This window comes from Arvicola amphibius, chromosome 12, assembly GCF_903992535.2.
Source record: "Arvicola amphibius chromosome 12, mArvAmp1.2, whole genome shotgun sequence".
Taxonomy (NCBI): Eukaryota; Metazoa; Chordata; class Mammalia; order Rodentia; family Cricetidae; genus Arvicola; species Arvicola amphibius.
In genome coordinates this window covers 29,363,769-29,424,716 of record NC_052058.2, presented here as the reverse complement: position 1 = coordinate 29,424,716, position 60,948 = coordinate 29,363,769, and the positions used below count along the sequence as shown (strand labels likewise).

The following is a 60,948-nucleotide window of genomic DNA, read 5'->3' as shown; positions in this document are numbered from 1 at the left end:
TCGCGATGATATGTTCAATAAACTTAATACCTCTATTCGAACCTGGCTCATCAACTGGCGTAGAGTTAAGAGTTTAGCAAATACTAGTTACAGTTACCATTATGTTTTAATAATATTTTGATAATGAACGGTGTCATTCCAATAATAATGAATCGCTTCGTTTCTAGTGAAGTGGAGATGCCATTCCGGAGCCACTGTTTGTTTAAAGAGCCGTGACACCAACAGGCCATACAGCCTCCCCGTCGTCGTGGAGCCGGGGTGCAGGGAACTGCACTGAGCTTCGCTCCCAGGGTCACGTGGCGCGCGGCCTCGCCCCTATCCGGCGGCCCGGAGCGTCTGCGGCGGCACTCGGTGCGCGTGCGCGGAGGCCTGCGCGCTCTGCGGCGCGGTCCTCGGTGGAGCCGGCCGGTGCGGAGAAGGGGTGGCGGATGGCTCTGCGGGGCCCGGCGGCCTTCGGACCCGGTTCCCGCGGGTCGTTGGACGAGGCCGGGGCCGAGGGGCGCGAGGCGGCTGCCCTTTCGGCGGCGGGAGTAGCGCCGGAGGACGAGGAGGAGGACGATGGGCGCCGGGGCCTGCTGCGCTGGGATGGCTTCTCGGCCTGGCTGCACTGCGTGTGCGTGGTGGGCTTCGACCTGGAGCTGGGCCAGGCGGTGGAGGTGAGGCCGGGCCGCACCCTGTCTCCACCCTTAGCCCGCCCGGGTCCTGGCGGCCGCGCATCCGGGCGTGGCTCCCAGCCCCTGCAAGGCTCAACTGGGCGGCGCTCCTCTGGCCCTTCCGTGGGAGGATCGTGGGCTGCGGCTAGGGGTGAAAAGTTCTTTATAGGCCCCTCCTAAATACTTGTTGATGTTCCGTATTTTAAAAACACATTAATAACTGAAGGATTTGTGGCACCCAGAAAAGGCTGCAACAGACAGGATGTTTGCTTGGGACTTTGAAGAAAGGAACAATACCCCCGACATATGGTGAATTATAGTGGCCAAACGTGCACGTCCAAGCGTGTGGGCGGACAGATTGTATTGTCAGTTGCTCCAGCTCCTCTAAATCCAAGCCAAAATGCTTATGTCAGCATGCATTTTCTCCTTTTCCTCTCTTTGTTCCCGTTTTCTGGTTTGGTGTGTCGTCGGGCCATATTCCCTCCAGTGGCTCTTCTATTACAGATGAAATCCAGGGACTTCCGAGCACTAGGCAAGCTCTTCACCCCAGAATCCCCATCCCCTGTCATTTAATCTTAATACTGATTCTGTAACAGTTGACCCAAACCTAATGTCACATGGAAAATCGTTGGCTTGTAAGGCCTTCGACTCTAACTCACTTTTGGTTTTGTTTAGCATCCTTCTTTGTAGCTTAAGAGATTTGTCTTATTTTTCCAAGAGACACGTTATTAGAAAGACGTATGTTCTAAAGTTTTTGGTATTTTTGTTGTTAATCCTGTTGGTGTCAGTGAAAAATTCTAATGTAATATTGGTGGCCTGAATTGGCCAGGGAGGTTCCAAGTGAAGAACTACAGCATTTGTGGTCCACCATCTTTCTGTCTTCTGTGCCGTTACACAGTTCATTAAATACTGAGTTTTCACTACGATCTAGACATTGCAGGATAGTAGCTATACAAATAAAAGGATGTTTAATATTATAATGTTATAACCGGTATTTTTAGATTTAGACAATAAAGGTGGAGATCCAAGAATTTAATCTCGGCAGTACATAGGATCAAATTTATTGCTTGACATAAATATTCAGTAAATATTTGTTGATAATAGATCGAGTTAGTACGTAGAGAAATTAGTTGTTTGAGTTGAGGCAGGAATAGCAATCTCCAAAGACTGAAGACATTTAAGATTTTTTTTTTTTTTTGGTTTTTTTCGAGACAGGGTTTCTCTGTAGCTTTGGAGCCTGTCCTGGAACTAGCTCTTGTAGACCAGGCTGGTCTCGAACTCACAGAGATCCGCCTGCCTCTGCCTCCCGAGTGCTGGGATTAAAGGCGTGCGCCACCGCCGCCCGGCTTAAGATTTTTTTTATGTGTGTATTTTGCCTCCATGACTATATTCACAGAAGATTTGTATCTTATGCCCGTGGAGGCTGGAGAAAGGGGTCAGAGTCTCTGGATGTGTAGTTACACAGTTCTGCCTACATGGGTGCTGGGAACTGACCTCAGATCTTCTGGAAGAGCAGCCAGTGCTCTAACAGCTGAGCCATCTCTCCAGCCCCTGAAGACAATGTTTTATGCTAATTATTTGATGATAAACTGAAATTATATGTGTAGCAAAATGAAACTCAACTAGAGAACAGAGGCTGTTGTATTGGTTGCATTAAAATTATTTACATGTGGGTTTTTTGCTTACATGTGTTTCTCTGCACCACACTCATACCTGTTGCACCCAGAGGTCGGAAGAGGGCATCCAGCCCTCTGATGGAGAGTTACAGGTTACAGATGGTTGTGAACCTGGTCCTCTGGAAGAGCAGCCTAAGTGTTCTTACCCATTGAGCCTTCTCTCTAGCCCCTTTGATTGGTTTGTAATCTCATCATTTGGAACATTGCTTTTAACATGAGTATTTTTTAAATAAATGGAATATTTTTAATTTTAGTATAATTTTAAACAAGTTGAATATTAGCAAATATAAATATTTAATAATATTAGTTGGGATGCTGAAAACTATGAATCACTAAAGGGTGCATACTGTTTTGTTCCCATCGCTACCACTGCACAGCGGTTTTCTTTATAACGTAGTTCTTATCTTTTTTTTCTTCCTCAATATTTAAAGAAAAGTATTAAGAGTATGAATTCCCTCAGAAAATGAGTAAGACAGGATTCTTTGGTCTTCTGTTTCACTTTGTGTCCAGATTCAGGATCTTCCTCTAGGAAGTAAGGATGAGCGTTGGGGACATTCCTTCATAAAGGACCTGAAGAAAGATAAGCATAATAAGATGCAAAATGACCTTTGTTTTGTTTGGAAACTGGAGCCCACTCTAACCCTGGAGTCCATGTAACCCAGACTAGCCTTGAACTCACAGCAGCCTTCCTGTCTCCATGTTTGGGATAAAGCAATTTTGTTTTGCTTGTCTAAAAAAAAATTACATTTATTATTTGTGTGTGTGCGTGTGCGTGTGCGTGTGTGTGTGTACGGTAGAGCACAAACAGGAACAAGTTAATTCTTTCCTTTCACCCTATGGGTCCTGGGGATCAAACTCAGGCAGACACGGTGCTGGAGAAGCAGCTGAGTGTCGGATATTTTGACTTGCAGGTCTTTCTTAGTGGGAATGACTGGAGTGCATATGAATAGCCCTCAAAGCCCGCCTCCACAGTGACACGCTTTCTCCAACAAGGCCACACCCCCTAATAGTGCCACTCCCTTTGGGTACCATTTTCTTTCAAACCACATAGTCTATGTGTGGTTTAAAATATAAAACCAAAACCTACCAAAATGTCTGTACCAGTAGTAAAGGTCCGGTTTTTGCCGTCCTTGTCACTTATCTGCCCTCTGCAGCATCCAGAGGGTAAGGGCGATCTCTTATTTTGCTCTTATTTGCATTTTCCTAACAACTAATGATGTTGAGTGTCTTTGTGGGCTTATTAGCTGTTGATTAGTTATTGCTTGTTTTTTCGATGCTTCTAGGGATTAAACCTAGAATGTTCCACATGATAGCATGATAGGCAAGACTTAGTTATAGCTCCAACTCTGTTTTTACATGTGTGTGCATGTGATGCTTTCTTCTGAGACCACAGTCTTCAGGTGGGAAGGTACGTGTATGCAGTCATAGCAGATACACCTCCTTTTGTAGAAATAGTTTATTTAAGACCACTTCTTGGCAGAGATGTAATATATATGCACACACACATATTCTTTGTAAAGAAAGAGTAGTAAATAAGATCAGGCAGTATATATATGTATATACATGTATATGTATATATATGAATTTTTTCTGTTATCACATTAAACGTAGTTCTTATGTTTGTCTTGTCATGTAATCACATCTTTATCTGTTGTAACTCAGAAGAATCTAATACAGTTAACAGAGCCCATAATATTCTCCTATACTTCAATTTATTTATATTTGTATGTATGTGTGTATGTGTGTGTAATTAGCATAAGGATAGTCCCATAAAACTGATTGCAGAGTTGTTGAGGATAAGTTGTTACAGGCCACTAAATTTGCCAGCATGAGTGAATCCAGCAAACCCTAGATTAACTTAACTGTAATCAGACATTACTTTGTTTTTGAGACAGCCTCACTGTGCTGTCCATGTTGTCTTGAAATCTATGTATAATCTAGGCTGACTTTAAAATCTTCCTTCCTGAGCTTTTCAGGTCCTGGGGTTACAGGCATTCACCAGTTCCCCCAGCTTGTGCTGAGATTCGCGTACACCATGACTTAAATAGAACGTAGTAGTAATGGTTTTAGGTGTTATTTCAGCTTTAAAAATTGCAGATTTAAAAAAATCCATAACTAAGTGTCACTCAGAGCACAATTATATTTATCAGCTAAACAATGTTGTTAAAAGTTGGTTTTCCCCCACCCTTCTTCTCTTTCTTTGTAGATTGAATAAAATAATATAAAATATGAACAGAAGGAAGAGTTAATTAGAAAGCAACACAGTACAGTATATTATCAATAGAAAATATTTAAAAATATATTTACATACTTATTTCTTACTTTGAAGCTAAGCGTGGGACCCAAAACCGTCCACATGCTGTCAGGTACTCTAAACACCAAGCTGGACCCCAGCTACAGTGGGAAAGGGTTCTGTTGGAAGCAAAGGGGACTGAAGAAATATGAAAGCAAATCAGTTTGAGCTCTGGCCCAGAATTAAATAAGAAAAAGCTCTTAAAATATTAGAACAAAGTAAGTACTAAACAATTGAAGACCTTGTTTCCTTAATTCCATTGATTTCCGGTCATATTTGTAATAATGTTTTTCTTTAACAGAACTTTCCATCTCACTGTTCTTTTTAAAATTAGCCCTTGTTTTCTTGCTCCCCTCCCCTTTTTTTTTGAGATGAGGTCTCAAGTATCACAAGATGATCTTGAACTTTTATTACCAAGGAAGACTTTGACCTTGACTGTTTGATCTGATCCTCCCATCTCTGTCTCTAGAGTCTGGGATTATAGGCATATGACACTGTGCCAAATTTATGTGGTTCTGGGAATCCAACCCAGGGCTGTTGTGGATTATTCCTTTATGCTATGTGAAGATGTGTCACTGCGGTCCGTGTAACAAACAGTTCACTGGCCAGTAGCTAGGTGAGAGGTACATGCGGGACAGAGTGAGCTCTGGGAAGAAGAAGGCGGAGACTCCAGGAGACACAGAGCAAACAGGATGGGCATTATGGAGATGAGGTAATAAAGCCATGAGGCAGGAAGTAAATTAATAGAAATAGGTTAATTTAAGTTTTAAGAGCTAGTTAGAAACAAGTCTGAGTTATCAGCTGAGGTTTCATAATTAATAAGTCTCCATGTCATTACTGGGGAGCCAGCGGACCCAGTAAAAAAGGCCAGCTACCCAGGATTCCACTCACACTAGGAAAGCATTCTGCCATCTGACATCTTCCCCCTTTTGACTTTTTAGTGTTGGAGTTTGCTTCCTAATACAATTTAAAACAAGTACATATTACTGTTAAACTTTACCGTGGTGCTGAGAAATGAACCCCTCAAGCAGGCTAAATAAGTGCTCTGCCCCTAACCCCATATAGTTTAAAAATATAAACCATTGGGATTTTTACAATTAAAGAAGGGCAGTCTAATGATGCATGCCTGTAATCCTAGCACTTGAAGGCTGAGACAGGCAGGTTGCTCTGTATTTGAGACCAGCTTGGGCCATGTTATAAAATTCTCAAAGAACAAAAATACTAAAACAAAACAAAACCTCCAAATTCTCAAACAAAAGGAAAAAAACAGACGTAGTAGTTCCTTACATCTGTGAAAGCACACCTGGGAAGCAGAGACCAGAAGATGGGGGTCAAGACCATTCTCAGCCACAGAGTAAAAAGCTGTCTCAACAAAACAACAAAAACTAAATCACAAACTGCTTCATAAGGAAAAGTTTACAAATTTCTGAGTCATAATGCCTAGTATATAGGAAATATTAAATTATGGGCCTCTCACTCCCAGACAGCTTGGTGTGGGATATATGAGATTCCATCTCAGAACAACAAACTAGAAAGACATATTGAAGTATTGAATACTTAACTTGAGGAGATAAGGGGGATTTTTTTTCTTTCTAGGTTTTATTTATTTTTTGAGACAGAGTTGTTCTTTAACCCAAGCTGCCCTGAAACTTACTCGGCAGCCCAGGCTAGTTTCAAAACCTGCCTCAGCCTCATGGGTGTTGGGATTATAAGCTTGTGTCACCACAACATGCTAGGACCTACTTTTTAATCACTCATGGGAGTAGTTGATCTGTAGGATGGATGTCCTTGAGTCCTTTGTTGGCTGTTGCTGGTTCTGGCATCAGCTGCTCTGCCCTAGACCTTCCATTACAGAGGCATAATTGTTTTTCAGCAGAGGGGTCTGTGGTCACTGCAGGTGCTAAATAGGAAAATACTTAATGAATGGTTATTTAAAGGAATGAGGGCTGTGTGGTTAGGATAGGCTTTATGGTAGAGATTTTTTAAATTTTAGGTTATTTTTCCTTTGTTATTTTTCTCTAAATGATGTATAGCATTCATGGAATCAGTTGAAAAGTATTATTTCTTGAACAGGTATGAGTTGAAATATGGATTATGTTTTCTTTACATTTTAAGTTTCAAACAGAAAAAGAGAATGAGTTTAGATTTCAGTCTTAGAGATAATTAGAGGTAATTTTGATGTAATTTTTAGAGCTAATATAAGTTCTGCTTAGTTCTACCTTCTTTCTTGTTTTGTTACTAAAATCATACGTATGTTTGAGACAGTCTTGCCGTGTTTTCTGGGCTGTCCTTGAATGACTAGTTTCAAGGTACCCACTTGACTCACCCTGCGAGGAGCTGTGGCTATACAATGACACCACAGCATTGACTGTGATTTCTTAAAACCTTTTCTGGCCATAGCCAACCAGAACTGCTGAGGGACAATGCTCTTGTACACTGTAAAGATTTGTCACTCCTATTAGTTTAATGAAATGCTGATTGGCCAGTAGCCAGGCAGAAAATATAGGCAGAGCTACCAGAATGAGAGTTCTGGAAAGAGGAGAGGCAAAGAGTCAGTCACCAGCCAGATGCAGAGGAAGCAAGATGAGAATGCCTCACTGAGAAAAGGTACCAGGCCATGTGACTAAACATAGACAGGAATTATAGGTTAATTTAAGTTGTAAGAGCTAGTTAATAATAAGTCTGAGCAATAGGCCAGTTTATAATTAATATAATCCTCTGTATGTTTCTTTGGGACTGAATGGCTGCAGAACTGGGTGAGACAGAAACTTCCATCTACACAGAACTTTAGCATACCCGTTGTATGCTAACATAATGTAACATTTTTCTTCCAGGTAATTTATCCTCAACATTCCAAACTTACAGATAAAGAAGTAAGTAATTATGTTTTTCTGTGTAGTCTACTATTATATTTTGCTTGTTTTTGTTGGGGTGTGTGTATGCCAGCATTGATAGCTCTTGTTTTCTTTTTTAGAAAACCAACATTTGCTATTTGTCTTTTCCAGATTCAAATTCAGGTAACTATTTATCATATATGGTTCTCTTGAATCTTGTACTAATGTGGATGATAGTCTTCACATACGACAAGTAATCAGTATGGCACATTGGAATGCATGCTCAGTTTTAGCTCAACATAGCTATGATTTTGAGTTTTTGTTTAATGATGCCTTGTCCTGTCATTGTTGATTTCACTTTTTTCAGCTCTTAAGGTAACTACTGTTAAAGCATGATAAGAGAAAACATACAAAGAACAATAAATTCTTAAAATAAAGATTAGATAGTATATTTGGGAACTGTATAGGTTTTTTTTTCAGTTCAGAACTTAGGAATTTGCCTGGAACTGCAAATGAAGTAAAAAAAATTTTTTTTGATTCATGTATATCTGAATGTGGGTTTGTGTGCATGAGTGCAGTGCTCTCGGGGCCCAGAAGAGGTCAGCAGAGCTAGAGCTGGAGTTGGAGGCAATTATGAGCCACTCTGGGTCTCTAGAAGAGCAGTAAATACTCTTAACCACCGAGTGATCTTTCTGCCTCCAAATTTTCTAAAAATTCACTAACTAGCAGCTATATAGTTGTGACATACTCCCATCAATTTGTTGCAGATGTTTTTGTGAGTTGAAATAAAATAGTGAAGTAGTGCTTAGTTGCTAGACTAGGCAAAGGTACACATTTGCCTATCATTAAGCTTGCATTCTCTGGTTTCTATGAGCTGTACTTGTGTGGTCCTTACCACTGACTTCTCTCAGGCTACCTCTGTTTACTTTCTAAACAGCTTCATAGACTTAAAGTGACAGAACACTCAGCTCCTCAGGCTGCACTCAGAATCCTTAAGACAGAATTCCTCCAGTTTCCTTTTCTTTTGTGGTTATTTCTAATGTCCTGACAATTTAGGCCAGTTAATTTGATTTGGGAGATTTGACAGATTACTATTAATTTTCTTTCTGTACAAATGCTTGCAGTTTTGTTTTGGTTATCCTCTTATTTATGTTGAGCTCTGCCTTGGTAAGAGACGTGAAAGAAAACTAGTTTTTTAGTAAATAGATATTGCCCTTGGTTAAGTCTAGATGGTCTGCTGTCCTGATCTGAACTGATTAAAAGTTATAGTAGTTTCGTTCATAATGATATTGTGACAGAGAAGTTGTCTGATCTAACCTTATTTCATTTAAGATGTTCCCAGTTAGTTGTATACTATTCTATCAATCTAGAACTGGCTGTCATAGGTTTCTTCTTCCTTCTCCTCCTCCTCCTCCTCCTCCTCCTCTTCCTCCTCCTCCTCCTCCTCCTCCTCCTCTTCCTCCTCCTCCTCCTTTTCCTCCTCCTCTTCCTCCTTCTCTCTCTCTCTCTCTCTCTCTCTCTCTCTCTCTCTCTCTCTCTCTCTCTGTGCATGTGTGTATGCATGTGTGTAATGTGTGTAGTTGCACATGCTATGGAAGGCATGGTCAGAGGACAACTTCCTAGAATTGATTGTCCATTCTTATGCCAATACCAGGCTGTTTTCAGTACTGTAGCTCTGTAGTAGAATTTGAAGTCAAGGATTGTGATGCCTCCAGAAGTTCTTTTATTGTACAGGATTGTTTTGGCTATCCTGAGTTTTTTGCTTTTCCATATGAAGTTGGGTACCATTTGTTCGAGGTCTTTGAAAAATTTTGCTGGGATTTCGCTGGCCATTGCATTGAGTTTGTAGATTGCTTTTGGTAAGATTGTCATTTTTATTGTGTTAATTTTACTTACCCAAGAGCATGGGAGATCTTTCCACTTTCTGGTATGTTCTTCAATTTCTTTCTTCAAAGATTTAAAGTTCTTGTGATACAAGTCTTCCACTTGTTTGGTCAGAGTTACTCCGAGATGTGTTATGCTATTTGTGGCTATTGTGAAGGGTGTTGATTCTCTGATTTCTTCCCCAGCCCTTTTATCATCTGTGTGCAGGAGGGCTACTGACTTTTTTGAGTTAATCTTGTATCCTGCTATATTGCTGAAAGTGTTTATGAGTTGTAGAAGTTCCTTGGTAGAATTTTTGGGGTCGCTTATGTAAACTATGATATCATCAGCAAACAGTGAGAATTTGGCTTCTTCTTTTCTGATTTATATCATTTGGTCTTCTTTTGGTGTCTTATTGCTCTAGCTAGGACCTCAAGAACTATATTGAATAGATATGAAGAGAGTGGACAACCTTGTCTTGTTCCTGATTTCAGTGGGACCTCTGTTTGTTATAAGAAATTTGTTTGAGCCAGGCGATGATGGTGCATGTCTTTAATTCCAGCACTCAGGGAGGCAGAGGCAGGCAGATCTCTGTGAGTTTGAGGCTAGCCTGGTCTACAGAGCGAGTTCCAGGACAGCCAGAGATATACAGAGAAATCCTGTCTAAAAAAAAAAAAAAAAAAAAAAAAGGATAATGATAAGAAGAAGGTTTTCTGTTTTTCTTTAACTCTGCCATCTCAGTGGCATGGGTAAAAGAAGCTTTAAAAACATCCTTGAGTAATCTTAAAGTGGAAGGAGGTCTTCCTGCCATCTCTCCGACCTTCTTGTAGGAAGAGCCATGACTGGAGGGACTGCTACTTTTTGAATGGACAATTAGGCCAGAGACCAGTGAATGGAACAACTCTAACCTGAAGAGCTTTGCTTTTTTTTTTTTTTTTTTTTTTTTTAGACAGGGTTTCCCTGTAGTTTCTAGAGCCTGTCCTGGAACTAGCTCTTGTAGACCAGGCTGGCCTCGAACTCACAGAGACCCGCCTGCCTCTACCTCCCGAGTGCTGGGATTAAAGGCGTGCGCCACCACTGCCCGGCAAGAGCTTTGCTTTTGAGAGAGGCTTTTGTTAATTGAAGAAAAGCAGTTTCAATATCTGTCCTGATTGTGAGTGAAATAACATTAAAAACAGTAGTGCTGGGGCTGGGTAGTCGGATCAGCAGTTAGGAGCACTGGCTACTCTTGTAAAAGACCCAAGTCCTGTTTAAAGAGGATCTAAGCCAGGCGGTGGTGGCGCACGCCTTTAATCCCAGCCCTCAGGAGGCGGAAGTGAATTTGAGTCCAGCCTGGTCTACAAAGCTACTTCCAGGGCAGCTAGAATTGTTACACAGAGAAACCATGTCTCATAAAAGGGGTGGGGGGATCTGATGCCCTCTTCTAGCCTTGTGGTACACATACATACATGCAGGCTGACACTCATACACATACAATTGAAATAAATAAATCTTAACAACAGCTTGGGGTTAAGGAGATGACTCAGTATGTGTGCATGCATACTTCAGTTCACTTAACATGCAATTCACTTATAAAATGCATAGTTCTGTATGGTGGAATAGCTCCCTCATGACTACAGACAGAAAGCAGGAAGTCCAGCAGAAAAGGTGTCCTCAAGGACTTGCCCCAGTGACCTGCTTCTTCCATCTAGGCTCTACCTTCTAAAGTTTTCAGAACCTCCCAAAATAGTGCCATTCACTGGGGACATGCCTTTTGAAGAACCACTTCATACTCAAGCTAGCATTTTCTAAAGAGAAAATATGAGGCATTGGTATACACGCTTGTTCAACTAAAACACTACTAGAGCATATCACAGAGCATGTAGATCCAGATGTATTGTACATACTTGTAATCCTAGAACTCAGGAGACTGAGGCAGGAGGATTTTGAGTTTGACACCAGCCTTGGCTGCATAGTGAGATCCAGACCAGCCTGAAAAACATAGTTTCAAAACACAGAAACTCAGTTTCTTTCACTTTTTCTCTCTAATAGCAAAGAAATTTTAGTGTCTATAATTACCACTAGGTATGCTTACCTAATTTGGCTTTTAAGAAGGTTGAACAGTTGTGAGGTTTATGCTTCCTGTTTAGAATGGCATATAAGAAAAATAAAAAGTAGTAAGTAACATGTGTAATTGTAGAAATATTAAACATTATTTTATTAATTCTAATGTATTACTTGGGAAAAATCTAAATGGTATTACTGCAAGTATTTAAATTTTAATATAATTTTAAAAGCTATTACTCTGTGTGTATATGTGCACATATACACATGTTGGTGCACATGTGCCACTGAGCTGCCTGTCATACATGGATGGAGGCCAGAGGACAGTTGTCAGAGGTCAGTCCTCTGCTTCATCTGTGGATGTGGGGATTGAGCGCAGTTTGTTCCCAGGCTTGAGCAGAAAGCACTTCAATTGCCCAGTCACCTCTCTACTTCAGCCATTTCGTCAGCTCGCGAGTGTTTGAGAACCTAGTTTTTAAGTTTAATCATTTTTTAAAAGTAATTATTGCTTGATGAGTTTAATTAAAATTTGCATTTTAAGAGGCTTGCTGAAATGATTAAAGTTTAAATTGTTAATTCAGATGATTAAGATACTAAGTTGATTACTTGGACTCTTACTGAATCTTGTGTATTATTATTAATTTTTTGTTGTTTGGTTTTGCTTTTCAAGACAGGATTTCTCTGTGTAGCTTTGGAGTCTGTCCTGGAACTTGCTCAATAGACCAGGTTTACCTTGAATTCACAGAGATCTGCCTGCCTCTAACTCCCAAGTGCTGGGATTAAAAGCATTCACCACCACCTCCTGGCTGTATATTATGTATTTTTAAAGGAGCCTCTCGTTATGAACTAGAAAACATTTCAGGATCGAGTGTTTGCTAGCACCCCAGTCACCTCCTCAAGCCTCTTCTTCTCATCTGCTTCCTCCTCCAAGTATAACCGCTTATATTTTTTTTATTATTTTTTCATCACTGGGTCCTGTATCCCCAAACACTACAGCTTTGTCTGCTTTTATGTGTTTAGAAACTGGGTCTATAGTCTACTGGAGGTAGTGCTTACCTAGCATCAAGAGTCCCTGTGTTCACTGTGCTGCAACCCATAAAACTGGCCTGATGGCATCGCTGTAATCCCAGCACTGGGGAGGCAGGGACCCGAGGACCAGGACTTCAAGACTGCAGAGCAAGTTTGAGGCCAGGCTGAACTACGTGATACCCTATTTCAAAAAGATTTTTAAACATTTTACATACATGGATGTGGTTGCACATACCTTTCTTTAATCCCAGCACTTGGGAGGCAGAGGCAGGCAGATTGTTGAATTCAAAACTAGTCTTGTTTATGTAGCGTTCAGGCCATCCACATAGTGAGAACCTGTCTCAAAATCAAAACAGAAATTAGTATAGACATAGATTTGAACAAAAGGTGTGTTTTGTGTGTGTGTGCACGTGCTGATGTTTGAGCGCTTGTGTGTTTAGCTTCATTAGTTTATATTTGTGAGACGATATCATACACAGGCAAATTAAAACAATGAATGACACTAGGAAATGAAGCAGGAAAAGTTGCAGAAACACTTAAAAATGAAGATGTGCATTTTTCCTCTAACTGAGCAAGTCCAGAATTTATTTTGTTTGTGTTCCTGAGGTACAGTCTCATTCTGTAGCTCTGACTGTTCTAGAGCTCACTCTGTAGACCAGACCTCAGCCCCCAGAGATCCACCTGTTTCTGCCTCCCAAGTACTAGGATTAAAGGTATGCACCACTACACCTGGCTAAATCCTAGAATTTTTCAGCTGTCTTTTTCTTCTTCTCTTAGACATGAAGAAATGTGTTTAAGTTACTTGTAAAGTTCTTTCACTCTGATATTGACGAAACTGTTTAAATGGCACCCTGAGCCATCCTGACTGGCTTTTCCTTTCTTTTTTTCATTAGGTTGTCTTGGAGATACCCAGTTTTGTTTCCGATTCCGACAGTCTTCTGGGAGGAGGGTGTCACTACATTGTCTTCTCGATCAGTTTGACAAAGACTTGCCAGTTTACTTAAAGGTTGGAAAAGTGGCCATGGAAAAATGTCCATGTGAGAGGGAGTTTTAGCGCTTGTTGCTTTAGAGCTAGTGTACTCAGTCACCTTTGATGACATTTTATTGTTGTTTGCCTTTGGGGGTGCTTTATCGTCTTTCTCAGAGAAAGTCTGAATACTAAGGACTCAGTGTGCGAGTGGAATTGATTGTGAAGTTCCTGTTCTGGAAACGATGCCGTTGTGAATTGTGATCTGAGATGTGCAGGTGGAGTGGCTTTCTGCAGCAAATATCATCATACTTTCCCTGTGCCAGCACCTCAGATCTTATTACAACCATATGTATTTACTGAGACAGTGTACACTGGGGAACACTCAATTTGATGTTTTTCTGATTTCAGTTTGCAAGTCTAGATAGGAACAAAGAACATAAGCTCATGGCTTCCTGGGAGAAGTCCCGCCTCTAGTTCTCAGGCTGCAGTTTAATCTTTCTTCTCCTGATTTTTGTTTGTTGGTAGGAAGGTCTGACTGGCTTTTGTGCATTTCTCACATACAAATTTGGGCTATTAAGGAAGACCAATGTTACTGTTAAAGGATAACTACATGTATATGTACATACATACACACATACAACTTTTGTCTCTTCTTTCATAGAAAGATCCTGCATATTTTTATGGATATGTGTATTTCCGACAAGTTCGCGATAAAACTCTTAAAAGAGGCTACTTTCAGAAGGTAATTTTTAGATGAACTATTAATAGTTTTAGTTGTGATTAGAAAAGGTGAGCACTGAACTTAAAGGTGTCTGCCCGTGGTCTGAACACTTGGGAGGCAGAGACAGAAGAAGCAGGAATTTGAGGCCAGCCTGAGCTCCATGAGACCCTGTCTCAGCTTCCACTCTAAAGTAGGAATGGTTGAGAGCTCTTGTGTTTCACTTGTGCTTTGTAGATCATAGTCACCATCTTACTTACTCATTTGTAGATTATAGTCACCATCTTACTACTCATTTGTAGATCATAGTCACCATCTTACTACTCATTTGTAGATTATAGTCACCATCTTACTTATTCATTTTTTTAAGATAGGGTCTGCCCATATATATAACTCGGGTTGTTCTGGAACTTGCTCTGTAGATCTAGCTGGCCTCACTGTATTCACAGAAATCCACCTGCTTCTGCCTCCTGCGTGCTGAGGTTAAAGATTAAAGGTGCCACAATGTTTTGTAATTTTTAACTGTTAAGTTGTTGCTATCTCTGTGCTGGACTTCTGACAAACTGTAGTGTTTCAGTTAATACCTGGGAGAGTTCTGTGTATTGACACTGGAGAATAAGGGAGAAAATGAACAAGTTGTGATAATCTCAACCACCGTGAAAGCCTGCACTGCAGTTTTGTTTTCTTCTTTTTTTCCCAAGTCAGTGAGTAAAGTTAGCAACATCTTCGCCATTATTGCTTCCAATCTAAATGTACCATCTTTTTCATAAATTAGAGGAAAATGAATCAGTCCTGCCTAATGTGAGCTATTAGGACACGCCTTCCCCATCTGTATAGCCAGGACATTCAGCGCCCATTAGCTGATGCTGCACAGAAAGGGAGAAAGTAGTTCAGCTGAGATGGCTCAGCTGGTAAGGTATTTCTGCTGTTGCAGAGGCTGCCCGTTCACTTCCCAGCAGCCACACTGGACAGCTTGCAGCCATCTGTAACTCCAGCTCCAGGGGATCGGAAGCTGTGACACATATACACATAAATAAAAGTAAAATCTTTTTTTTTTTTTTTTTGGTTTTTCTACACAGGGTTTCTCTGTACCTTTGGAGCCTGTCCTGGAAGTAGCTCTTGTAGCCCAGGTTGGCCTCTAACTCACAGAGATCCACCTGCCTCTGCCTCCCAAGTGCTGGGATTAAAGGCGTGCGCCATCACCACCTGGCTAAAAGTAAAATCTTGAAAAAATAAAATTAGCATCTTTCAAGGGAAAAACTACATGTAAAAGTCAGTGTGTTTGTATTTAAAGTGATCATAATGAAAGTTGCAGTATTTAAGGGATTAACACAGCTGAACTGTAGAACTCACAGCCATGTGGATTTGAGCCAAACATCACAGTTTGTTGCTTCCTTAGACGTCATGTGGCTATTTTTTTTTGATGCTATGTTGTAGACAGTTGGTAGACATCTTAATTTGTTTCTGTTGCTGTGATAAATACTCTGACCCAAACAACCTAGGGGAGAGTGCAGCTGATGTTAGCCCTACTTCCAGGAAATATATACATTCCACCTTTGTAGAGATCACAGTGGCAATAGCTTCAGATACTGATGACTTGGACCCATGTCATTGTGTCCATAGCATGCTCAGCCTGTTGTTTTCACTCTTAGTTCAGGATCCCCTGTCTAAAGAATGGTTTCATCCCTAGTAGGTGGGTCTTCCTACCTCATTTAACATCAAGATAATCTCCTGTAGACATAGGCCAACCTGGTACAGAGGGTCATTGATAGTCCCTTCCCAGTGGTTATAGATTATCTCAAGTTGACAGTTAAAACTAACAATTATGCTGGGCTTTTTAAATTGTTCATTATATTAGTTTGTTTGTGTAGTAACTTTTTTACTTGAAGAACAGAAATATCTGTGATATACCTTTAGTTTTTAAAGCATAATAATAAGATTAAACTTTTTTCATTCCTCAGTTATGGCTTTGTATTTTCTTTTAACGTTGTAGTGTAAAAACCTTTTAATGTCAAAATCAATACTTTTTGCTGAATTTTAGCTCATTAATAATTGTTCATGCAAAATATAAATGACAAACCAAAATTAAAATTATTAGGCATTAAGAAAACTTTGTACCGTTTCTTTCTTCAGTCATTGGTTTTGATCAGCAAGCTACCTTATATTCACTTTTTTAACACCGTACTCAAACAGATAGCACCAGAGTATTTTGAAAAAAATGAACCTTGCTTGGAAGCAGGTAAGTTAAATATTAAATGAGTTATGTATTCTATATTCAAGTATATCTGTTCATGTGTGCATATCCACATATTTTCAGATGCATGTGTGTGTGCAAGTACACATGCAAAAGTGTGAGCATATGTATGGACGCCAGTGGTCAGTCTTCTGTGGCGCTCCTCAGGAGCCATTCACCTTGAGTTTTGAAATGGGGTCTCTTATCTAGGGCTTTCTAATTAGGCGAGGCTGACTGACCAGTGAGTTTCAGTGAGCCTCCTTCTCCTCCCCAGTGCTTGAATTTCAGCCGTGCATCATTACCATGCCTGATTTTCTTGGGAATTCTGGGGAGTCAGACTTAGTTCCTCCTACTTGTGCAACAAGCACTTTACTGACTTTCCCCAGCCCAAGTTATTTTGTCTTTTAAAAAAATACTTTTTGTTTTTTCGTGTGTGTGTGTGTGTGTGTGTGTGTTTGCTACATGTGTGCCAGTGTACTTGGAGACCAGAAGTATCAGATCCCTTGGAGCTAAAGTTCCAAATGGTTGTGAGCTGCCTGACCTGGCTTCTGGGAACCAAGCTGTGGTCTTTTGGTAGAGCTGTTAGCAGCAACATTTGAGCAGTATCTCACCCCCCCAATGAATGAAAACGTTTTAATAAAGTGGAAGTTGATACTCTAAAGAATCAGAATTTTTGCTCTGACATCTTTGCCTATAAATTCCAGAAGTGCTTTGTGGGTCTGTCTATTGTAACAACATAAGTGGTGTTTATTAGAGTTGAGAATACGTTTTGAACTGATAGTTCTTGAAGTACTGTTGAACAGAAATTCTTAGTGTGCAACATTTTAGAGTTAAAAATAAATAAGAAAACTGCCCTGGAACCTATTTGTAATTCCACAGGTTTTTTCTTTTTAATTAAAAGCATGTTTAGTGAGCTGGAGAGATGGCTCAGTGCTTAAGAATACTGACTGCTCTTCCAGAGAACCTGGGGTCAGTTCAGAGGACCTGGGTTCACCCATATGGCAGCTCACAGCTGTCTGTAAATCCAGGTTCAGGGAACCTGACACCCTCACTCAGACATACATGAAGACAAAAACCACTGCACATAAAATAAATAAATTAAAAATTAAAAAATTTGATTGATGTGTATGTGAGAGAGCCGTGTGTGTGCCACATTTGTGTGAGTGCCTGAAGCGGGACCAGAGAGGGCGTCACAGTCTTGGAGTTGCAGGTGGTTGTGAGTTTTCTGACATCAGTGCCAAAAACCAAACTCAGGTCTTTTGCAAGAACAGGAAATGTTCTTAACTGCTGAGCCATCTCTTTATCTCCCATGGAACAACTGACGAATATATATCCTAGTGTTTTTTAACATAGTGTTTCTGAAAGAAGTGCAAGTTAAAGATCTCATCACTTGCACTTTATCTGTTGTTATTACTAATGTTTCTCCCATGTTACAAAAGAGCTTTAACTTGCAGTGTCCATTTTAAGTATTTGAATTTTCCACTTACATTAAGAAAATATTTTGTTACATTTTCAGCTTGTAATGATGTTGACCGATGGCCTGCCCCAGTGCCAGGGAAAACTTTGCATCTGCCTATCATGGGGGTCGTAATGAAGGTAACAACTTACCATCTCATTTGTCTGCCCTTTAAAGAGCTGTACAGAAAGCTCACACATGGATGTTGTTTTTAACGTCCTATGACATAGTAGTGCTGCTGCCGTTGCTGTTGTTATGCTGTGACACATTTCAGATCCACCACAGTTTATCCTGCTTCACAGAATCCTTCACACAACGCCAGGCCCTTCCAGTTAGGCACTGCACCTTGTAGAATTTGCATAGGAATGTGAAATTCTGCAATATGGGTGGTGAGCAAAAACAGAACACTTACATTGAGTGTGAGTTGCTGAAAATTAAGGTAAACTAGAATGCCATTGGTTTTCAGGTCTAAATGGTAACTGTCAGACCAAGCATACTTATCTTGGAATATGCTCTGCTACAGTGAGGTATTTTGCTTTTTCTTTTCATTGTTTTTCTCTCTGTATATTGTGGTTGAACCCCGGGCCTCACAGGAGCTAGGCAAATGCTTTCCCACTGAGCTATATCCCCAGCCCACAGTTTTCCACCTAAGGAATTTGAGCTTTCTCTCACATTTTGTATGAATGTGCTCAGGTTCTTTGTTCTTTGCAATTTGTATCCGTGGCATTGGCTTTCATCTTTACAAGTCCCTTCTTTAGATCTGCTGTTTTGAAGATGTGTTCTCCCACAACTCCTTTGGCAAACATTAAAAATAATACTGATAGCACTGGATTGAGAGTTTCCATTGTTTCCTGTGGGGTTTATACAGAAATTTGGCAGACTTGAGAGGGTGTGTTTGGGTGTGTGTATTGTAAAGCAGAGACTGGAAAGATAAGCATGAAGCCCTGTAAGGTTGGTGTCCTTACTTTGTTTTTCTGGCACATTTGCTTCTTGGTGTTTAGTGATCTCTGTTTGTACACATGGAAACTTTGGTTCCCCTACTTACACTGTATCTAAAGTGAATATCCTTAGTTCTGAAATTTGCCATAAATACTTTTATTTGTAGCATTTTAGAAGCGTTGAGTGTGTCTTTTTTTTAGTAGCCAAATAGAGCACTTCTTGTACAGAAAAAGGTAGTAGCTTCTCTCTTTGTCTTTAAGGTCCGGATTCCCACGTGTCATGACAAGCCTGGGACCACTCAGATGGCGCAGCTTACTCAGCAGGTAGTGTGGGGCTACACTATGGCCACAGTGCAGCTTCTGAAACACCCATTACTGTTTTAGAGAGATGTTGATAAACTTCCTAACATTTCTTGGCTTTGGTTGTTGTTACTGTTACTACCTCAGTTATTACTAGAGAACCCAGTGTATGTGTTGTAATTGGGAGGGCAAAAGGACAACAAATACTTTTTCAAAGAGGGTTGATTCTGGAAAAGGTTTTCTCTTAGAAGGGTAGCCAACAGACTCCTAATTTTAGAAGACTCAGTCAAAAGGATTCAGAACTTTTTTTCTGAAAAAGATTTTTCTGAAAGCAGTTTCTGTTCATCAGTTTGATTAAATCTGTTCCCATTCCCTTTGTCTCTGAGTGAAGCTTGAGAGTAACAGGAAACTGGCTGTGCTCGCTGCATCTATCCTAGTGCTAACGGTAACCAAACTGCAGGTGTGGCCTGGTCGCACATCTGGCCAGTGGGTTGGTCCTTACCCACAGTGTTCATATTTTTCTCTGTCTTCTGTATTAATCCTCTTTCATGAAAAACACAGAATGGAGATATCACTGTGCAGCCCTGTCTGGCCAGGAACTTGCTAGTGAGACTGACCTTGACCTTGGCCTGACCTTGCTTCAGTTCTCCCTTAATCTCTGCACCAGTCTGTGAGTTCTAGGCCAGCCTCGACTATACATGGAGTTCCAGGACAGCCAAGATTACACCATTAGACCCTGTCTTAAAAACAAAACCAAAAAACAGTTTCTGTAAAGTTTAGTGATATCATCCCTAATTTTCTTCTTTTCTTTTAATCCTTTAGGCAGACACCCACACATCTATTATTTTACCTACTGTTCATGAGGTGGATCTTTTCAGGTAAAGAATTTAAAAAAATGGCTAACTACTTTGTCTTTTTACTTTGTGATAATTGTTGTTTATGGAGAATGCTCGTAATGTTTTGGTGGTAGTGCTCCATCCCGGCTGCACCTGATGAGACAGGAAAGTAGAGCATACACCGGGTACTGCATGGTTAAGACAAATAGTTTTTCTTTCATTTGGTGGGAGACTTGTGCTGTGGAGATGTTGGAAAAAGTAGAGGTTTTTTTTTTAGTTGAATTTTCAATTTTGTGGTGTACTTTAAAAAATCTTCAATAAAGAAAAATAGAGAAACAAGAGCCTATACAAAGACTTGCATGCAGATACACGTGTATCATAATTTACTTTATTCCTGGGGAATATCATCCACAGTCTGGAGCAGGGTTTTTGCTCAGGAGTAGTTAGCCAACACAACTTGTATGCTTTATTGTTGTTGTTGTTGTTGTTGTTTTGTTTTGTTTTGTATTTTTGGATTGTTTGTTTGAAAAAGAAAGAACATGAAGTTGGGTGGGTGAGTAGATTCTGGGAGGAGCTGAGGAAGAATATGATCAAAACATATCCTGTCAGGGTAGGGAGAGACTCGGGGGTAAGAGCTCTGACTGCTCTTCCAGAGACCCCACGTTTGACTCCCAGCACCCACATGGTGACTCAAAACTTCCTGTAACTCCAGTCTCTGGGCATCCAGTATCATTTCCAACCTCGTCAGGTACTAGGCACATACCTGGTGCACAGATAGACACAGGCAAGATGCTCCCTTTAATCTCAGCACTTAAGAGACAGAGACAGGCAGATCTCTGTGAATTTGAGACCAGCATGGTTTACAGACAGAATTCCAAGATAGCCAGGATAGTTACGCAGAGAAACCCTGTCATGAACAAACAAATAGAGTGAATAAAATTTAAAAATAATACTGTTAAAATCTTTTTAAAAACCAATAAATGAAAAGTTACTTTATTCATAGTAGCCTGAAATAGGATACAACACAAATACCTATGCACATAGAAAACCACTCAGCAATAATAAATAAGTGGATGAACCTTTGATAGATACAACAGCATAAATGACGTTCAAAGACAGTATGCTAATTACAGATGTCAGACTTTTGTAAGCTACTTAATAGATGGTTTCATTTACATAATTTTGGCAAAGGCAACACTACAGGGCCAGAAACCCAAAGAAAGGAAGCTTGAGAATGGGGGACATTTTTGAGATGATGGAACTATTTCTAAATCTTTGGCAAGGCTCAGTTTTTCTGTAAATAAAATATGAGTAAGGTTTAAAATTATAATTTTTACAAGTTTTAGCTTTGTATATAAAGGTGGAATATCTATAAAAAATTAATACTACAGGAGAGATACATAGAGATTATATACTGCTAATAGTTTGAAATACTTGTCATTGAGAGATATGCTAAGAATTTGTGTAAATTGACTCAGACTTCAGTTACTAGTGTTTTGTTTTCTGTGTTTTATTGTTGTTATGGGGGCTTTGTGGGGGGTTTTGGTTTGTGTGTATGAAGGGTTACTTTCATTTTGTTTCATTGTGTTAGGATAGCCTTACTGTCTCAACTTCCCAGGTGCAAGGGGTATGTGTGCCATCATGCCTCGATGTACTAGAAAGTTTTTCTCTTGAACTTCAGAGAATGTTAAATCTTTTTATTTGGGGGGAAGAGGGAGAAGGAAAAAGGAAATAAAGAAAAATCTGAGCCATGGGTGCTGAAGGGAAGGCTCAGTGGTTTAGAGCGTTTGTTGCTCTTGCAGAGGACTCAGGTTTGACTCCTAGCTCCACTGTGGCTCACAGGCATCCATAGCTCCGGTTCCAGGGGATCTGATGCCCCCTTCTGGCCTCTATGGGCACCAAGCTTGCATGTGGTAAATAGACATACGTAAGGCAGAACATTCACACATATAACATAGCATAAATAAATCTTTTTACAAATAAAAACTAAGCCATGAAAAGTCATCCCAGGCACAATATCAAAGGATCACACTAATGCTTCCCATGATAGTACTAGTGTGTAGAGCTTTCCTTTTTCTTTGTTTTTGTTTTTTGAGACAGATTCTCCCATAACCTTTACTGGCCCCAAACTCACTGTATAGCTAAGGCTGGCCTTGGTCTTCCTGACTTCACCTCCCAATTGCTGAGATTACACGATTTTGCACCATACCTGCCTCAAATTTTCATTTTATGTTTGTTAATGTAAGTGGCATTTGTTATGTTGAAATGATATTTTTACATTCAGATTCTGAGAGAAGGGACCCCTGAAGCTGTAGAGACAGAGTTTAGGGTCAGCCAGTGTTTCTGCTTTCACTAAGCCAGCACTTCTTCCATACATCACTGTCTGTGGACTGGACCTTTGAATTTAGCTTCCTCTGAATCCCAGAAGTACTCTCTTAATTCTTAAGTTGAAATAAGAATTAAAGGGTAGTTTCCAAACAGTTGAAAGAAACAAGTCTCTTCAAGTCAGGGACTCTGCGTGATGTTACTTAGTGCACCTAGTTACTCCACCTCCCCACACTGTGAAATTTCAGAATGAAGCAGTTTGGACAGACCCATTGACTGAGTTGACAAAGCTTTTAGACTTTCTTAGTATCTGATAATACATATACATATAATAGATACACAAACATAAATTTTATATATGTACTTATTTCTCTATCCACTTATATTAAAAACCACAAAGTCATAATAAATGTTCTCAAGTCCAATGCTATGTGACAAAGTTTATTTTTGTTTTCTTCTTTTATATACTCATATTTCCTTTCCTTGAGAAATTATCTTTTACAATTTTTAAAATTGATTTATTGATTTGATCAACCCCTGGCTAGTAAGCAATTTACCATCTCCACTGTAATCCTGTCCCCTGTGCACATCCCTTTCTCCACTGGGCTTCGAAACCCCACATCTAGCCACATGCAAGCCCTTCTTACCCTGCTCAGTGTTTGACTCCTTGTACCATCCAGCTAGACCACTTTTCCAATGAATGACAGCTTCTGTCCTCTTGGGTTCTGGCTCACAGTGCCACGTGAGTGCCCTCCTTACTCTGCTTCCCATTCAAGCCACTGACCCTTGTGCCAGATGGTCTGCTACAGTATGAATGTAAAATGCCCCCGACCCCAGATGGTCTGCTACAGTATGAATGTAAAATGCCCCCGATCCCAGATGGTCTGCTACAGTATGAATGTAAAATGCCCCCGACCCCAGATGGTCTGCTACAGTATGAATGTAAAATTCCCCACCACACCTCAGATTTTTGAGCCCTAGCTGGAAGGTACTTTTTGACTGACCAGAATCTGTAAGAGGTGAATGCTGACCGATGGAAGTAAATCACTGGGAGTGAATTAGAGCCTGGTCCCATTCCCCTCTGAGCTCACAGCTTTCTGCTTTGTTGGAAAGTGATAAACCAAGCTTCCACCAGCTCCTACCCATAGATGGAACCTCCAGCACCCTGCCTTCCCTGTCATAATGGACTCTACTCCTGTTGCTGTGAACCTTCATAAATCTAAACTTGCTTCAATTAGGTACTTTTACACACACACACACACACACACACACACACAGTAAAGCCCCTTGGTCCACTCTAGCTCCGATAGCGCACAGTAGGACACTCCTCTGGTTTGTGAGCTCATTTGTGTGTCCTAGACACCCCCACGGTACCATACACCCCCCTTTTCACCACAGCTGAGTCCACCAGCTTCATGGACGGTCACTTCTTTTCTTTATTCAACCCCCCCCCCCCCCCACACACACACACAGACCACCACTAGGCTCTTCTGGCAGAGATGCCTATGTTCTATTTTAGGTTTGAGACCCTTGAGCTGTTTTGAAGAGAGACCCTGCTTTGCATTTGTCTTTTTTTCCTTAATTTTTAGTTAAATTAATCTATTATTTATCTCAGGCTTTTGTACTTCCATGTTTTTCGATTTGGGGGGAGTGTTTGTGTTTTTTGCTAGTGAGATTGGTTATGATGTTTAAAAATACCTTTTTTTCCCTCTTCTCTAATCTGCTAGGGACAAATTGTTGCTAAACAAAGAAGAAAACTAAATAAGTAAAACTTACCAAATGTAGAGACTTAAACACACTAGTGGAATTGTCCTCACAGCCCAGACTAACTCCAGGGCCTCTGTAAAAATATGCAGTCTTTCTTTGGAAGAGGATTGGTCCAGAAATTAATTCCTTGGTTACATAGAGGCCCCCGAGATTTGTTATCATCCTTTGATATCAGAAGCTTCAGCTCTTGTGCTGGTACAAAGGTGGTTACCTCAGTTAATCAGAATCAGCCACAGATGAACTTCTCATTCTCTTTTCCTTCTTTCTACTGCACTTAACTTTTTTTTTAAAGTATCCACTTTTCTCTTTGTAGAATGTGTGCATCTGTGTGTGTTCTAGATTGAACCCAGGGCCTTGCACTGTGCAAAGTACATAAACTGTGCCCCATTTTAAGCTACGGACATTCAGTAAATGTCCCCTTTGAAATATTTTGTTTTCTTCAAAATACTTAGAATACTGGTCTACAAGAGCTAGTTCCAGGACAGGCTCTAGAAACTACAGGGAAACCCTGTCTCGAAACCCCTCCCCCCAAAAAATACTTAGAATAGAAATTCAAGTATAACAGGATTGCTAATAATAGAGGCCTGTCATATGTTAACACAATTTGATAGCATGCTTTTATTGTTTACCATCTGTGTGTGTTACATCTAATTTTATAAAAAATTGGAATAAGTCAAGCTGATACATAGGTTGGTTTTGTTTTTGTTTTTAATTTCTTTTCCTTTTTGAGACAAGTCTTGGACTCACTATGTGATGATGTTCTTGAGCTTCTGATCCTCCTGCTTCTCCCTTCCATGTGCTTTATTACAAGGGTGTTGTAGTGAGAGCCGCGGAGCGGCGTTCCTGCCACCCGGCACCCGGACACCTGGCTAGCTTATGCCCCGAAATAACAACACACAAACTGTATTCATTTAAACACTGCCTGGTCCATTAGTTTCAGCCTCTTATTGGCTAATTCTCATATCTTGCTTCAACACATATTTAGTAATCTGTGTAGCACCACAAGGTGGTGTCTTACCAGGAAGGATTCAGCGTGTCTGACCTGGTGGCTGGCTTCTTGGCGACTGACCCAGAGAGGAGAGGCATGGCGATTGTCTAACTTCCCTTCTTCCCAGCATTCTGTTCTGTCTACTCCATCTATCTAAATCCTGCCCTTTCAAAAAGCCAAGGCAGTTTCTTTATTAACCAATGAGAGTCCTCCATCAGGGTGTGCCTCACACCTGGCTTTGATTTTATATATATGTATATACATATATATGTATGTATGTAGTATGTGTAAGAGACTTATGTCTATATGTATTACCACATTCTTAGTAAATTTTACAGGTCAAACTGTCAGTAGCAGGAAAACTTGTGTCAATGTGAAATTTTTAGAATGATTATTTGGGGGTTTGAAAGGCGATTGGATAAATAATAAAGTATTTCTACTGTGTAAACACTTTCTAGGTGTTTCTGCCCAGTTTTCCTTCATAGCCAAATGCTGTGGGAGTTGGTGCTATTGGGAGAGCCCCTTGTGGTAATGGCACCATCACCGTCCGAGTCTTCAGAAACTGTACTGGCCCTTGTTAAGTGAGTATGTTGTGCTTTTGATACTGACACTCTCAGTACCTCCAGTCTATGATGTTCCCCCACTCATTGCATCAATCCATGCAACAACTTTCTCAGAATGGATGAAAAGATTGACTTCAGTCAGATAGGGCTAGAACTATGTTTCTGCGGCTCTGGATGATACGCACACGCACACACACACACACACACACACACACACACACACACACACGTTCATTTACATGAGGTTAGACCTTGATAGATTCCAGTTAATATTAGTTATCAGTGCTTACCTGAAGGCAGTATTGGAATAATTTGTCTATTGGGTGTATGTTGTTTATATGAATGTTTATGGTTATGTAGCAGAATCTTGATTTTTGGGTCTTTCTGCTCCACAGCTGCATTTCTCCATTAAAGTACTTTAGTGATTTTCGACCTTACTTCACAATTCATGACAGTGAATTCAAAGAATATACTACCCGTACTCAAGCTCCGTGAGTAAACACAATAACTTTTGTTAACTAAGGAGTACCTTTATTGCCAGAATTTTATAGAACTGTATAATAAATTTCGTTGTGTACTAACTTTTTAATTTAAAATTCTGACTTGCTGACAGATTGATTTTGTAAAAGATTTTGGGAGCTGTTGGTAATAATTTAAGATTTAAAGAGTAGTAACTTACTTTCTTTGAGAGATTTTACTTCATAGATTATGTACTGTTATTAACAATTACCCAGCTGTTCCTTGGATTTTTACGAAAAATTTTTATGAAAAATTCTTCCAATCTACGGAAGGGAAAAATGATCGTATTCTTTCTATGTTAGCTCCTGTTTTATAATTGCTTATCTTCTTAGCTAAAGTTTTAGAAGAACAAAATTAATTTCCATTTTCTTTCTTTACTTCTCGATTTTCTGCTAACATCACAGTATCTGTTGCAGTTTTGGAAGGTTTTTGTTTGGTTGTGTTGTATTTTGTTTTGTTTTTTGAAAGCGGGTTTCTCTGTGTGGCCCTGGCTGTCCTGGAACTCACAGAAATCTGCCTGCCTCTGCCTTCCGAGTGCTGGCATTAAAAGTGTTCTTTTTTTAATAGAATATCTTTTTAAATTTATTTTATTCTATGTGTATAAGTTTTTGCTTGCACGGATGACTATGCGCCATGTATGTTCAGTGCTCATAGAGGCTAGAGGGCATCAGATACCCTGTTACTGGAGTTTGAAATAGTTGTGAGCTGCCGTGTGGGTACTAGGAAATGTTATAAACCTGAGTTCTTTGAAAGGGCAGATAGTGCTCTTTACCTCTGAGCTGTCTTTCCAAACCCCAGGCTAACTTCTTAATGTTCATCAATATTTTCCATTCTCATTGCTTGAGGTAACCAACAAGAACTCCATTGTGTGTGTGTGTCTGTGTTTGTAGGGCAGAGGTAATGGGAGTTTACTCCTATAATCTTAGTACTTGAGAAACTGAATAGGAAGACTGAGGTGAATTCAAGGCCACTCTGGACTAACTATAGAACAGAAACTTAAAAGATCCTATACTAATGACTGAAATATATCTTTGTACCTTAGATCTCTTCGATGTCCAAACTTTATATTATTGGTGGTATAGAATGTTACACCTGTATTCTTTCTTTTTGAGATGGGATCTCAATCCCTAGCACAGTTGATCTAGAACTCACCTATAAATCAGGGTGTTCTTAAACTTGATAATGTACTTTAGGATGATTTTGAACTATTGATCATCCTGCTTTTGCCTCCCAAGTGCTGGGATTGCAGACATAAAACACCATGCCCATTTCACACCCATATGTGTTAATGCATCTGAAACTAAACATGTTCAACTGATTTCTTTTTATTTCCTTCTTTTTTCTTCTAATCTCCTATTACTTTCATGATAAATGGTATTAGTTTTGACTTAGTTATCAAAAACATAGTATTCTGTCTTCTTAACATGGCCCAAAACAACTCTCAACTAAATTCTGTCAGTTCATCTCTCTAAAGCATCTCTCAACCTATTTATTGTCTTCTTTCCATAGTTCTGTCTTCAAACTCTAGTTTTTCTCTGTCCACTGATGTATTTCTCCCAGGCTTCTTGTCCCTACAGAACATCCTCCAATTTATGCCTAAAACCTCTATGTGCCATACCTCCACTTGATTCTTTGTGGCTTCTCTTTGCTTACAAGGTAACATATTAGCTGGGCAATGGTGGTGCACACCTTTAATCCTAGCACTTGGGAGAGACAGAGGCAGGGAGATCTAAGTTAGAGGCTAGTGTGTCTACAGAGCAGGCTCCAGGACAGCCAGGGTTGCACAGAGAAACCCTGTCTTAAAAACAAACAAAAACCCAAGATAGCGTATTAATTGTATATGTTCTTTGCTTGCCCTTGACTCTTCTTTAGCTGTTTATCCTCCCTACTCTGCTCAGGAGTGCTGAGTACCTGTGATTCTTTGTGCAATTCTGGGTAGAGACTGACTGCACCTCATTGTTTGGTGTGTACTATTCTGCATCGCCCTTTCCTTCCTTGTCTACTTGGCAGGAAACTACTCATCTTTCGTGTCTTATCTGTATCATGTCTCTGGTGAATCTGTCCTTGAAAACCCTGGCAGACCAGAGGTTCTCCTGGTGATCACGGTACATTTCATTCTCATTGTGTTCTTTAGTGTCTTCCAGTTGTTGACATCATGATTGAGTGTGCTTACTTTTATACCAATATTCTCTTTTAAGAATCATGTTTTTGGGGGACTGGGGAGATGGCTCACAGTTCAAAGCATTAACTGCTCTTCCAGAAGACCCAAGGTCTGATTCCCAGCACCCACATGGTGGTTCATAACCATTCTAACTCCAGTTCCAGGGCATCTGATGCCTTTCTCTGACCTTCCAGGGTGCCAAGCATACATGTGATGCACACATGTAGGCAAAACACTCACACATAAAATAAAATGAATAAATCTAATAAAAAATAATCATATCTTTTTATCTTCAAGTGTCTAATACTGAATATATTCCCTGTCATGTTTTTATGTAATAAGCCAAGTAAAAGGAACTATAGTTTATATATCATTTGCTCATAAACTGTCACTTACTCTTCTGTGATTTAACATTCTTTTAAATTTTTTGTTTTGCACCTCTTTATTTTGTTTTGTTTTTATCCAGGCCATCAGTCATCTTAGGAGTAACCAACCCTTTTTTTGCTAAAACACTACAACACTGGCCACACATTATTCGGATAGGAGATCTGAAACCTGCAGGTAATGTGTCTACTTGGTGTTCACAGTGTGTGATGGGACTGGTCACTTACTTGTATCTCCCCTTGTGGTCATCTCTTGATGTTTATATTATTGGCAATATTCATGTAGACAGCCCAGATAAGAGCCTTTGGAGGAGAATTACTGTTGGGGGAGGCTGCTTGTTTGTTCCTGGCTGCCCAGAACTGAAATAATCACACTGAACTCTGTATTATTTGCAATACTGTTTGGCCAATAGCTTAAGTGTCTTTCTAGCTAGCTCTTATATCTTAAATTAACCCATTTCTACGATTTTATATTTTACCACAAGGCTTGTGGCCTACCAGCAAGGTTCTGGCTGACAGCTTGCATCTTTCTCTGGAGGCTACATGGCATCTCACTGACTCCACCCCTTTTTCCTAGCATCCAGTGTAGTTTCCCACCTAGCTCTATTCTGCCCTATCACAGGCCAAGGCATCTTCTTTATTCATTAACCAACAAAAGCAACACCTATACAGAAGGACCTCCCACACTAGGTTACAGATTCTCACTAAAATGGGCATATACCCTAGCCCAAAAGTATTCTTTTTTTTCCCCAAAAGTATTCTTATAAAGCCAAAGGAAACAGAGGTTTTATTTTATAAGCCAGATACAATTGGGAATTCTAGTTTACTTGAGGAAAGTTTTATAGAAAACTAAAATGATAGTTTTGTAATCCCAACACTCTAGAGACTGAGGCAGGAGCATTGTGAATTCAAGACTAGCCTGGACTCATAGTTCCAGGTCAGCATGAGCTTTAGACTGGAGACCCTATCTCGAAATAAGGAAGGAAGGGCTGGGCAGTGGTGGCACACCGCCTCTAATCCAAACCCACAGGAGGCAGAGGCTGGCATATCTCTGAGGTTAGCCTGGTCTACAGGGTGAGTTCTAGAACAGTCAGGGACACACAGGGAAACCCTGTGTCAAAACAACAACACCAACAACAAAAAGCTAGAACTGCTCCAGACTTGGCATGAAATTCTCAGGTAGATGTTAACATAAGTGTTGTGCTTGTAGCCCTGTGCACTGTATTGAGGGAGGGAGTCCTCACAGGTTGTGCTTTCCTTGAGAAAAACATGTTTGACCTATTGTAGGAAGTTAGTAAGTACTGATTACATGAGTAAGTAATTCTGAGATTGGATATCTAATTTAAATCCTGATTTAATGATTGTCATGCCCCCATTATTCCATTAGTTTGATGAGATACAAATAGTAGTTCCAAGAGCTCTACCCACAAAAGACATGGGGTTTTTAAGTTTTTTATCTTTATACTTATCAGGTTTGATTTTTTTTTTTTACTAATCTAGACTGTTTGGTTGACTGTAGTACAATACATTGCTATTGATTTTTCTTTCCTATGAAAAATGTTCCCATAGGGATAGAGGTAGGGAACTTTTGCCAGAAACCATTGGTGGCATAGTATGAACTAATAAGCTTGTTTTAAAATTGCCATAGAGGTGCTGAGCATGGTGGCAAATGTCTTTAATGCCAGCACCGTAGCACTTGGGAGGCTGAGGCAAGCCAATCTTGATGAATTTGAGGCCAACCTGTAAATTTCCCTACATTCTGTGGACTGTTTGGATAGAGTTTTATGCACTAGAGTTTTTTGTTTTGATGAAGTTCATTATATCTATTTTTTCCCTTTATTTCTTGTGGCTTTAGAGCCATATTTATGAAATCAGATTTAACTTTACAACTGTGTGAATGCTGGGATATGTCTTAGGGCATTGTTTGGCTTCTTGAACTCAAAATCAGGCCTACTGCATTTGCTACACAAGTTGTGCAGTATTAAACCCTGGTGGGGATTCTAATTTTGAAAACTCAAAGCAGACAGAACATAAAGAATTACAGAAAAAGCATATCCTGCAGGCTCCTGAGGAAAGGCATGGCAAAACAGAGTGTCTCTCTTGGGCTCAGAAGTTTGTAATTATCCTAGAAATGTGCATTTGGTTTCAACACCGCAAGGTAATTAGTTCCAATGCAGAGAGGCTGCTCTTTTGTGGTTTACCTACTCAGTTTATCCACTTTGTATTAAATAGAAACATAAAACCTAAGAATAATGTCTGCTGAAGAAAAAGCAAAGTGTACTGGTTTATATTGGCTCTAATTAGAAGCTGATCATTTCTTTTTTATAAAATAATTTAACTTAATTTCATGTGCATCAGTGTGAAAGTATCAGATCCCCTGGAAGTGGAGTTGTAGGCAGTTGTGAGCTGCCATGTGGATGCTGGGGGTTGAACCCAGGTCCTCTGGAAAAATAGTCAGTGTTCTTAACCCCTGAGTCTCCTCTCCCGCCCTGAAACTGGTCATTTCTAATGGGAAAGTGGATTTGGTGATTTCACAACAGGAAAGATAAAATATTTGTGCTAAGTCAGGAAGATTTATGTCACTTCATAAACATGCAAAGGTGCATTAAAATGACTCTGCTAATGTTAAGCCTCTCTTGTCTGTTTTCACATCAGCCACTGAATAACTCTGTAAATTAAATATTGATAATCATAGAACTACAGCTTGTTGCCTCACATTTGTGACCTTTCCCCAGAGCTTTATGGCATCTGTTTTATGTTTTTAAAACAACTGGTTCAGAATTTTGTAAATACATACAATGTGTTTTGATCAAATCTACTTGCCATTCCTTCCACTAAAGTCTGGAACTGGAGCTCAGTGTCTGTCTTAGACCTGATGATTTTCCCCTCTCAGAGTGAAGCCGGCTGCGCTGGTGTTCTTGTCACCCTAAAGAACACATGTAGATCACTGTACACTTTCATCCTTACCAAGAACACATGTGGATCACTGTACACTTTCATCCTTACCAAGAACACATGTAGATTACTGTACACTTTCATCCTTACCAAGAACACATGTAGGTCACTGTACACTTTCATCCTTACCAAGAACACATGTAGATTACTGTACACTTTCATCCTTACCAAGAACACATGTAGATCACTGTACACTTTCATCCTTACCAAGAACTTGGTGACTAGAAGAAATACGAAACTTACCACGAAATTATTTTTCTCCCCAGAATTTTGTTTTTGTTACATACAAAAAAATTTTAGGTATAAGATATGAGTCCTATGGCATGTATGATATAACTAAGAATATTAGGATGCTAAAGATGAGCATGCCAAGCAAACATTCTGTCACTGAGTTATATCTTCAGCCCAGTTTATAAGAATTTTTATGTTTTTTTTTCTTTCAGGTGAAATTCCTAAGCAAGTTAAAGTTAAAAAATTGAAGAACCTAAAAACTCTGGATTCTAAACCTGGTATTGTTTTTTATTAATGACTTATTTTGTGTATACTTATGAATGTCTGCATGCAAGTGTCATAGTACATGTGTAGATGTCAAAGGACAGTATTTGGGAGCTCTCCTTCCACCATGGCTTCCAGGGACGGATAGAGTCCTAGAGTGAGACTTGCATAACAAGTACCTTTCCCAGCGTATTCATCCTGCTGGCCAGACCTTCATTCATTTAACTGTGTACTCATCTAGGTTGTTGGCTTTTTCTGTCTCTCTTCTTTTCTTAGGAGTTTATACTTCTTACAAGCCATATCTAAACAGAGACGAGGAGATTATAAAACAACTCCAGAAGGTAAATACTTGCTCAGATTATTAATTTAAATCTCCTTGTTGAGATATGTGATATTTAGTTAGGCAGTGTGTGGGGTTTTGTTGTTGTTCTGTAGTAATGTGGAGTAGAATCTCACTTTAAAACAATGCTGCTGATTGAACCAGGGCCTCATGCGTGCTAGGCAAGTTCTTTACCATTGAGGCAAATCCCTAGCCAAGAATCTCACTTGTCTTGCCTAGAACTCAATAGGAAGACCATGTCGGGCTTGAACTTGTAATCCTCCTGCTTCTGCTTCCCAAGTACTGTTTCACAGGCATGTGCCATTGTGTCTTGGCTTGGATTCTCTTTCAAAAGTTAAAAAATGTGTGTGTGTAGTATAGAGTCAGTTCTCTCTTCCTACCTTTTATGTGAGTTCTGGGAACAATTACTTTATTCACTGAGCCATCTTGCTAGCCCTGAGTTACTTTTGTTTATTGCCTTGCACACCTCAGCCCTGAATTACTTTTGAACCCAAGATTAGGTCTGAATGTTGTGGCTCAATGCTGTAACACCAGCACTAGGAATCTAAGATAGGAGGATCTTAAATTCTAGACAAACCTGGCTAAACAGTGACTCCTTACCTCAAAAATAGATGGGCAGGCACGATGGCTCAACAGGTAAGGTGCTGGCTGCCAAGCTGCCAGCCTGCATTTAATCTGTGGGAGGGAGGAGGGAGGGAAAACCAACTCTAACAAGTTGCCCTCCTTACATTTTGCTGTGGCACATGTGTGCCACTTCCCACCTCCTGGTCATACACACACACTGCTGCACACAGAAATAAATGCATAACCTGAGTTCAATCCCAGGATCCACTGGGAGAAAGAGAGAACTGACTCCTGCAAGTTGTTCTCTGTCTATGCAGCACTCCTTGGCATACATGTGCACATGCACACATATACACAAATAAGTAATAAAAATTTTTACTTAAAGAAAATCTAAAGGCTGGGCAGTGGTGGCGCATGCCTTTAATCCTAGTACTCGGGAGGCAGAGGCAGGCAGATTTCTGTGAGCTCGAGGCCAGCCTGGTCTACTACAGAGCGAGTTCCAGGACAGCCAGGGATATTACAGAGAAACCCTGTCATGAAAAACCAAAAATCAATCAGTGAATCAAAGACTAGTAGCTACAGAGGCGGCTGGGTGGGTGAGGCACAGGCACACGCAATGGAGCCACCAGGGCAGCAGTACTCAGAGACCTGAGTGCTGCTCTGTAGCTGTAGGAAGACACCAGTCATTCTGGACGCTTAGACAGTGCGGTAACTTGTCAGTAGCATCTAACAGTAAAGAGGGTGGTTTTTAAAGATGTCAATAATGTTAATACAGCATGTGCAAAATAACTGATGGGATAAGTGATATTAATAAATCTATAGAGTCTCAATTATATTTGAGTGATAAAAGCAAATTATAATTATCAATACAGTACTATGATATTTTGACATATGTATACATTGTATAATGTTTAAGTCTGGTAAATGTACCCATTTCTCCAACATTAATCATTTCTTTGTGATGAAACATTTAAAATTCTTTCTTCTATGTTTTTTGGGCTATTTAATACATAATTGTTCTGTGGTTGCCCTGCTGTACAATAACAACACACCAAAACTGCTTGCTCCTTTCACAGGTCAGCCTTTTCCTCCTTACCTGAACTCCCCAGCCTCCAGCTAAAACTTCTTTTACAGAGTTTTACAAAATGAACTTCTAATTAAGTTACTTCAATATAATGTCCTGAGGTTTTTTAATTGATTTGTTGGTATTAAATTTAAATGCCTATTTACAAAGCAGTTGGACTTGGTTGTTTACTGGTTTCTGTTTTCTTCTGTCAAGGGTGTACAGCAGAAACGCCCTTCTGAGGCTCAAAGTGCTATTCTCCGACGCTATTTTTTGGAACTGACACAAAGTTTCATCATTCCATTAGTAAGTTATTAATCTTAATGATTTATATCATTAAGGGCTACATAAATGTGATTCCCGGCCTCCAAACCTTAAATTATATGCTTTACCAGTTAGTGTGTTTATTGATTTAAAATAGATCCATTTATGAGAGACCTGAATTCTTCTAGTTCTTGTTCACTTTGATAAGTCATTTAATCCTTAGATTGCTTGTCCATATATGGCCAATTCTATGGTCCCTAAATACCTCTCAAGTTTGTTATGAAATTTGTTAAGTAGGGTTGGAATTTATTAAAAGACCCTTTAGCATCCATTTCCATCACTGGGGTTAAGAGAGAAAGAATAGCATCAGAAAGACCCCCTAAGAACACGGCTGTGGCTTCTTGAAGGATAGTCATGTGTGTAAGTCTTGATTGAGATATTGATACAAGTTTTTTGACTTGATAAAATTTTATTTTTTCTCATTTACCATTTTTTAAATAGACAAAGAATTGTCTGAGTTGCTTTTCTCTTTCTGTGATAAAAGACTATGATCAAGGCAACTTATAGAAGAGTTTGTTGGAGCTCACAGTTGCAGAGGGTTACAGTGTGTGACTTTGTGGAGTGAGCATGGCAGTGTGCAGACAGACGTGGTGCAGGAGCAGTAGCTCAGAGCCAACTGGGGATGGCATGGGCTTCTGAAATCTGAAACTGACCCCTAGGGGACACACTTCCTCCAACAGGGCCACAACAGTTTTGCCAAGTGGAACCAATTATTTAAATATATGAGCCTTTGGGGCCATTCACAGTCAAACCACCACCACCACACAGAATGCACAGAATTAAACTGATGGGGGGAGGCAGTGATGAGGGAGGGTGCTGCTGGTGACTGATCGAAGACCTTGCATGTGCAAAGCAAACACATTGCCACTGAACTACATCCCTAGCACTATACTACTGATTTTAAGAGATGAAAAAATTGATCACAAACTATAAGATTAAATCCATAGTTCCAGGGGATAAACAATACAAGATACTAACTAGCTGCCTATAAAAAGTGGTTGATCATCCAACGTTATTGATTACCTAACAATCAGATATTGGAGTGGAACAGTCCACCTGTTATCCCAGCACTTGAGAGACAGCAATAGGCGAATTATTGAAAATTAGAGGCCAGTTAAGGCCCCACAGTGCAACCCTGCCTCAAAAAAAAACCCAAAAAGCAAAACAATAACACTTTTAGAAAAGGCCTTGTAGAGCTGAGCATGGTGGTACATGCCTTTAATCCCAGTACTCGGGAGGCAGGCAGATCTCTGTGAATTCGAGGCCAACCTGGTGGTCTACAGAGTGAGTTCCAGGATAGTCAAGGTTGGTACACCCAAAAATCCTGTCTCAAAAAAATAAAAAGCAGTCTGAGTACAGAGCAAGGCCAGTTCAGGCACCCTCTCCTCTATTGCTTAGGGCCTTAGCCGAGGTCATTCTTGTGGAGTGCCTGTGTTCTGTATATCTACCATCTACTGAAATAGTCTGTCATGAGAGTCTATATAATGCCTGCATTTTGTACCTAAAAAAGGTCACCTTGGAGTTTCTTCCTCTGATACTGTTTTGTTGTTGTTGTTGTTTGTTTTATTTTGTTTGAGACAGGGTCTCACTAGGTAGCCCTGACTGACCTAGAAATCACTCTGTAGATTAAGATGGCCTCCCATTCGCAGAGATCTATAAACAGAGACTGCACGTTCATTTACTGCCCAGCCCTGAATAATCACATAGAAAATATATTAAAACATTGGCCAACAGCTTAGGCATATTTCTAGCTAGCTCTCATCTTAAATTAACCAATTTCCATTAATCTGTGTATCACCACTAGGCTGTGGCCTACCAGGAAGGTTCCAGCATCTTTCTCCTTTGGCAGCTACATGGCATCTGCCTGACTCTGCCTTCTTTATCTCTGCCTTCAGTTTAGTTTTCCCACCTACTTATATTCTGCCCTACCATAGGCCAAAGCAGCTTCTTTATTAACCAGTGGTAATAAACACATTCATAGCACACAGAAGGGAATCCCACATCAGTGATCTACCTGCTGTTGCCTCTTAGGTTGTAGGATTAAAGGCATGTGCCACCATGTCTGTCTGATACTTTTTTCTTGAAAAGAATTTGATACCACATCCAAGAAGCTATAAAACTCTATGATAAAGGGAACTATGTGTCTTGCTTCTTGGTACACTCTCCATCTGATGTAGGGTAGACTTTTAACTGTTTATTGACTAAATGACCAAATAATGCAGGCATTCTAAGGAATTTAGTGGAGTGACATATAAATATAGGCAGTGTCACAGTGATTGTCTGCAGATTGCATCATTGCTTTTATATAGTTTTTAATAGAATCTATAAACATTATATGAAAGCAATGTGAAGATCTTCGTTATTCATATTAGAAAAAGTATTCTTTCTTCATTTGGGGTTGAAATTTTGATCCATTTAAACCTGTGTTGTGCTGGGGATGTAATTCAGTGGTGCACTAAGATTGGTGAGACCTTGGATTTGATGCCTAGAATCAAACCAATAAAACAGCTTGTTTAAGTAAAAACAACTCATTTGGTACTTAAGGATGTAGACTGAAATGGGCCTGGTAATTCACTTCTGTAATCCTATCACTCGGGAGGCTGAAGCAGAAGGGTTGTCACAAGTCAGAAGCCAGCCAGGACTTAGAGATCACTGTGGAAAAAGGAGTGGAAAGATTGTAAGGTCCAGAGAAACAGAAAGTTTTCTGTGAGATTGTATCTTAGAAATATCAGAAGCTACACTCACAAAGTCTCACAAGCATGGCTGCCTAACCATGGCCAGAACAATGATGACACCAATAGTCATGCTCACATAGGAGGGAAGTTCATAAAGCTGCTACCCTAGACAAAAACTACAGGCAACCAAGAAATGGTGAGAGTGGGAGAAATAGTCACACCAGTAGAGCACACCACCTCGTTATCCAGTACCAAGGAGTCAGCTCTGAAAACACAGATACAAGTAACATCATAGAAGCAGAGCAGAGAGCAGATGTGTTTGTGATAGGGTTTATTACTGTGGAGAGACATGACCATGGCAACTCTTCTAAAGGAAAACATTTAACTGGGGCTGGCTTAGTTTCAGAGGTTTAGTCCATTATCATCATGGCAGGGTATGGCAACATGTAGGCAGACATTGTGTTTGAAGAGGTGCTGAGAGTTCTACATCTTGATCCATACTCAGCAGGCTAGCAAAACTTGAATATATATGAGACCTCAAAGCTCACCCTCACATGACACATTTCCTCCAACAAGGCCACACTACTCAACAATGCCACCCCCTAATAATGTCACTCGTTATGGGCCATTCATTCAAACACATGCGCCTCTGGAGGCTATACTTATTCAAACCACCACTGTGTGCATGTGTGTGCGCGTGCGTGTGCGTGCGTGTGTGTGTGTGTGTGTGTGTGTGTGTGTATTTAAATAGACACACACTTAACAAAGAGACCATGAACTTGAAGAGATGGGGTGTAGGCTGATGGACTGATGGAAGGTTGGGAAGGATGAAAGGGAAAAGGGGGGGATAAAATAATTTTAATCACAAAATTTAAATAGCAACAATGGAAGAAAAAAAAGAAAAATGAAAAAAATATTACGTCTATCCAAATTCAAGTTTAATGAGTCTGGCCAGGCTGTTTAGCTTTTTGAAGCTTCAGTTTCCCAGTAGCTACTGTCACATAGCATGGGTTCAAGGACTGCATGAGATGAAGCATGTAAAGTGTTAAGTACATTTTCTGACATAGTCAACACAATGATTGTCACTAAAATTATAAGGGGCTGGAAAGATGGCTCTGCAGTTAGGAGCACTTGCTGCTCTTGCCAAGAGTACCAGATTTTTGTTCCAGCACCCATTTCCAGAAGCTCAAAACTGCCTGTAATTCTAACTTTAGGACATTCAACACCAGCTTCTGGTGTCCATGAATATGCGTGCACACTGCATGTGCATGTACACAGACAAATTTAAAAAAACCTTTAAAATATATATATGTGCTTTGTGCCAGATAGAATAGCATAATCCCGTAACCCAAACAATTGGTATGGAGGCAGGAAGATAATGATTTCAAGGGTAGCTAGGAGTACATAGCAAGACCCTATTTCAGCAAACCAAACAAGGGTTGCACAAGCCTGGCAACTTGTTCAATCTCTGAGACCCATGTAAAAGTGAAAGGAGAAAACCAACCCCACAAAGTTGTCTTCTGACTTCCACGTGTGTGCTGTGGCACACAAGCCCATATATAAATTATTTTAGACAAATGAAAGTAGGAACTGGACACAGTAGATACCAGCTACTTGGGAGCCTATGAGTTCAAGATCAGCTTGGGCAATACAGCAGGCCACCAGTTTCAGAAAATAACAAAGCGGGCTGGAGAGATGGCTCAGTGGTTAAGAGCATTGCCTGCTCTTCCAAAGGTCCTGAGTTCAATTCCCAGCAACCACATGGTGGAGGTCTGGTACCCTTTTCTTCCCTTCAGGCATACATGCAGAAAGAATATTGTATACATAATAAATAAATAAATATTTTTTAAAAAAGAAAGTAACAAAGCAAAACAAAGAAAAACTAATCTGTTTTGAGTATCCAAGTATTAGTTAAATTTTGTTGAAACATGACTCAGTTCACCTGGAGCAGTCTTTTGTAGGAAATGGTGAGACCATTGATGGAATATGATAGAAAACTCAGATTCGGGTTGCCAAGGTGATTCACTGAGTAAAGACACTTGCTGGACCCCTGAGATCCACATGGTAGAAGGGAAGAGAGCTTACTTCCCCATACATGCCATGCATGTGTGTGTGTGCACATCTGTGTGCACATATGTGCCAAGGCACTCACAGTAAATACACGAATGTAATAACCTAAAAATATTTTTTAAAAAACACTGGGCTCGCTTTTTCTTTGTATATACTTACCAGACCTATATCACTTCTGTGACTCTATGAGGTTTGCAGTTTTGTACCTCACCACCATGGGAGCAATCAGTTCTGCAGTAGATACCACCAAGGTATCCCCTAATTCAATTCTGACGTTATACCTGGCAGCTTCAGATCCCAAATGCCGAGGGCTGCATTCTTGATTTTGCTCTATTCCACGTTAGATGCCAGTCACAAGTTCCAGTCTGTGCTTACTACTGATCCACTCTAAATCCCATAATCCCCTTTTTGGGGTTCTACTGATTTACTTTAATGATTTAGAGAAACATTTGATGTTAGTTGGCTTATTATATAGAACATTACAGAGTACAGATAAGTAGATAGGATAGGGTATGGGGGGAAGAGACATAGAGCTTGCATGATGTCTCTGAATGTGTCACCCTCTATAAATGTCATGTATTCTGCTATCTTGAAACTCTATAACCCATGTCCTTTGGATCGCTACCCAGATTTCATTGCATAAGCATGAGTGAAGAATGCATATCTGTGTCCAGATTTTATTGGTACAGGGAGTGCATGCTTTGGTTGGATGTTGTCAGGCTGGATGGTGAAAGTCAGCACAGCCTGTCAGGTTCCTTCCTTGCATGTGTGAATCAGACCCTTTTTGAAATGGAGGTCTTAACAACCACTTTCAGGCAAGATAAGTAGAGAACTCATGGTCAGCAAGGCCAGGGAAGACAAGAGATTTTGGAATCTACTGTGGGGAAGAGAAATTCTAGTTTTTATGAACTACCTATAGTAGGAAATTATAAGCCAGAAATGGGTTGAAAAAAGTTGTATGTGTGTGTCTTAGTATAACTTGAAAACCATTTTATTAAAATATAAGATCCTTTAAATAAAACTGTATAAGAACTCCTAACATTTACTTGCTTTTATTTGTTTATTTTGGTTTTAGGAAAGGTACGTGGCCAGCTTGATGCCTTTGCAGAAAAGTATTTCTCCGTGGAAGGTGTGTGATAGTCAAGCAGTTTCCTTTTTGAGTTGTCTAGCTCTAATGACCTTCTTTGACTAGAGCAGTTCCTTATCTCTAAATATAGTATGTCTTGTATTCTAGAGTCCACCCCAGTTAAGACAGTTCCTTCCAGAAGAATTTATGAAAACACTTGAGAAAGCGGGTCCTCAGCTCACATCTGGAATAAAGGGCGATTGGATCGGACTTTACCGGTTAATTTCTTTACTTATTTTCCACCCATCAGTGAATCTTTATTTAAAAAAAAAACTAGTTATAAAACCTAGACTATTCATGTGGCATATATTTCTGAACTATGAGGAGGGAATGAAAGGCTGGCGTGGTGGCACATCATAATCCAAACACTTGGAAGGTGGAGTCACGAGGATCCGGAGTTAAATGTCTTCCTCAGCTTCATAGCAAGTTTGAGGCCAGCCTGGATTACTTGAGACCCTGGGGTTTTTTGTTTTTTGTTTGTTGTTTTGTTTAGTATTTAAGAGGGGTATTGAAAGAAGAAATAAATATTAACCAAACTTTGCTGTTTTTTAAAAAAAATTGTAGGCAGTTTCTAAAGTCTCCAAATTTTGATGGCTGGTTCAAGACGCGGCGGAAAGAAATGACCCAAAAACTGGAGGCACTTCATCTGGAAGCTCTTTGTGAAGAGGTCAGAAAACAGTATGTTAGCATGATGCGCATATTAAGAGTACAAAAATATTTTCAGAGGTTGAAAATAATACTTAGAATCCATTTTATTACATTTACTTGCTTTGTGTGTGTGTGTGTTTGCGCGCATGTGTGTGCATGCATGCATGTGTGTGAGTGTGTGTGTGCATGTTATAATGCGAGTATGGAGGTCAGAAGACAGCTTTCAGGGATCAGTTTTCTCCTTTTACCGTGAAGGTCCCAGGTCTAAACTAGGGTGTCTGGTTTGGCAGTAATGCCCTTATCCACTGAGCCCCACTTTATTATAAATAGTATTCAGAGCTAAGGTGCTCATATCTTACCCTGAGTCAGTGCTCTCTAATTGTCACAAAAATTCATTGAGGTAGAGATGGTGTGGTCTGCATTATACTACAACCATGGTTTAGGATTCAGTGAGCTTCTGTCAGTTTTCACGACTCCAAGTTGTGAAGCCATGGGGTGCTGTAGTATGCTTTTTGGTCTTCATGAACTAATTGTGCACATCTCTTCCCAGTTCTTATTCAGACCTCAGTTAGTAGCATGAAGTCACCTGCAGTGGGAATATTATACCACAGAAATTGGCAAATTCTATAAAGCAGAGTACACCTGGGATCAGGACTCCCGTCCCTGCAGTCTCTCCTCAGCTGCTGCCAGTGTGGCTTAGTCACCATCTCCAGTTAGGTCGACAGTTCTGTTCATGTGGTTGGGCTGTGTCTTATACTTGTAACCACCACCAGCCTACTTCAAAGTCAACTTCTTGAGATGATGTCATTTTACTTTCTTTTGTATTTCACTTTCAATATTGAGGTGGGCTGGTCCCGGTGTTATCTTTTCTAATAAACTCCTAGTGACTGTGGCTTTTAGAAAAATCCATGATGAAAGCAGCCACAAGTAAGCCCTATGAAAATCTTATTTGAGGATACAAAATTTATGTAGAGTAACATGTTAATTATCTTGATTTGTCAGTTAATAATTCCTTATCAATTACTCTTGTAATAAACAAAGATTAGTATTGCATTGAGCTGCTGTTTTGTTTTCCCCTCTTGATAAAGGGCCACCTCAGAAAGGAGTTTTCTTATATTTTATTTACAATTGTTGGGGCTAATGTTAAAAATTATCTACTTAATACTTTTTAGATGTTCATGAAATTCCCCTTGCCCTGTTCTGCTGTGTTGGAGTTGTATGGCCTGTCTTCCTTTCTGTCCTGTCCTTCCTTTCTGCTAGCCTCATGGGTTGAAATAGAGAGGCTCAAGTATTTTTTGAGTTATGTATTAATCAGAGATTTTCTTACTGTCTAGGACCTCCTCCTCTGGATCCAGAAACATACAGAAGTAGAAACAGTAGACCTTGTGTTGAAGCTGAAAAATAAGTTGGTATGTAACTAAAGCGATGAAGATATAATATAAAATAGACCTTTGTGTGAAAATGATTTTCTCATCTGTGCTGACTATTATGCACCACAGAAGTAATGTTTTAGAAAAGATTGGATGCTGGACAATTGATGGTAGATCTCACCAGAAATATTTGATCATTCAGACAGATCTCAGTGATTCCAAATTATTCTAAAGATATTTAAATACTTTTGAAATTTCCTTTATGTATATGAGTGGCATGTACTTATAGAAGTGCACTGCATACATGCAGTGTCTGCAGAGGCCAGAAGAGGGCAGCCCATCCACTGGAACAGTGAAGCATTGCATGTGCTGAATACCATCCCAGGTCTTCTACAAGAGCAGAGCAGCCTTAACTGCTGAGCTAACTCTCCAGCCCCCCTCCCCACCCCCGCCAAAAGATACTCATAATGGAGTCTTTTGGATGCTACAAAACATGATCTCACCAGATTTTACACCACATAATAGTCCCAGGCATCATTGGTGAATTTATAGAATAACCTTTTATTGAGGTCCCTTGAAACCCCCTTCCCTACTTAGTAGAATGTTCTCTACAGTTTTATTTTCTGTAATCTCTAGAGTAAGACCTAAAGTTTCAAGACATCAGGCTATGAAAAGGTTTTATAAAGCATGCCCAGTGCATGAATACAGATTCCCTTAAACTGCTGTTCCTGTAGTTGCAGGCTGACCGAGAGAACTTACCTGTGAAGCCTGACACTGTGGCGAAGTTGCGGACACACATAGATGCGATTATCTTAGCGTTGCCAGAGGACCTGCAAGGCATACTGCTCAAGACTGGCATGACATGATGCAAAAGGCTCCAGCCTGAAAGGACTGTGCACCATGAAGCAAACTGACATTTCTTCCACTGCACAAAGGAGCAGTTAGAGTGGCAGTAACATGGGAAACAGCAGTAGGCGCTGGATACAGGTGGAAAGACTGAGCCGTAGAGGACATCTTTAGTGCGCTCTGCGGTTCCACAACACTGAAACACCGGGAGACATTTCCCTATTTTTCTCATGTTCAGAAGTGCTCTTAAGAGAGACCTGTGGGGCCGTTGGCGTAAGTGACTCCAAACTGCAGTGCCGGCATTGCAGATATTTTTTTTAATTGGTGCTGCTTTGCCCAATCATGTTGAAACTCAGGGGATATAAAAATAATGTTCACACTGGCTGTCTTCTAAAGAAGGAAAAACTGAGTTTTCCAACTATAGTTAGATATAACCGAGGCTTATGTCGTGCCTTCCATTGTCCTGTATGTTTCACAAGGTCCAGCTGCTGATTGTAAAGCTTTTTCTTTTTTTAATTATGATACAAACTTTAGAAAGCATTATGTTGCGTAATGGTTTCTCAGAAAGGTTTTTGTTGCCCTTTATGTGGGTGGGTGAGTGCTTGAAATCATCGTGCAGGTTTCCATTCCACTGTTTCCTCACCGTTTTCAAAACTGAGTCTCACGACTTTCTCCAGAAGGAGGAGGCGTGTGTGCTTCTAGTTAGGGAAGGGCGATCTTCCCTTTGACTAACTAACTGGGCCAGTATGAATTAATTAATGTCTTGAAGACATTCTCACTATGAACGTCATAGTAAGCTGTTCTTTTTAAATAATTACTTTTATGTCAAAAGTATTCATAAGTCATTCATGTAATAATTATTTGAGAATTTTAAGTTTAATTTCCAACATTATTTGTTGGGCGATACTATTTTCCCCTAAATTAATGATTTCCAGAACACTTTTCCTTCTGCTGTTTGATGTGGGAACTTTTGTCTAAATCAATATTACAGTTTTGGGGTTTTTTTTTTGTTTTGTTTATACTGCCTTGCCAAAAGTAGACTAGTATTATTTGGTGTGTTGAAGTTGTTTGGTTTGTGTTTAAATGGGAGTGTCTGCAGAAGCCACTGTTCAAACAGGCACACAGGAAGTAGCACATATGTAAATAGCTGTGTCTTGAGTACCCTCCAAACAGCCAAAATTAGGTGGATGTGTTTGTCAAAGAAGGACTTCAGAAGCCATCTCTAGTTCTCTATTGATGTTAAAGGGCATTCCTAATCTAAGAACGAGTCCCTGTGCTTGTGACTGTGGTCTCATCATAGCTAAGTGTGCCCTTTAGCCATGGATACAGTCTCTTGAAGCATACCACTGTCATAGAAAGAACATGGCACTTGGAGAGAATCATTTGTGTAGATTGTATGGGTTATTTTGTGAAACAATACTGACCTTTCAGAAAAAGGGCAACTACTTTTATATGCTAAAGTACTTCGTATTCTGGGAAACTTTATTTAGGTAGAAATGATCATCTTATTATTTTTCAAAACAATGTATTTTAATAATTTCACAATTTATATACAGTTTGTGACATAAATATGGAAGTCATTAGTGTTATATCAAGGATCTTTTGAAATATACTTCTATAAGATATATCATTTGGGATTTATTTTGCACACCTAAAGAATAACAGGAGATGTCAATTAGCATGGTAATGCTGTCTTTACATTACTACATGTAACAGAAACTTAACACATGTGAAAACCAAATCATACTCACCTACTCTGTCTCTTAATTTCAAATCATGTACCTGTTAGAATAGCTTAAGGTTGCATCAGAAACTGAATGGTAACAATTTTTTATGTGATTTTCAGAATTGTCTTTTTTAAAAAGTTTAGTATTTAAACTGTGCCATTTAATGTATTATCTCCACCAGCATAAGAAGGAATCAGTGCTTTTAGGGTGTTACGTAATGCCTAGTGCCTTCTATTTACAGTGGAAAAGAGGTTTTGTGGGAGGCATTTATGGTCATTACCAAAAGCTGAATTAAAGCCTTGGATTTTAAACACTTAGATTTTTTTGTTTTGTCTCTTCTCTTCTGGTCAATTTTTGTTTTGGAGACAGGCTTTCTTGTGTCCCAGGCTGGCTTCAAATTCTCTGTGTAGCAAAGGATGACCTTGAACTTCTGATCTTCCTGCCTCTACCTCCTCAGTTTGGGGATCACAGGCTGTTCCACCGTGCCTGGTTTATGAGGTACTGAGGTTTGAACCTAAGGCTTCATGCATTCTTAGCAAGCTGTGTGCCGACTGATCTGCATCCCCAGCCCTAATTTGTGTTCCTTAAATTTGGAATACTTGGGAAAGCATACATAATAAAGCTTGTATATTATAAAAACATTTATTTCCAGATGATTTTTTCAAATAAAACTAAAATAAAAACCTTTTCTGATAAGCATATCCTGATATATGAACAGGATAAAATTAAAAGATTATTATCTTAGTCCTAAGAGAGCAATATATTTAACACCCCAACATTACAGATTATGAAATAATCTGGTAAGTAATTTAACCAAGCATAGTGACACATGTCAATAATTCCAGCTACTTGGGATGCTGAGCCAGGAGAATCGCTTGATCTCAGGAGTATCCTGGACAACATAGCACCACCGAGCACCACTCTGCCTGGGTAGAAACAAGACCAACAAAACACTCCTTTAGCCGGGCGGTGGTGGCGCACGCCTTTAATCCCAGCACTCGGGAGGCAGAGGCAGGCGGATCTCTGTGAGTTCGAGACCAGCCTGGTCTACAAGAGCTAGCTCCAGGACAGGCTCTAAAGCTGCAGAGAAACCCTGTCTCGAAAAACCAAAAAAAAAAAAAAAAACACTCCTTTAGTGTCATTATCTAGGTATTGTTAGATTATTTTATTTTGTTTTGCCTTTAATAAAAAACAACCTTAGAGGCTGGGAAGATAGCTCACTTGATAAAGTGCTTGCTTTACAAGCATGAAGACACATTTAAAAAGCCGAGTGCAGTGGCATATACCTTTAATCCCAGCACTGGGAAGATGGGTACAGCTGGGTCCTTGTATCCCACTCACGAGTCACTGTAATCTACTTAGTGAGGCCAGGCCAATCGAAGACTCTGTCTCTAAAAACCAAAGTAGATGGTTCCTGGAGAGCACCTTACACATGCACATCCTTATGTGTACCCATGCATGGTGACACTCACCTTTAATCCCAACATTTGGGAGAGAGAGGCAGAGGGTCCCTATGAGTCCAAAGTCAGCTTGTCTACATAGGAAATCCAGGGCTACATAGAGAAACCTGGTCTCAGAAACAAGCCCAAAACCCAAATACCCAAACATGAATACAACATATAAAAACCTTTAAATTTCAGTTTGCTTTTATGTCTTACTCTTTTTAAAGGTAGCAACAATGATATAACAGTGGTAAAGATTTTGCCTACCATATCTAAGATCTTAGGTTTGATCCCCAGCATCAACAAGAAGAAAGAAAAAATAATCTTAAAGGTAACCATGGACAAGCAAGACGGCTCAGTGGGTAAGGGTCCTTGTAGCCAAGCCTGGTGATCTGAATTTGATCCCTAGGCCCCATGTGGTGAAAGAGAGAACTAACTTCTACAAGTTGAACCTTCAAATGTGTGCAATAACGTATGTACATGTGTATGCATACACAAGTAAATGTGATTTAAAAATTTTTTAAGATTACATTTTTTGGCTTTCATCATAAAGCTTGATGAGATAAATGCATGTACAGTAGAGGAAAGCCAACCTTGATGACAATGACTCCATAGAAGAAGAGGAATCTGTGTTCTTTAATGTCATCATGCTATAGTCTGAGAAAGGAAAGAAGATCGGGCTGGCAACTGGTGATTCCTAGTTTCTTGGTAGACCTACTGCACAAACTTCCAGACCTTGATATGTCTTGTTTGCTTTGGAACCAGCCCAAGGACACTGACTAAATATTTGACAGTTTATCTATACTGTATCTTGGGATATAGAACTCAATTTGGCCACTATGGGATTTAACCTGCTGTTGCAACAAAGAACCTGAGAACTACTGACATCTCAGAAGTTTCCCCTCTTGGGTAAAGAGACTTATTGGGGCAGTGAGAAACCATTGTGGAGACAAAGGATGACTGGAGCTACTCTTCAGAGATGAGGAGAGAAGCCGAAAGGTTCTGTTGCTGCTCAGAAGCTGGATAGTTACTTAGAAGCAGCAATGCAGTTGGACGCTCACCCATCACAGAAACCTTTCCTTGTCTTTTGATTAGAATGGATTTAGGAGAATTGGGATTTGACAAATTGCACATTTATTGTTCATATCTATTACAGAACTATGATATTGATCTGTTAATGTTTGTAACTGCTTTAGTTCACTATAAGATGTTACTGATTAGAAAAAGATTAGAACTTGTCTAAGAGAAGTTTGACATTACCAATGAGTACTTGGATTGTCATGTTTAGGGCTGGAGAAATGGCTCAGTGGTTAAGAGCATTGCCTGCTCTTCCAAAAGTCCCGAGTTCAATTCCCAGCAACCACATGGTAGCTCACAACCATCTGTAATGAGGTCTGGTGCCCTCTTCTGGCCTGCAGACATACGCACAGACAGAATATTGTATACATAATTAATAAATAAATAAATAAATTTTAAAAAATCAAATGGAAAAAAGAAAGCATATTTAACAAGTGGTGCTGGCATAACTTGATATCAACATGTAAATGAATGAAAATAGACCCATATCACCATGTACAAAATTCAAGTCCAAATGGATCAAAGACCTCAACATAAAGTCAGCCACACTGAACCTTAACATGAGAAAGTGGGAAGTACATTTAAACACATTGGCACAGGGAACCACTTCCTAAATAGAACCCCAATATCACAGACACTGAGAGAAACAATAAATGGGACCTCCTGAAACTGAAAAGCTTCTGTAAGGCAAAGGACACAGTCAACAAGACAAAATGACAGCCTACAGAATGGGAAAAGATCTTCACTAACTCCACATCAGACAGAGGTCTGATCTCCAAAATATACAAAGAACTCAAGAAATTGGACACCAAAAGAGCACATAAGCCAATAAAAAATGGAATACAGACCTAAACAGAGAACTCTCAACAGGGGAATCTAAAATGGCTGAAAGACACTAAAGGAAATGTTCAACATCCTTAGTCATCAGAGAAATGCAAATGAAAACAACTCTGAGATTCCATCTTTCACCTGTAAGAATGGCCAAGATCAAAAACACTGATGACAGCTTATGCTGGAGAGGTTGTGGGGAAAAGGGAACACTTCTGCATTGCTGATGGGAATGCAAACTGGTACAACCCTTTTGGATGTCAGTGTGGCAATTTCTCAGAAAATTAGGAAACAACCTTTCTCAAGACCCAGTAATACCACTTTTGGGTATATATCCAAAGGATGCTCAATCATGCCACAAGGACATGTGCTCAAGTATGTTCATAGCAGCTTTGTTTGTCATAGCCAGAACATGGAAACAACCTAAATGCCCCTCGACTAAAGAATGGATAAGGAAAACAATGGAGTACTACACGGCAGAAAAAAAATGACAGCTTGAATTTTTCTGGAAAATGGATGGAGCTAGAAAACATTATTTTGAGTGAGATAACCCAGACACAGAAAGGCAATTATTACATGTACTCACTCATAGGTGGTTTTTAGACATAAAGCAAAGAAAGCCAGCCTACAGACCACAATCCCAGAGAATTTACACAACAATGCGGACACTAAGAGAGATTTACATAGATCTAATCTACATGGGAAGTAGAAAGTAAAAAAAGACAAGATCTCCTGAGTAAATGGGGAGCATGGGGACCTTGGGGGAGGATTGAAGGGGGAAAGGAAGAGACAGGGAGGGGAGCAGAGAAAAATGTAGAGCTTAATAAATATCAATAAAAAATATAAAAAAATGGAATGAATTGGAGTTTCTTGGTAGCCACATTTTTTTCAGATAGGCTGTTTGCCCGCTGCAAGCAGAAGTGCAGCTTCTTTAAGAGATGGCTTTCTGGTTCCTGCTGATGGCACAAATGGCACCTGCTCTTTCAAAAGGTTCTGATGCTACTGAGCATTTAAATGGGGTTTGTGAGCAGTGGCGCAGAATCGTCTGTATTCTGTCAATCGTGTTTTAAATAAACGCTGATTGGCCCAGTAGCCAGGCAGGAAGTATAGGCAAGGCAATCAGAACAGGAATATTCTGGGAAGAAAGAAGCTCTTCCCCAGTCCTGCCCAGATCACGGAAGAAGCAAGATGTAATCTACCCCACTGAAAGAGGTACTGAACCATGTGGCTAACATATAATAGAATAATGGGCTAATATATATTATAAGAGCTAATACAAAGCCTGAGCTAATGGGCCAATCAGTTTATGATTGATGTAGACTTCTGTGTATTTTCTTTGGGACCTAAAGACTGTGGGAACTGGGCAGGACAGAAACCCCAACTAGCAGGCCCTCATGTTACAGAGCAGTGTGTTACAAATTGATTAATGGTGCAGGGTGATGATAGTGCTTGTCTTTAATCCCTGCACTGGGGAGGCAGAGGCAGGTGGATCTCTGTGAGTTTGAAGCCGACCTGGTCTACAAGAGCTACTTCCAGGACAGGCTCCAAAGCTACAAGGAAACCCTGTCTTGAAAAACCAAACTAACTAACTAACTAACTAACTAAAATCAAATTGCTTAATGGTGGACATAGACCCACTTCATCCCTGGTTCTGGGGTGGTAAGCATGGCTCACAGAGACAGTGAACATACCTTCAGCATGTTAGATGGGGCGGGGCAACAAGCAAAGCTGAAGTGTTGGTCCTAGCCATGCCTACTTAGCATTAAAAAAAAAAAACTTGTCAGAAAATGTTTACAGATAAACAATACAACAGATTCAAACAAAAATAAAAGAGGTTTTCACGGGTCACAGCGTTGGATAAATGTACACAGGCTTAGGAGATATAGAAGAAAGAGTATACGCAATTAGAGATTAAATGACTAAAGGCAATAAAACAAATATTAAAAAGCGATAGAGTATAAAAGGCCATGTGAAGATGGAATATACACCAGGAGTCTGTATTATGTGTATTATTGTGTTTTCTTTGGATTTTTTGACTACTAATGAGTCAACTGCTGAAAAACATTTGATTCTGGGGGCTGCTAAGCTAAACCAACCTATATATTTTAAAGGTATCTTGACTTCAAAATTAGAATCTAAGGATATGTTACTTTGAAAAAGAGGTTCTGCTTTTGTTTCCGCAGAGGATGGGAACCTGTAAATTCTTTCCAAGCTAATGTGAATTGATGGAATGATAACTCCCAAAAGGTCCCCATGAACCCTAAAAATACTTTGCCCATCAAATAGCAGAAAGCATCTTGGAAAAAACAATGCCTAAATTCTCAAAATAATTGTTTATAAATGTTAGTTTTCATTTAAAGGGAGATATGATATAGAAATGAATAGATTGGTATGTACTTTGTTTTTTTATTCAAATTTAATGTTAATTTTGTTATATATATTTCTACTCTTGTTTAAGGTATTATGTTTATACAGTTCATTTAAAAATGTAATGTATAATTAAAAATTATGGATTAATAGTCATCTATAATAGTCAAACTTGTAGTCATATTAGAAGGGTTTTCTAGATGTACAGAGATATATTTCAGTTGGATAGGTATTCTTCAACATTTCAAAGACCTACAGAATATGGCATTTAAAATGTTTGAGGAACTTAAAAATTGTTCATGACAATAAAACACATCTTCTCCTGGCAGCACCAGTTACCTCAAGAGGAAGATCAGTATTGAAGAAACTTGTTATAACATTTGTCTTCAGTGTGACAAGCCTAGCCATCTGGGCAAGAAACTGCTCTTCCCTGAACTTCTTGATTGTATGTTGTATAAACTCAACATACGGGCTGGAGAGATGGCTCAGAGGTTAAGAGCATTGCCTGCTCTTCCAAAGGTCCTGAGTTCAATTCCCAGCAACCACATGGTGGCCCACAAGCATCTGTAATGAGGTCTGGTGCCCTCTTCTGGCCTGCAGACATACACACAGACAGAATATTGTATACATAATAAATAAATATTAAAAAAAACTCAACATACAAGACCCACAGAACAATGGCTGCTGAACTTGCCTAAAGAAGGTGAGACAGCCCTTCAGGGTCCCTGCTTCATGAAAGAGACTTCCAGACATTCTGTCAGACACAAAAGAGAGCAACAGACAAATGTTGCCAATACATGGAAGAATAGATCTTCAAATTTCCTGCTTTACTGGAAAGTCTGCCAGATATTATGGACCTGTAGGCTAAAGATGGATGCCTCAACGTCACAGAAGAACTTTCAGTGACTGTCCAGGTAGTGAGATGTCTCTGTCATTTCTAGAACTTTGAAAGTTGCTTACAATACACTTCTTGTTTACTTAGCTAACATTATATCCTTCTGGGTTTTTTATGGAACTGAATACAATTATAGTTTTTCTTAGTTATGATAAAAGATAAATTAGATATGAAACTTTAGACTCACAAAGAAATACTGTATCTGTTATTCTTGCTTGACGCCTGTTTTGTTATAATTAATTTTATTATTTTAAAGTTAAAATCTTCCTTGTTATTTAGACTAAAGGAGAAGATGATGTGGGATTTTCTTCTGTATGTTGTGAATGTATTTTATACCATTGGTTAATAAAGAAGCTACTTTGGGCCGGGTGGTGGTGGCACATGCCTTTAATCCCAGCACTCGGGAGGCAGAGGCAGGCGGATCTCTGAGTTCGAGGCCAGCCTGGTCTACAAGAGCTAGTTCCAGGACAGGCTCTAGAAACTACAGGGAGACCCTGTCTCGAAAAAACAAAACAAACAAAAAAAAAACAACAAAAAGAAGCTACTTTGGCCAATGGCAGAGAAGAGTATAACCAGGTGGTAAATCCACAGAGATACAGAAAGAAAGTAGGTGGTGACAAGACACACCATGTAGCTACCCAAGGGGCAAGAGGTAACAAACCATGAGACTTGTGGTAAAATGTAAAATAATAGAAATGGGTTAATTTAAGATATAAGAGTTAAGTTAATAAGAAGTGTAAGCTAATAGGACAAACAGTGTTGTGATTAATATAGATTCTGTGTGATTATTTGGGTCTGGACACCGGGGAATGAAAGTGGTCTCCATTTACACTTAACCCCCTCTTTACAGAGGTTGGCAGTCAAAGATGGGTAAGATTCTCCCCCCCCCCATGTGCCTAAGACAAGGGCTTGCATGATTAGAATGCGTGTACCAGAGACAGGTAAGTCTGGAAAATGGGAATGTATTTGCCTAAGGCAGATGTGATCATCTGTATTATTGCAGAAGCACAGGCTTTATTAAACATTATAAAAAGGGAGTAGTTGATAAGGCCATAGGTATGGGTTCATTTTATCTTGACTAAAGGTTAAAGAGTTGAAACTTATTTCTGTTCCTTCAATGTTATTGGCAACATTCAAATAACAGGTCAGAAAATTCTGCTCTCTCAAGGTTATTGCCAACAGGTGTGGCTAATATTCAAACCTGGCATTTAAGGTATTAAGAAGTAGATCTAATTATAAATCAAACAAAATTATAAAGATCCAACTAAGTTCCTACTCCCTTAGAGAGATAACAATGGATTCCACCAAAGGAGTGGTTTGCCTACAAATGTTTTGGTCTAACAAGCCTTACTTGTCTTGTTCTGGCAACAGAACATATAACTAAGAATGTAGCCTGTAATTCTTCAACTCATCTGCTTATTTCTTTGTAACATGTTAGTGCAGTTTTTTATCTTACTCCTACCTTTTGGGGTTAGGTCACTTGAGCAAATGGAAATTAAAGACAGGAGACTTTCAGTATTCACTGGGCTTCCATCCTGATACTTTCCTATATTTCTGTTTCTTATTTCTTCTATATCTGTGTTTCTTTTGCCTAATAATTCTACTCCTCATGCTTCTGCCCTGGAATATAGGAACCTGCCATGGCTAATAACTCTGCAGATGGGAAAATGAAAAGGTAGCTTATGACAATCTTGTCTCCATAAGTCCTGAAGACTCACACCCCACTGAGTTTCTGTCTCTTCCCCATAATATTTATCTCTCCCCAGAGCCTTATCACTCCTGTCTACACCTCCCAACTGCTGGAACCACCTGTGTGAGTTCTGATTTTCTTTTAGACAGATTCAGTCATGCATAACCCAGGGTGACCTTGAACTAACAAGAGCTCCACCTGCCTCTGTCTCCTGAGTACTGGTCTGTATGGCTAACTAGTATGGCTGCTTTGCTATCTGATCTGCAATTTAACTTTATTTATTAAAACACAAACAATATACTACTATAGTTCCCCCTTTTGTCTATAATAAAAATAGGCTATAACTAATATAAGAAAAACTATACACAATAAGTACAATAACTATAAATGATATGGGCATCACCAATATCTAGTCCATTTGCATTTGACAAATTTAGAGAAAATACTCCCATTATCTTTTACATTTTCCAATTTTGTGGAGTACAGGTTTTTGTACTAAGACCTAATGATTCTCTGAATTTCCTCAGTGTCTGTTGTTATGTCCCGTTTTCATTTCTGATTTTGTTAACTTGGGTGTTCTTTCTCTGCCTTTTGATTAGTTTAGATATGAGTTTGTCAATCTTGTTGATTTTCTCAAAGAACCAGCTCTTTGCTTCATTGATTCTTTGCATTGCTTTCTGTGTTTCTATTTTGTTGATTTCAGCCCTCAGTTTGATTATTTCCAGTCTTCTACTCCTCGTTGGTGAGTCTGCTTTTTTTCTAGAGCTTTCAGGTATGCTATTAAGTTGCTAATGTGAGCTTTCTCTGTTTTCTTTATGTGGGCACTTAGTACTATGAAATTTCCTCTTAGCACTGCTTTCATAGTGTCGAATAGGTTTGGATATGTTGTGCCTTCATTTTTGTTGAATTTAAGGAAGACTTTAATTTTTTCTCTTGATTTCTTCCTTGACCCAGGGGTGGTTCAGTAGGTGACTATTCAGTTTCTATGAGTTTGTAGGCTTTCTGGGAGTAGTATCATTGTTAAATTCTAACTTTACTCAATTATGATCCAGTAAGACACAGGGAATTACTCCAATTGTTTTTATATCTGTGGAGGTTTGCTTTGGTACCAAGTGTAACATGAGGGCCTGCTTGTAGGAGTTTCTGTACTACCCAGTTCCCACAGCCAGCAAGTCCCAAAGAAAATCACACAGAGGTCTCCCTAAGTTATAAACTGATTGGCTCATTAGCTCAGGCTTCGCATTAGCTCTTATAACTTATATTAACCCATTATCCTAGTAAATATTAGCCACATGGCTCAGTACCCTTTTCAGAGAGGCAGGTCACATTCTGCTTCTTTGGTGTCTGGACAGGATTGGGGAGGAATGGGCTTTCTTCCTTCCCAGAATTCTCCTGTTCTCATTGACCTGCCTCTACTTTCTGTCTGGTTGTCCCGCCTATACTTCCTGTCTGGCAACTGGCCAATCAGCATTTATTTAAAATATAATTGACAGACTACAGAATTGTCTCACACCAACTGAGTATTGTGATCAGTTTTCGAGAAGGTTCTATGAGGTGCTGAGAATAAGGTATGTTCTTTTTTGTTTGGATAGAATGTTCTATAGATATCTGTTAAGTCCATTTGATTTATGACATCTGTTAGTTCTATTTCTCTGTTAAGTTTCTGTCTGGTTGACCTGTCCATTGGTGAGAGAGGAGTGCTTAAATCTCCTACTATTAGTGTGTGGGGTTTGATGTGCAATTTAAGTTTCAGTAATGTTTCTTTTACATATATGGGTGCTTTTATATTAGGGGCATAGATATTCAGGATTGAGACTTCATCTTGATGAATTGTTCCTGTCATGAGTATAAAGTGTCCTTCTCTATCTCTTCTGATTGATTTGAGTTTGAAATCAATTTTGTTAGATATTAGGATAGCCACACCTGCTTGTTTCTTAGGTCCATTTAATTGGAAAACCTTTTCCCAATCCTTTACTCTGAGGTAGTGTCTGTCTGAGGTTGAGGTGTGTTTCTTGTAAACAGCTGAAGGCTGGATCCTGTTTTCATATCTATTCTCTTAGCCTGTGTCTTTTTATAAGTGAATTTAGTACATTGATATTAAGCAATATTAATGACCAGTGGTTATTAACTCCTGTTATTTTTTGGTGGTAGTGTTTGTGTATTTTCCTTCTTTGATTTATGCTGGTGGGGGGTTATCAGATGTCTGTGTTATTGTGGGTGTAGTTAGCTTCCTTCAGTTGAGGCTTTCCTTCTAGTACTTTCTGTAAGGCTGGGTTTGTGGATACGTATTGTTTAAATCTGTTTTTTTTTTTTTCATGGAATATCTTGTTTTCTCCATTGATGGTGAATGAAAGCTTTGCTGGATATAGTAGTCTGGGTTTGCATCCAGGGTCTCTTAGTATCTGCAGCACATCTATCCAAAACCTTCTGGCTTTCAAGGTTTCCATTGAGAAGTCAGGTATAAATCTGATAGGTTTACCTTAATATGTTACTTAACATTTTTTACCTTAATATGTTACTTGACATTTTTCCTTTGCAGCTCTTAATATTCTTTCCTTGTTCTGTATGTTTTGTGTTTTGATTATTATATGGCGACGGGATTTTTTTGATCCAGTTTATTTGGTGTTCAGTAAGCTTCTTATACCTTCATAGGGATATCCTTTAGGTTTGGAAAGTTTTTTTCTATAATTTTGTTGAATATATTTTCTGTTCATTTGAGCTGGAGTTCTCCTTCTACCCCTATTATTCTTAGGTTTGGTCTTTTCATGATGTCCCAGATTTCCTGAATGTTTTGTGTTAATAATTTGTTGAATTCAATGTTTTCTTTAACCAATGAGTCTATTTCCTCTATAGTATCTTCAGCACCTGAGATTCTTTCTTCTATCTCTTGTATACTTGTCTCTGTAGTTCCTGTTCATTTACTCAGATTTTCCATATCCAGAATTCCCCCAGTTTTGTTTTCTTTATTACCTCTATTTCAGTCTTCAAGTCTTGAACTGTTTCCTTCACCTGTTTGATTTTTGTTTTCTTGGGTTTGAGGGATTTATTATTTTCTTCCAACTTTTTGTTTGTCTTCTCTTCAATTTTTTAAGTTTTTTTAACTTCCTCTTTAAAGATCTCCATTATTTTTGTAAAGTTACCTTTAAAGTCATTTTCTTCTACTTCTTCTGGGTTAGGATGAACAAGTCTTCCTTTTGTGTCTCTGCTGGGTTCTGGTGTTACCATGTTGCTTTTTAGGATGTTGGAGGAATTCTTGCATTGACCTCCCATTTCTTCCTTCAAATGAGGTCAGTAGTGTCTTGGCATCTTGGTCCAGTCCTTGCTCTGGCTGTCTCTTAGGTTCCCTCAGTATTGGAGCAAGCTCCCAGGTCCTCTCAGTATTGCAGCAATCTGCATTCCATGGTTCCACTGAGCTCACAGGTGAAAAGGTGGGTGTGGAGTGGGGTGGTTTGAGGGATAGTCCAGATGCAGGAATACTCCCTGCTGGCTAGCTAGAAAAGCCAAGGGAGCTGGGGGGGGGGCTGGGTTTTGTCCCACTGGGAGGTCCCAGAGAGTGGGCATCCAGCTTTCTGGTCCTGTGGCTGCTAACTCACCTCTTATATCCCCTTGGTATTGGAGCAAGCTGTGTTCCAGGGATCCACTGAGCTCACAAGGGAACAGGCTGGTGTGTGGTGGGTTGTGGGATAGCCCAGCTGCAGGAATATTCCCTGCTGGCTGGCTAGAAAAGCCAATGGAGTTGGAGAGGGACCCCTGAGTTTTGTCTCAATGGGGAGGTCCCAGAGAGTGGGGCATTCAGCTGTCTGGCCCTGTGGCTGTTGACTTACCTCCCTGCTAGCTTTAGTCTTTAACAAGACTGGGACTACAAAAAGACTATTTGCATTATATGTCTATAGATAATAGCATAAACAAACATTTGGAAAGATTTATGAAATTTTATCCTGTTGGAAATGTGATATACCAATAGGTCAATTTAGTCTTTTTCTTGGGACATTCTTTCTGAATGATTTGTCCTTTTACTTCAGATGTCTCATTTGTCCAGTAGTCTTCAGATTCCTTAGGTGGATGTATTTATTCTCCTGAAAAGACAGAAACAATATCCTTCCCCCAACCCTAACTTTGGAGAAATTCTTTTTTTGCAAGTTATATCTGTTTAGACAGAGGCTGCTTGTTTGTTTCTGGCTACCCAGACCTGAAATATTCACATAGAAACTATATTAATTGTGACACTGCTTGGCGAATGACTCTACCATATTCCTAACTATCTCTTACATCTTGAATTAATTCATCTCTATTAATCTGTGCATCATCACGAGGTCATGGCCTACTGGCAAGGTTCCAGAATGCTCCCACAGGCATCTTTCTCCTTTGACAGCTACATGGCATCTCTCTGACTCCGCCTACTTTCTCTCAGCATTCAATTTAGTCTTCCCACCTAGCTCTATTCTTCCCTGCTTTTGGCCCAAGCAGCTTATTTATTCATTAACCAATAAAAGCAACACATATACAGAAGAACTTCCCACATCATCTTTCTGTCTAAATAAAAAAGGTTTTAACTTTAACATAGTAAAATTATATATGCAAAATAGTTATCAAGCAAGAACTACAATTACAAATATTTATATATACTTTATCTTTTATCATCATTACTAAGGCAAACTATAACTATCTATTCTCAACTGCAACAAAGACCCCAGAAGTATATAATATTACCTAAATTAATAGGAAGTACATTTTAAGGAACTTCCAAAACTCTAGAATTGACAGAGAGATCTTGATGCCTGTACAGTCATTGAAAATTCTTCTGTATCATTGAAACATCCATCTTCAGCATACAGGCCCACAGTATCTGGCAGATTTTTCCATGAGGCAGGAGATTTGAAGATCTCTTATGTCTTATACTGGCAAAGTTCATCAGTTGCTTTCTTCTGTGTCCTGGAAAATATCTGGAAGTTCTCTCATGAATCAGGGACCCTGAAGGACTGTCTCACCTTCTTTATGTAATTTCAGCAGTCATTTTTCTGTGGGTCCTGCATGTCCAGTTCATACAGCACACCATCAAGCAGTCAAGGCAAGAGCAGTTTCTTGCCCAAATGGCTAACCAACTCCATAAGGAGCCTCTTTGATTCCCATCATTCTGTTGATGTAGATTGGTGCTGCCAAGAGCAGATGAGTCTCATTGTAATGAAAAGTCCTAAGTTGTTAAAACATTTTAAACACCATATTTTGTTGTCTTTAAAATGTTTGAAGAATAACTATCCACCTGAAATATAACCCTGTACATGTAGAAAACCTAAAAGGACTACAAGCTTGATTATTATAGATGATTATCTGTTAACCTGTACTTCTTAATTATATATTACATTTTTAAATAAGCTGCACAAACACAATACATCAATCAAGAGCAGAAATAAACATATAACAAAATTGACCTTTAATTTGTATCAATAGACCAAGATCCATACCAATGCAAACTATTCATCTCTAAATCTTATTCCCCTTTAAATGAAAACAAACATTTATAAATTATTTGGTAATTTGAGTATAGTTCTCTCCAAACTGGTTCCTGCTTTTTATTGAATGATTTTTGGGGGGGGGATGGGGAGAAGAACCACAGAGACATTTTGGTTTGTCTTGGTCCATCAAACCACACTAATTGGAAGAAATCCACAGGTTTTCATCCTCTGTGGAAGCAAAAGCAGAACCTCTTTTTCAAAGCAATATATCCTTAGTCCCAAATTTTGAAGTCAAGATACCTTTAAAATATGTATGTTAGTTTAGCTTAGCAGCTGTACAATGAAATGTCTCTCTGTACATAGTTCCTTCACAGTCAAAAATCAAAGAAAACACAATAATATACATAATCCAGAATCTCTGTGTGTTTTCCATCTTTACATGGCTATTTTTCTTTACCCCTTTAATCTACAACTGTCTGTACTTTGTCTTTTTATAGACTTTATTTTTCTATATAATTCTCTATACTATTTTTCTTCTCTCTCCCAAGCCTATGTACACTTTTTAAAAACACAGTGTCTCATTTAAAGGTCTTTTTATGTTTGAATCAGTCCTATTGTGTATCTGGAATCCTTTCCTGTCCAGGAGTGCTTCTTAGAATGCTAAGGCTGTTTGCCTTTTGGCTCTGCCCAGTCCAACACGGTAGAGGTCTGTTCAGTGCCAGCTCTAAGAGCCATGCTCACAGCCCTATTTCCAGGCACACAGTGGATCTATGTTGTCATTAAGCAAGTTGTAGCACTCTGCTCACAAACCCCATTCAAATGCTAAATCTCCTGAAAGAGCTAGAGCTGTTTGTGCAACTAGAAAAAGCCAGGAATCCCTCAAATCTTCAAAATCTTCAAAAGAAACCACACAGCCTTTGTTGCCAATGCTGGCTGAGTCAAGAAGACCTCTCTTAATGGAGCAACAGCAAACAGCTGCTAGCAATCAGAGCACATCTGAAAAAGTGCAGCTTCTAAGAAGCTGCACTTGGTGCTCATTTTGGTGGGTCTAAAAGCCCTCTTTTTTTTTTAAAGCTCTTGGGCTTTATGTCAATGTACATTGCCAAAAGTTGGGCATCATTTTGTAGGTAGAGGCTGCAGGCGGAAGCTACTTGCTCATTTCTTTGTTGCCCAGACCTGAAAAAAATCACACAGAAACTATATTAATTACAACACTGCTTGGCCAATGACTCTAGCAAATTCCCAGTTAGCTCTTATATCTTAAATTAACCCATCTCCATATAATCTGTGTTTCACCACGGGATCATGGTCTACTGGCAAGGTTCCAAAGGACTTCCACGGGCATCTTTCTCCTTTGGCAACTACATATTGTCTCTCTGACTCTGCCTATTCTCTCCCAGCATTCAGTTTAGTTTTTCTGCCTAACTCTATTCTGCCCTGCCATTGAGTCAAACAGTTCTTTATTTATTAACCAATAAAAAGAACACATATACAGGACGACTTCCTACATCATATCTAACTAAATGAAAAGCATTTGTTAGTGTTGTTAGTGTTATGGGTTAGTTAAGACTAATAGGCCACTATCATCTCTTCTACTTAAGGGGTGTCTCTTGTTCATATCTAATCTTTATCAAGTTTGATGGCATCAATAGCTTTTCTTCTCCTTTAGAAACAAAAACAAAACCCCTCCCCCAACATAACACATGTCCTGGTTTCCATTCTGAGGTTAATACTACCATGGGATAATGTTCTTGCACACTGTAAAGATTTGTCACTTATTAGTTTAATAAAACACTGGTTGGCCAGTAGTCAGGCAGGAAGTATATGAGGAATGAACAGACTAAGATAATTATGAGAAGAGGAAAGAGAGTCAGTCACCGGCCAGATGCAGAGGAAGCAAGTTGAGACTGTCTTGCTGAGAAAAGTTAGCAAGCCAAGTGGCTAAACATAGATGAGAATTATGGGTTAATTTAAATTGTAAGAGATAGTTATAAGCCTGAGCAATATGTCAAATAGTTTATAATTAATATAAGCCTCTCTGTGTTTCTTTTGGACTAAACAGCTGCAGGACTGGGTGGAACATAAACTTCCATCTACATAGCACTTCTTTAAAGCATATTGACTGATTAAATTCTGTAGTTTTTTCTACTATTCAATGTTTCTCCACAGCTGTTGTTCCTTTCTTCTTAGCATTTAGAAAATACAAAGTTAATAAAACATTATGCAATCTATTTCTGGGGGTATTTATTATCCCTTTCTGTTCATTTAACATATCCTTTAGAGTTCGATTTGATCTTTTTATAACTGCCAGTCTTGTAGAATTATGTGGTATACCTGTAATATGTTTTATATTACAACAAACAAAAAAGTTTCATTTTCTTAGAGACATATGCTAGAGCATTGCCAGTCTATATTTGTACAGGTATACCCATGATGGCCATAACT

General features: G+C 39.5%; 1 protein-coding gene across 3 annotated transcripts; it reads left to right on the top strand.

Annotated features, from left to right (window-relative positions):
* The first annotated feature begins 367 nt into the window (after nucleotides 1-367).
* Dennd6a (DENN domain containing 6A) lies at nucleotides 368-45,068 on the top strand. Of its 3 annotated transcripts, XM_038349534.2 has the most exons (20): nucleotides 368-656; nucleotides 7,457-7,495; nucleotides 7,597-7,639; nucleotides 13,285-13,397; nucleotides 14,023-14,103; nucleotides 16,213-16,318; nucleotides 17,829-17,908; nucleotides 18,968-19,030; nucleotides 19,829-19,884; nucleotides 25,381-25,503; nucleotides 25,881-25,976; nucleotides 28,632-28,726; nucleotides 31,947-32,012; nucleotides 32,275-32,339; nucleotides 34,182-34,271; nucleotides 40,110-40,163; nucleotides 40,269-40,378; nucleotides 40,725-40,827; nucleotides 42,143-42,217; nucleotides 42,913-45,068. In XM_038349534.2, exons 1-20 carry the CDS (start codon nucleotides 429-431, stop codon nucleotides 43,042-43,044), a joined length of 1,818 nt encoding a protein of 605 aa, XP_038205462.1. In that variant the 5' UTR covers nucleotides 368-428; the 3' UTR covers nucleotides 43,045-45,068. The 3 variants fall into 3 exon arrangements, with proteins under 3 accessions (XP_038205462.1, XP_041911998.1, XP_038205463.1); XM_042056064.1 differs by lacking the exons at nucleotides 368-656; nucleotides 7,457-7,495; nucleotides 7,597-7,639 and having other exon boundaries at nucleotides 13,338-13,397; nucleotides 14,027-14,103; XM_038349535.1 differs by lacking the exons at nucleotides 368-656; nucleotides 7,457-7,495; nucleotides 7,597-7,639; nucleotides 13,285-13,397; nucleotides 14,023-14,103 and adding an exon at nucleotides 14,121-14,783.
* Nucleotides 45,069-60,948: the final 15,880 nt, after the last annotated feature.

Bases quoted from the DNA above. Each gene is read 5' to 3' on its own strand.
- Dennd6a (XM_038349534.2), top strand. From the start codon at position 429: ATGGCTCTGCGGGGCCCGGCGGCCTTCGGACCCGGTTCCCGCGGGTCG. The intron at 16,319-17,828 runs GTAAGTTAAATA...TTACATTTTCAG, and splicing joins TGAACCTTGCTTGGAAGCAG to CTTGTAATGATGTTGACCGA. The intron at 40,828-42,142 runs GTCAGAAAACAG...CTTACTGTCTAG, and splicing joins TGGAAGCTCTTTGTGAAGAG to GACCTCCTCCTCTGGATCCA.